This window comes from Corylus avellana, chromosome 1 (genome assembly GCF_965113065.1).
Source record: "Corylus avellana chromosome 1, dhCorAvel1.hap1.2, whole genome shotgun sequence".
Taxonomy (NCBI): Eukaryota; Viridiplantae; Streptophyta; class Magnoliopsida; order Fagales; family Betulaceae; genus Corylus; species Corylus avellana.
In genome coordinates, this window is record NC_142490.1 from 10,531,835 (window position 1) to 10,592,221 (window position 60,387).

General features: G+C 34.3%; 3 protein-coding genes and 1 pseudogene across 4 annotated transcripts in view; 2 read left to right on the forward strand and 2 right to left on the reverse strand.

Annotated features, from left to right (window-relative positions):
• The first annotated feature begins 396 nt into the window (after positions 1 to 396).
• On the forward strand, positions 397 to 6,810 carry LOC132171060 (sulfate transporter 3.1). The gene is made up of 12 exons (XM_059582270.2): positions 397 to 853; positions 1,198 to 1,405; positions 1,713 to 1,884; positions 2,173 to 2,238; positions 2,948 to 3,061; positions 3,657 to 3,773; positions 4,158 to 4,284; positions 4,380 to 4,666; positions 4,864 to 5,054; positions 5,435 to 5,520; positions 5,664 to 5,740; positions 6,427 to 6,810. Exons 1-12 carry the CDS (start codon positions 517 to 519, stop codon positions 6,610 to 6,612), a joined length of 1,968 nt encoding a protein of 655 aa, XP_059438253.2. The 5' UTR covers positions 397 to 516; the 3' UTR covers positions 6,613 to 6,810.
• Positions 6,811 to 24,903: 18,093 nt separating this feature from the next.
• On the forward strand, positions 24,904 to 29,169 carry LOC132169062 (protein ANTAGONIST OF LIKE HETEROCHROMATIN PROTEIN 1 pseudogene; annotated as a pseudogene).
• Positions 29,170 to 29,389: 220 nt separating this feature from the next.
• On the reverse strand, positions 29,390 to 39,318 carry NET1D (kinase interacting (KIP1-like) family protein). Of its 2 annotated transcripts, none has more exons than XM_059583737.2 (5): positions 39,126 to 39,318; positions 38,618 to 38,687; positions 38,221 to 38,492; positions 32,877 to 37,132; positions 29,390 to 30,875 (listed from the first exon to the last, which is right to left on the reverse strand). In XM_059583737.2, exons 3-5 carry the CDS (start codon positions 38,318 to 38,320, stop codon positions 29,670 to 29,672), a joined length of 5,562 nt encoding a protein of 1,853 aa, XP_059439720.2. In that variant the 5' UTR covers positions 38,321 to 38,492; positions 38,618 to 38,687; positions 39,126 to 39,318; the 3' UTR covers positions 29,390 to 29,669. The 2 variants fall into 2 exon arrangements, with proteins under 2 accessions (XP_059439720.2, XP_059439721.2); XM_059583738.2 differs by lacking the exon at positions 39,126 to 39,318 and adding an exon at positions 39,054 to 39,072.
• Positions 39,319 to 57,159: 17,841 nt separating this feature from the next.
• Positions 57,160 to 60,387, reverse strand: part of LOC132171253 (GDSL esterase/lipase) — a 4,023-nt gene continuing 795 nt past the window's right edge. The window contains exons 2-3 of the mRNA XM_059582523.2: positions 58,713 to 59,180; positions 57,160 to 57,971 (exon numbers count right to left, since the gene is read on the reverse strand). Of these exons, the coding sequence (XP_059438506.2) occupies positions 57,264 to 57,971; positions 58,713 to 59,180 (1,176 nt within the window). The 3' untranslated portion in view covers positions 57,160 to 57,263. The remainder of the gene's footprint in view (positions 57,972 to 58,712; positions 59,181 to 60,387) is intronic.

Below are 60,387 nucleotides of genomic sequence, written 5' to 3' on the forward strand. Positions count from 1 at the left end.
GATTAGATATGATTTTATTTTAATCAAAATTAACCCTCACAAACCCTAAAACCCAATATATAGCCACGTATCAAGCTTGGTGTCGCTTCAAAACCATCCAATGGAACTGGACCACGTTTCAAGGTGTACAACAATTAATATATATATAATACGTGAACCTCCAAGATTTTTCCTCCTTTAATTTGTTAGATAGGGAGAGAAAAAAATGAAGCTCGAGAAAAGTCTCAAGGTGGGCTGATGCTAAAAAAAAGAAAAAGAAAAAGGAAATTGTAGTGAAAAGGCAATGAAGCTAACGTGTCCTGTTACACATGTATATTCTTGTACATGGGACCCTCACGCACTAAAATTAGAAAGAATAATAATCCCACACAATTCCCCACTTGTATTAAAGACCATACAAGTCTTACTAAGCTGCACACCCTCTCTCCTTTCCTCCTCTCCTCCACTCCATTACAACCACCACCACCATCACCTTTCTCTCCTTCCTTCAAATTCTTCAGCACAACTAGCATTTCCATGGGCAACGCCGACCCGGTCTACCCTTCCAGCAGCGTGGAGCGCTTGCACCGTGTGGCAATCCCTCCCCCGCAGCCCTTCGTGAAGTCTCTGAAGAACTCTCTCAAAGAGACTTTCTTTCCCGATGACCCTCTCAGGCAGTTCAAGAAGCAGCCGCCGTCGGTCAAATTCGTGCTTGGACTCAAGTACTTTTTCCCCATTCTGAAATGGGCGCCAAGATATACGTTGGAGTTCTTGAAATCTGACCTTATTGCTGGCATCACCATCGCCAGCTTGGCTATCCCTCAGGGGATCAGCTATGCAAAGCTCGCCAACTTGCCTCCAATTCTTGGCCTATGTGAGCTACTACTTTGTCAACATAAAATATATATGGATTGAGATTCCTATAATTTTTTTAAAATTTATAAATATCAGTCGTTTATCTCATTTAAGCGTCTAAAATAACATATTTCAGCATTTAATGAAGAAGATATTCTCAACAAATTTAATAAGTCATATTTCATCATTAAATACTAAAATATGACTTATTTTAGACATTTAGATGAGATAAACCACTGAAATTTATGAATTTGAAAATCTCAAATTTAAACGGGATCTCAATCCCACAAAATATATACAAAAGGGTTCATTAATTACGAGTAAATCTTTAATGGGTTTTTGTGATTGTTTAAAATAATGCAGATTCGAGCTTCATTCCGCCATTGGTTTATGCGATCTTGGGCAGCTCGAGAGATTTGGCTGTGGGGACTGTTGCTGTTGCATCACTTCTCACGGCTTCAATGCTGGGGAATGAAGTTAATGCTAATGAAAATCCTAAGCTCTATCTTCACCTTGCTTTCACAGCAACATTCTTCGCCGGAGTTTTTCAGGCTTCTTTAGGCTTATTAAGGTTAGCATTATTGCAAAACTCATCAGAAAATTAACAAAAAGAAGAAGAAGAACAAGAATACATGAACAGAAAAAACAATATTATAATATTGTTAAGTATAAAAAACTTCTCTTTTCTTATTTGATCAGATTCTCTTTTAACCACGACCCACATACTATGATTCATCGATCTATTGCTTTGAGCTTTGCATAAACACCTACCTATAATTATTTTATCCCTTTGTTAGTTTTATGGTTTAGTTAATTATATTTTGTGTTGGGAATTTATTAGTTAAATTTTCTAAAAATGATGTGAAACTTGACCACAGGCTAGGGTTTATCGTGGATTTGCTATCACATGCAACCATAGTAGGGTTCATGGCAGGAGCAGCCACTGTGGTGTGCCTGCAACAGCTGAAAGGGATCCTTGGCCTTGAACATTTCACCCATGGGACAGATCTTGTGTCAGTGATGCGTTCGGTCTTTGGCCAAACACATATGGTACGTAACTATCCTCTTTTTTCCCTTCTTTAACCATTTATTAAATTATCCCATTTGTTTGCATTTTTTTTTATTTAAGAAATACTGTAGTAATTAAAATGGATTTTCAATAATTAAATTCGCCATTTTCTTTTTCAAATACTTATAATTTTAAAATAAATGGCCATGGATATATTCTTTGCTTAATATTTATAATTTTATACAACATCATTCTCTGGGAACAATTTTCTTCTTCTTTTTTTCTTTTCTACTATTATCTAATGTGATGATGATTGGTGGAAATCACAGTGGAGGTGGGAAAGCGGTGTGCTGGGATGTTGTTTCCTTTTCTTTCTTATCAGCACCAAACACTTCGTAAGTGAATCTAATCCATATTGTCTTCTTTTTTTCTTTAATTAGTTGAATGAATATTTTATACCCTAATCTAACCCATATTTTCATGATCGAAAACAACCTCCTCCTCCTCCTTCTTCTTCTTCTTCTTCTTCTTCTTTTTTGTTTTTCTTTTGAGATGCTTATTCTTATAAAAGTCTTACCAATACCACCATAACTAAATAAATCATGACCCAATTAAGACAAAATGGTATATTCAGAAAGAGCCCATCACTTGCTTGTTTTTCTAATTAATAAAAATCTTTTCACTTTTTGGGCTGCATGCTTTCCTGAATTCTCTCTATTAGCATCTACCTTTCTTCTTTTTTCTTTTTTTTCATCATTCTGTCCGAATCACCGTCCATCTTTTTTATATTTGTTAATGTTATGTGTCAAAGAGTCTTATTAATTTCAAACTTAATTAACCTGCTCCCACTCCAAATTAAGTTATGCAAACTTAACTCCAAAGGTGATTGACTCGTGTGTATATATATATATATATCATACATGTACTTGGCTTCAATTTAACTATTTTTTTTTAAATTTTGTCCATTTTTTCCTCGTGACCAAAAAAAAACCAATCAAAGATAAGGTTGTATACATATAAATAGTAAGATATTGTTTTTAGGATTAGATTTGAGGGGTTATTTTCAACAAAAGAATTATTAATTTATGTTTGCATAACATGCAGAGCAAGAGGAAGCCAAAGTTCTTTTGGGTATCAGCGATGGCTCCTTTGACGTCAGTCATCTTGGGAAGCCTTCTTGTTTATCTCACCCATGCCGAGAAACACGGCGTTGAAGTGGTGAGAACCCCGATACATGCTATCTCTCTCTCTTTCTCTCTCTCACAGGCTAAAAAACACACCAGCAATTCTGACATGCTGGTGCAAGACAGTCCAATAGAGCATCAGGTTTGGACCACCGCAAGTATGATTAATCTTAAATACATCAATTAACACAAGAAAACAAGACACAGCAAGCAATAAATTAACAACATCCCATCAATATTAGAAAAAAAAAAAAAACCAAAAAAACAAAGGACCATTTGCTACGACAACCAAAACTTACCATAATCGCCATAATAAGGATTGCATTGATTAAAAAAACAAAAGTAAAAAAATTATGTCGATGTAATAAAAGCGCGGGTATAGTTGTGGATTCTGTCGTCCATCTTTCTATAATTGCTCCAGCGGTCTTGTCGTTTATAATAACCAAGCAGTGGGGCCCACCAATAATATTCGCTTTTGGACATTTTGAGTGGGTCCCATTATTTCTCGTGCTTTGCCCAATCCCCATGATGGCTAGATCTGATTGGACGGTCACCTTTTTTTTTTTTTGGTGTTTTGTGTGAATGCTGAAGAGGTCTGATATGGTGCGTGCTACTGTATACTTGTTCAGATAGGACACTTGAAGGAGGGGCTCAATCCACCGTCGTTCGGAGATCTAATATTTGTGTCTCCTTATCTGACGATAGCTATTAAAACTGGCATCATCACTGGCGTCATAGCTCTCGCTGTAAGCACCTTTCCTTTCTCATCAAACTTAAGTCATTTTATTTCGAATTCCTTTTATCAATTGGAACTAAATATTTCGCCATTAATTAGAACATTCTATTAGAAAATTAGCTTCTTTTTTTTAAATCAAATTCATCATTTCATTTTATTTTAGAAAAAGTAAAATAACAAAAAACAAAGCAAAAATTAATTAATTTTTTTTTTAAAAAAAAAGAACAGGAGTTTTTAATTTTTTAATTTATCAGGTGAAATTATAATTTTACATGAACTCCATTAGAAAAATAGATGTAATTTGATGGAATAAATTAATTGATATAAAAGGCTCATCACAATGAGTTTTAAGATAAACTCATATGAAGAAGGGAATGTTAATGGCTATGTGCAGGAAGGAATAGCAGTAGGTAGAAGCTTTGCCATGTTCAAGAATTACCATATTGATGGGAACAAAGAAATGATTGCTTTTGGGATGATGAACATTGCTGGTTCTTTCTCCTCTTGCTACCTTACTACAGGTATATATGAATAAATATGAACAATTATTCAGCAAAATCCCCCATATATCATTCTTTTAATTTGCTAATTTATATATAATTTTTTTTTCTTTCAGGGCCATTTTCGAGATCAGCAGTAAATTACAATGCAGGATGCAAGACAGCAGTATCAAACATTGTCATGGCAATTGCTATCATGTTTACGTTGTTATTCCTGATACCCTTGTTCCATTACACTCCAATTGTGGTGCTGGCGGCCATAATCATATCCGCCATGCTCGGCCTCATCGACTACGAAGCCGCCGTGCATCTTTGGAAGATTGATAAATTCGACTTTGTCGTGTGCATGAGTGCATACATTGGCGTCGTTTTCGGCAGTGTCGAAATCGGCCTTGTCGTAGCGGTATGAACCAAAAATATTCTTAAATCTTCAACAATTTGTTGTCTGAATGTAAAAGAGCGTTTATAGACCCCATTTTTCCAAACAGAAGGGCGGACTTCCTGAAGTCTTCTCGGGCAGATGAACCTCGAAAAGAGCTCTCTCACATATTTATAAGAACCGCTTAATAACTAAACTTTCTTTATGTTCAAATGTTGCAGGTTGCCATATCTTTGCTGAGGGTGCTTCTGTTCATTGCCAGGCCAAAGACCTTGGCTCTTGGAAACATTCCCAATTCCATGATTTACCGAAGCCTTGAACAATACCCAAATGCCAACAATGTACCCGGAATTCTCATTCTTGAAATTGATTCTCCCATTTACTTTGCCAATTCGAGCTACTTAAGAGAGAGGTAAAACTACTAAATCTTTATCACTATATATATACTAATTACTAATTAGGGAAAAATACAAATAAGGCCTACTCTTAACATAGAGCCAGTAGTGCCTAAAATACTTTTACAAGCCTAATAAAACCCATTTCTACACCTAATATTTTTTTATTTTTAAAATATTTTTGAAAGACCCTTTAAAATGATATGTTGAAATTCATGATTTTTTTTACTATAATATGCTAATAATTACATATAGCAAATACACATGTCTAACATTAATAATAAATAATAATAAAAAAAGGTTTGATGCACTCATGTGCCTTGACAAACTTTAGCCAATAGTTAATTTTTACTTATAATTTTCTCAAGTAATTGATTTTTAAATTTTGTATGTATAGGATTGCAAGGTGGATTGATGAAGAGGAAGACAGAATAAAATCTTCAGGGGAAACCAGCTTACAGTATGTTATACTGGATATGAGTTGTAAGTGATCGATGGATTTGGAAATTAATATATAATAGAAAGAAATGATGCAATAATTAATTAGTTTTTTTTTTTTTTTTTTTTTTTTAAATGGAAATATTTCCAAATTTGTAACTCTAAAATGCAATTATTCACGTTGGCAGCTGTTGGTAACATTGATACGAGCGGAATCAGCATGCTTGAAGAGCTCACGAAGACTATTGATAGAAGAGGTCTCAAGGTAGGTTCTTTCTCTCGATTTTTATTTTAAGAGAAATGGTTCTTTGCATTTTGGCTTTCATCTCGTGTACATTTTCACTGAGTTGGCACACTATATCAACTAAAATGTACACGCGATAGACATCAGAATACAAATAAGCATTTCTCTTACACATGTGATTCTCTTGCCGGCTATTTTCTTATTTAGGGAAAACTTCACAAACCCCTCTAAACATCTACACGTTTTGAAATTATCTCTCTAATGTACAAAAACTCTCAATTTAAGTTATCCAACTTTCAATATTTTGTAACGTCTATCATCTGTTACGATTTTCCGTTAAATCTTCTCAAAATTTCCGAAATACCCCTGTTTTTTTATAATAAAAAAAAAAATTGCAAAGATTCGGGCATGGGTATTTTTGCAAATTCTATTAAATCCTGACCAATGCTTAAATCTTTGCAAATTTTTATTTTACTTTTTACAAAAACCTGTGGTATTTTGAAATTTTTGACATGATTTAACGGAAAATCTTAATGGAAGAACATTGCAAAAAATTGAAAGTTTGATACTCTAAATTGAAAGTTTTTAAACATTGAGAGGTAATGTCAAAACGCTTCTTTAGAAGTTCATGAAAGTTTTCTGAAGTTAATTTCCCCTTCTTATTTCCAATGCTTATTAATGCTTCTTCCTCCCATCGATCTATTCAGCTTGTATTGGCCAACCCTGGGGGTGAGGTGATGAAGAAGTTGAACAAATCCCAGTTCATCGAAAACATAGGCCAAAATTGGATCTATTTGACGGTTGGGGAGGCCGTTGGAGCATGCACCTACATGCTTCATACATGCAAACCCAACCTCGAGAAAGCTGAACCAGAGGCATGGAACAGTGTCTGAGCTACTCATGAAGTAGAACCTCTAGGAGTGGCTAAATTTCATAATTAACTAAATTCGGTTGTGTTGCATGTGAATTTATAAATGAGAAAGCAACACATTAGACTCGTTGAATCACAAAACATGAGTCCCATAATTAGCTTCAATGCATAATTGAGTTGGATGTATTTTTCCCATTCCAACATTATCTATGTAAGTTGTATAATCTATAATCTATATATATATATATATATGGCATACATGAAATATTTTCATATGACAAGAATTTCGGCGTAAGATAAACACTTTATACTGTTTTTTATTATAATAAACTCGTGACATATGTGCAAGAAGGGCTACAGTCAAAGCTGAGTATCAAATGTTTAAGCTCGGTTCATTTTTTTTTTTTTTTCTTTTACTTAAAATGTTCTTATTACAAAATTAAAATAAGACTAAAAAAATAATAAAAATGAAGTTAGACAAGTTGATACGAGCTTATACAAGTATACCTGACTTTATACAAGTACAGCTTGTTTAATAATATAAACTAATTTTTTGTTCACGGTCAACTCATTTATTAAACAACTTAAGATTGAATCAAAACTAGTCGAACCGAGCCCAAGTTTGTTTGTGAGCTACTTTGTTTGCTTAACAGCTTACCAACATAGGAAATTCATGGAGTAAATTGTTGTATACGAGCCGAGTAAACTTTTTGATCTTCCTTGCATAAGTACTTTTCATTTCTCTCCTCATCTACAATCATCCACGGTAAGCCCAACATTTTTCTCTACAGTTCATGTTTTTTCTTGCTTAATATTTCAATTTTTTTGCCTTTATTTCTGAGTAATTTATTGTCTCATTGATTTTGGTCATTAGGTTTTTATTCCGTTTATTAGTTTTTTTAGATTTTATGGTGAAATATTTTCTATATATTTTAAGCTCCACTCCCCCTCGTACCTTTCTTTTCACACCAACAACCTCCAAGAAAAACACACAAATACAAACGCTTTCTTTCCCGCCAACAAATCAAAGGGTGTACGAAATAATTCAAAACAAATCCTACCTAAAAGCTTCATCAAGATCAACGGTGACATCCAACATAACTATATATTGTTGTAATACCAAAATTAGCTAAAATGATAACACATTTGTTCTGTCAATTAATCATACCAAAATACATAATATGTTAGACATTCATTCTTACAAACCCATATATAATCAATTTCCTATATTTACATTCTTGTAAAAGACAATTGCATCAAAATTATGAACAACAAACAATCAATGCAAAAACAATCAAACGTGCAACAACCTTTTTGGTACATGGCCTAAAGCAAATGTAACAGAAGTACTAATGTTGTTGCACAACCACAATATACACAATCTACTTATATATGACTTTTCTGTAACTTAGAAATATGAAATGAAAAAAAATTATTGCTTTTAACAACAATCTCCCTAAAATTTTTCTTCTATATTTCATTATTTGATTTTAGACGTCAAGTGGAAGTGAAATTACATGATGCAAGTGGTTCATTAGTCGCATATTTGTTTGGGGAAGATGTAGAAAAGTTCTTGAAATGCTCAGCAACCAAATTAATATTATACACCACTGCGGTATTAAAAAAATTATATTATTATAGCTCAAAATATTTTTGTTACTCAATTCTTTGAATATAGGTTATTAGTGTCTTATTATATTTCTAAGAAAATTAATATAATAGTATAACAAGACTCAATCTAAGCACTATCTTTTCTTGTTGTCATTCCTGAATTTTCATTTCAACTAAGTAAATACTTTGTATTTGTGTGAATATCCAGTTCACTTGAATCAAACCATACTTTTTTTTGGCGTTGTTTATGTTTTGTTTGCTTGAAAAGATTTGCTCTCGTCTCTAAATCTGGGATTGTGTGCTTATTATGGATTGCGTTTTGAGTTCTATTCGGTTCCTAACTTAATGGTGTAAAAGAAAGGAGAATTATATTTAATATTGTAATCTATGTTTGAATATATAATTTGGTGTACAGATTGTCTAGCTTCTGGGTTTTATTGAATCTTATGTTCTATATTTGAACATGTTCTTTGGTGTATGAGATAGGTAAAATTTTATATATAAATGTTGGGTTGTCCTTTTGAATTGACTCTTTGCTTTGTTTCTTTTTCTTTTCTTTTTTCCTTCTTGTTAATGGAAAAAAGTATCTGAAAAAATAATAATAATAAATTAAGCCTTGTAGGAAAAATATCTTATATATATATATATGTGACATTGAATTCAAATTTTGCAGTGTAAGTTTATCTTTTTATTTGTCTTCATGATATTTTCTTTACTGAAAACAAGCTAACCAACAAGTCAAACATGAATCAAAGTTGAACCCAACTCTAGCTATGAACTTCCACCAATAATAAGGAACAACTCCTACATTCATGTATACCATGCCACTCAATTTGCTGGCTACAACATCATGATTCCAACTATTTTATCAAATGCCTATGATCAAAAATCAGATTCTACGAGGAGAAGGAACTATTGGGTGTTTCTTGTAAGTTTCACTCAAGGTTAATAGTGTTAAACATGAATTGTGTATCTAACTCACATGCCTATATTAATTTGTGATCACCAAATGAATTAATGAGCTATAGGAAAAATATCTTGTATAAGTGGCATTGGATTCAAATTTTGTAGTGCAAGTGTATCTTTTTGTTTGTCTTCATGAAATCCTTTCTACTATCTTATTATTTTTCTATACCAAAATACACATATGGTTACATGATTTATTTACTATCTATTAAAGTGTTGATTAAGTGATTAAATTTACATCTTCTTATCAGCTTAAGCTTTTGGGATAACTGCTGATATAACATTGTATCAGAGCCAAAGGTCCTGGTATCAAATTTTGACTCTGTCAATCCACCCCTCCCCCCCAATTTCAATTAAATATTTCATGTGTTGAACCTCACTCATTAAAATGGAGTTTGAGCCCACACGTAAATGGTAGTGTTAAAGTGTTGATTAAGTGATTAAATTTACCTCTTCTTATCAACTTAAATTTTAGGAAAAGTGATGATTTAATTACCACTATCATGTTGAACACATATTTTTCATTCATATCTTCTCTTATTAAGTTTATTTGCCTTGCTGTTGTGTGTGATTCAACTAAACAATAAACAAAGTGTAAAAGTTTAGTTTTATTGTCCTTTGATTGCTTGTACAATGAAAGAAGATAAAAAGAAAAATAAATGTTGGTTTTTATTTCCACAAAATTTATGTTTTTATACTTATGTTTTCCTTCTTCTTATTTTATAATTAAAGCTATTATTTAAATTAATTAATATACAACATTGTTCAATTATGCAATTTTAAATATATCAATGAGAATTTTATGTTAGTTTTTTTATGTTTTTATTTTTTATTTTTTCCATTACATTCTATTAGCTAAAAATAAAAAAGGGAAAAATTCACTTTACACCTCTGAAGTTTGAGGTGTTTTTCAATTTGAACCCTAATGTTTAAAAATTTGTAATGTATTCCCTTAATGTTTCAAAAATTTGTAATTAACATCCTCCGTTACTAATTGCCGTCTAAGTAGACGGAAATGGCATCACATGCGTCTCACACATGAGATTTTTATGCTGCGTCTTCCAATTTTGCACCCAACATACCTAGTGAAATGACGTAATTGCCCCTCATTAAAACCCAACGCATGTTTTGATTTTTTTCTCGTCAACCCCTTTTGAACCCCTTTTGAGTGTCGTGTAGGTGTTGGAGTGAAAAACAAAAGGAGCAGATGCCGCTCACCTAATCTTATGCCGGCAATTTCTGTGTACTTAGACAGCAATTAGTAATGGAGGGTGTTAATTGCAAATTTTTGAAACATTAGGGGGTACATTGCAAATTTTTAAATATTGGGGTTCAAATTGAAAAACACCACAAATTTTAGGAGGTTAAAGTGAATTTTTCCCAATAAAAAATAAATCATCTTCTCTTTTCTTTGTTTCCTTTTTTCCTCCTTACCTTTATTTTTACTTTCATGATTACATCTTACTTTTATTATGCTGCAAATAAGAGGGCATTACTAATATACAAAGCATCGTAAAACTTTCTTCGGTGCAAGAATACATTATTGATTGATGCATGTAGAGGACCACGCCAAAAATTCAAAACTACTACTGTTAGAACAGTTTTTGACACGGTGTGGACTGCTTGTTCTTAGATCTACAATATGTTCTTCGCGTTCCCAAAATTGCTACAAAATAACAAGAGCGTCAAAAGAATCGCCGGCGTCTACACCGGGAAAACTCCGATGCTTAAATCAGTTCCGTGGAGAAGATGATGCACAAAACTCAACAATTCAATCTACTTGAGTTTGAGAGTGTATTTCAGTATTCTTGAGTATGAGATTTATACCTAGTATAGGGGCCTATTTATAGGCTGAGGAGTTAAGATAGACTTGAACTGGATCATCTTCTTTGAATTGATTTGGGAGTCCTAAGAGCTGGAATTGGACTTAGGCTCCTACTCCAATTTAGACTTTGAGTAGGACTCTTGACCCAGATTCTTTCAATAGAACCCCACTTGAATTGTATTTCCTAAGTTTAATTAATAACTTTGTTGGCCTGTTATTGGCCTTGAGGCCAAAAATCTGATGGGCTTGTAGTACAAAATTATTCCCCACAACTATTGTTCAAGAGCCACCAAACGAAGATCAATCAATTTTCACAACCCAAGAATTTGCAATTTTACTGCTACTTTCACCAACAACTAATTGTTAAGTGAGGTATTTTGAAACAAATTTTAATATCAATCAATCATGCAAAATGAAGACAAACTGTTGTGAAATTTTATTGTAACTCGTGAATGTACAAATCGTTTTGAAATATAGGTTTGCAAGTGCAAAGTTGAACCCATAAGGAATTGGATTAATTCAGAAAACCAAATAGATCTAAACCTATTAAATCTTAATCTAGTTAGAAAAATGGGTGATTTTTAATTAAACTAAATTTGATTGTTAAAATATGCAATAAATAAACCAAAATAATCAAAAGATAATATTTACCAAGTGACAAATTACTAAGGTTTAGGAATCTACGCTCATCAATTCATAACAAAATATATTTATGGTCATCAATTTTTTTTTCTGAAACTTTCTTCATAACAATCTTGATTTTCATCACGTTGCCATGGATAATATTCACATTAAGGCTCTATAAAAATCCTATGCATGTTCTTCTTCGCTTAAAAAAATAAAATAAAATCATTCAATGTATCCATTTATAAAACAAATCATAATGGATATCCAATTTTAATATTTTGAAATGAAAATCCAAGCAATTAATTAATGGAAATTGTCCCGAATCATGAGAAAAATATGATTGAACTCATATCTAAGACTTATCTTGTTAATTAAATTGAAGAAAGAACATTTAAACATCAAAGCTCATATATTCAAAAAAAAATATCAAATCACATAAACATATATTTGCTACTTATTAATGAGGCTTCATCCTCAACCCTTGTTGGGCTACTCATGACTATGAAAATAAATTTCACATATAAAGTGCTAAACATTAAACTTTAACAAATAAAATAAAAGGACCTAAAATCCAATGTGCAGCACTATCACTCCAGACTGTACATGCAGAACGTCTAAACGACGCTTTACTCTTATTTTTCTATGCTTTGCAACTCACTTTGAAATTCAACACATCCCAGCACATGTCATTTTTATAGATTAGGTTGGAAGAATTTCCTCCAACCCAGTTTGGAGGAAAACTTTGTCCCATATTTATAGGCAACTAAGAATTAGGTTTCCTTGCTGAAAAGGAGAACCCCTAATATGGAAAAACCAAGGGGGCTTTCGAACGTCTGAAGATCCCGTTCAAACGCATCTAGGGTTATATAGAAATCCAAGATGAAGTTGGAAAACCCCTAAAACGGCAACTAAGAGCTTTTGTTCGGACATACTTGATACTCGTTCAGACGCGGCTAGGTTAAACTTCTTTTTATACATCTCTCGTCCAAACCCTCAACGAACATATAACGCCCTAAAATTTGACCTCTACTAGTCTGGTAGGGTTACTGGAAATTACTCCAATATAGATAACTGGTAGCTAACTGGGGAACTGCCCCTCTAATCATCATCAAGATATAATAACCACATAAGTCTAAAGACTTGGTAAGTAAACCTTACAATTGGGTACGACATGAGCCAGTTTTTATTGAGCAGAAATAAACGTGCAATTTTGACAAAGATTTGAAAGAGGTGTTGTCTCTGTTAATACACCATAAAAATATCGTTTTGTTGAAGGAAATGTGTGTACTTCCAGCGGCAATCACCTAAAAGTTTTAATGCAGAAAATTAATGTTTTATTATGTCATAACTATTATATATGGTTTACCCAAGATATTACCCCTTATCAGCAGGGTTAGTGTTGTCCTAAGGGACTAGTAATACAATGCCGGTGTCCCGGCCATTGTCCGCTACCGTCCATAACACTAGCAGCCCGACCGAGTCCGACTTTGGGTGGCCTACGCTACTAATGATGTACGTTCTGTAGTGACCCAGCAATTAAGGTTGCACCAGTCACGAAATAACCAATGGACCCAAGGCCCATATATCACATCCACACACACGTTTGACTATATAATCAAATTTATATAGTAAGCCCATGGCCATTACACCATACGTACCGATGTGCCATGTCATACGATGCATCTTATCAACTAGTTATTAAGGCAGTTACCAAGTTATTCAAAAATATAGGCATACACATATCATAGGCGTGATTAGTCAGTTGACATATCACACATTTTTAAAGAAAGCAGTCGTAAGTGTTTACTTACCTCATGCGCTCGCTTGAGTCCTTCGACATCACAAATTCCTGCTATAACGAAATACGACACATTGTTATATGCAGCACTAGAGAAATCCTCGCGAGACATAATAAGTTCTATCTAACGAAAGAGGGTCGTCGAAACCCTAATCTCGCACATTCAGGTTTCTGGGCATGTGTCCTACTCTCTAGGGGAACACTCGGCCTCGAGGGAGAACATTCGGCCAGAGAGTAAAAACTCTCGGCAAGAAGCCCAAATATGGTCCTATGCTTTTAGGGTGTGGTACATCTCATCCTACGTTCCTAATGGACACATGCAAAGTAACATATCATGCTAACATGCAAACTTAAAGCAATAAAAGGCAGGTTGAAAACTCTTTAAAACATTCGTAGTTTTTTGTAAAAAAATGGTACAAGAACTTGTCAAGGCATCTTTAAAACTTGTAATATTAAGAAAGCAGTAAGAACATGATGAGGGCTACGGGAATGGACAAGAAAATACCTTGATGATGGCAAAACTCAACAAAGACTTCCTCATTCTCCTTCAAAATCACTCATCACTCTAAGGTTAGAGTTTCTGGTGTGAGGAGGGGCTGAGGGTCAAAGGAAGGGGTTTATATAGGGGCTTGGGGCGTGCTCTCCTCTGAAAAGGCAGATAATGGGTTAAAATTACTTTCAGAATATCAGCGAACTGTCGTTTACTTTGGGGGCTAGCGTTCATGTACTATTACACAAGGGATCAAAGGGTTCAGTTGTACGTTTGGGTATTACCCAATGGCTCATAGACTGGTCAACAGACGCTCGTGGTGGTCCCCCAAGCAAATGCTCGTACTTAGGTTAAGGGCGAACGTTCGGGTGGTTCCCATAGCGAACGTTCGGTTAGAGAGTATGGTCTTGGGTTTTGTTTTGGAAAATCTAAAGGGATTTGGGGTCACTCATAAGGGGTTTAGGTTTTGGATCATAATACCTTGTTTTATGAAAGAATGTTTATCATGTTTGCGTAAATCATTTATCTTTTAAGACTGGTGATTTATCGGGGTATTACAGAACGGCCGTTATGGCCCTGCGAACCGAGCTGTCTGGAATAACGCCCAACGAACGAAGCTCTCGAGCTTTACTATGGACTGCATCCATTCGGATGGCTAGCGAATGCGCAAGGAACGAAGCATTTTGCTTGTTTTTGTATTATTAGCCATTTGGACGCCAACGAACACTCTAGTGAATGAGGCCTTATGGAAAACGTGCAGAGGCTTGCCATAAGAACTTCATTGAATGCTCTTGTAACGTCCAAGATAATTATTAAGTTTATTATTAATAACTTCATAGTAATCTAAATTAATTAATGAGATAAATTGCACAAGGGATGATTTAGAATAATAAATATTGTAACATCTCCTGCCCGTTAAGGCTGAGTTTGTCACTTTTCTTCTTTTACAACAAACATTTTTGCAAAGATGTATAAGGTCTATCAGAGTACTTGATTTTAACGGATACGATAAATATATAAAACATTCTTCAAAAGATTTTATTACAAGCGGAATTAGAAAACATTAAACTTTAGTTGCGGAATATCATATTATTACAATAACTGATATGAAAAGACTTTGAAAGTTAATAATTATTTCCGCCTCCATTCCGGCCTCCTATTCCAGCGTCCTTTCTACCTGAAAACAATAAATAAAACTGAATGAGCCCAGAGGGGGCCCAGCAAGTAAAATCCACAACCATAAATAGTTTTACTCCTTGTTCTCAGTTTTGAAAATCGTTTTTACAAATAAATATACATCTAGCCATAATAATACATGTATGTACGGTTGCATCTACCGTAACATATACGTACTATTACATCTAGTAATAGATCATCGTCATAAATCATCTTTATAAATCATCATCATAATGCATCATTATAAATCATCATTGTAAATCATCATAGTATATCATCGTTGTAAATCATCATAGTATATCATCGTTGAAATTCTATTATCATTTTCTCATATTAGGGCCCATGTACACTGTTACCCTTGTGTACGAGGGTTGTGGGTCCTTGTGACCATGGCACTAAATTGTGGCCTCAGCCATGCCCGACCGTCAATTAACTCTTTTCTTGGTGCACTCAACGGTCATGTTGATGGAATACCACCTTCTGGCATAACCTCCTTCAGTGGTTTCGCCTCCATCTGAGTATCGGTACCGAACTCCTCTCATGCTTACTTATCTTGGGGCCAAAAATACTCTCCTCCATACATGTACCCTCATTTCATAGACATTTATCTCATTTCTTGTACTTCTCTTTGTACTTCTTTTGATGCATCTTAGAGCAACATGTAGGAGGGTTTATCATCATTCTTCTTTCTTATAATCATCATCATTTCTCAACTTTCTTGTCTAAAAAAATGGAAACTTTTTCAAATATAAACTTATTGTCCTTAGAAAACGTTTAAAGAAATAGAAACTTTCTAAATAATTCTTTTCGAAATCCTTCATGCATGCAATATATCTCCATGACAGGTAAATAAAATAATCATTTACAGTTTGATACAAGAATGTATAAATAGCATGGCATGAAGTAGCTTTAGAAGGGGTAGTAAATTTACTTATTTCTAGACTGAAGCTAAAAAAGTGGTTTGAAGGATCTAGTTACTCCAATCTGACTAACACCACTAGTATATCTTTTGAAACTAATTTCTCAAGTCCGTTCTCTCTCGTGTTCTTTCTTTCTTGCAACGCTTTGTCTCGCCATTTTTCTCTCTGTTTCGTGTAAACACTTTCAGAAAAAAGAAAGACTGAGTAGAAAACAGAAGAAGGAAGAATATGTGGAAGAGAATGGAGATGAGTGATGAAATTTGTGAAGAGGAAGAGCTCTATTTATAGGAAAAAAATCAAATACTATTCCACCTTCCATTTTACAATTCCATCTACCAACATTATTATACCTACAATGAATTAATGAGATAAATTGCACATGTGATGATTTAGAATAATAGATATAATAATAATAATATTTGTGAGTAATAATATAATAGCAATATTATTCAACAATGAAATATTTATGTAATACAAGTTTTAAGTGATAAAGAGATTAACTAATAATAATGTTAGTGTAACAATTGATCAATAAATAAAATAGGTTAATGGTACTAGAATAATAAAGTGTGATAATAAGTCTTAGTATGGTAAATAATTATATGTATGGGTAAATCTTGCAATTCTAAATAGTTGAGACTTTAAAATAGAAAGAGAATATTATCCCATGCCACATGTCAAGCTGCCATTGGCAATTGGAGATACCTTATCTCCTTAGTTTTAAAAGAAAAATGCAAAAAGGCAAGCCTTATTGGTGGGCCCCACGTGCAGCAGCCTCCTTCCTCATTTCTTTTCTTTTCTTCTTTCTTCCTCCTCTCATCTCACGCACATCACTCTTATTTCTCCCCTATCCTCTTTTTTTTCTTCTTCTTCTTCTCATGGCAGCAGCTCCTCTCTCTCAATCTCATCGTCGTTCACTCTCGCTCTCGGCCATGTGTGCGTGTGTGTGTAGAGAAGAAAGGGAGAAGATGAAAGAAAGGAGGAAGGGGGAGAAATAAGAGTGATGTGCATGAGATGAGAGGAGGAAGAAAGAAAGAAAAAAAAAAAAAAAGGAAATGGGGAAAGGGGCTGCTGCACGTGGGGCCCACCAACAAGGCTTGCCTTTTGCACTTTTCTTTTAAAACTAAGAAGATAAGGTATCTCCAATTGCCAATGGCAGCTTGACATGTGGCATGGGATAAGATTTTCTTTCTATTTTAAAGCCCCAACTATTTAGAATTGCAAGATTTACCCATACATATAATTATTTACCACACTAGGACTTATTATCACACTTTATTATTCTAGTACCATTATTAATAACTTCATAGTAATCTAAATTAATTAATGACATAAATTGCACATAGGATGATTAAGAATAATAGATAAAATAATAATAATATTTGTGAGGTAATAATATAATAGCAATATTATTTAACGTTGATATATTTATGTAATACAACTTTTAAGTGATAAAGAGATTAACTAATAATAATGTTAGTGTGACAATTGATCAATAAATAAAATAGGTTAATGGTACTAGAATAATAAAGTGTGATAATAAGTCCTAGTGTGGTAAATAATTATATGTATGGGTAAATCTTGCAATTCTAAATAGTTGGGGCTTTAAAATAGAAAGATAATCTTATCTCATGCCACATGTCAAGCTGCCATTGGCAATAGGAAATACCTTATCTCCTTAGTTTTAAAAGAAAAATACAAAAAGGCAAGCATTTTTAGTGGGCCCCACGTGCAGCAGGCCCCTTCCCCATTTTCTTTCTTTCTTCTTCTTCTTCTCATGGCAGCAACTCCTCTCTCTCAATCTCACCGTTGTTCACTCTCTTTCTTGGCCATGTCTGCTTGTGTGTGTGTGTGTAGAGAAGAAAGGGAGAAGATGAAAGAAAGGAGGAAGGGGGAGAAATAAGAATGATGTGCGTGAGATGAGAGGAGGAAGAAAGAAGAAAAGAAAGGAAATGGGGAAGGGGGCTGCTGCACGTGGGGCCCACCAAAAAGGCTTGCTTTTTTGCATTTTTCTTTTAAAACTAAGGAGATAAGGTATTTCCAATTGCCAATGGCAGCTTGACATGTGGCATGGGACAAGATTCTCCTTCTATTTTAAAGCTCTAACTATTTAGAATTGCAAGATTTACTCATACATATTATTATTTACCACACTAGGACTTATTATAACACTTTATTATTCTAGTACCATTATTAATAACTTCATAGTAATCTAAATTAATTAATGACATAAATTGCACATTGGATGATTTAGAATAATAGATATAATAATAATAATAATATTTGGGAGGTAGTAATATAATAGCAATATTATTTAACGATGATATATTTATGTAATATAAGTTTTAAGTGATAAAGAGATTAATTAATAATAATGTTAGTGTGACAATTGATCAATAAATAAAATAGGTTAATGGTACTAGAATAATAAAGTGTGATAATAAGTCCTAGTGTGATAAATAATTATATGTATGGGTAAATCTTGCAATTCTAAATAGTTGGGGCTTTAAAATAGAAAGAGAATCTTATCTCATGCCACATGTCAAGCTGCCATTGGCAATTGGAGATACCTTATCTCCTTAGTTTTAAAAGAAAAATGCAAAAAGGCAAGCCTTTTTTGTGGGCCCCACGTGTAGTAGGCCCCTTCCCCATTTTCTTTCTTCTTCTTCTTCTTCTTCTCACGGCAGCAGCTCCTCTCTCTCAATCTCACCGTCATTCACTCTCTCTCTCGACCATGTGTGCGCATGTGTATGTAGATAAGAAAGGGAGAAGATGAAAGAAAGGAGGAAGGAGGAGAAATAAGAGTGAAGTGCGTGAGATGAGAGGAGGAAGAAAGAAGAAAAGAAAGGAAATGGGGAAGGGGGCTGCTGCACGTGGGGCCCACCAAAAAGGCTTGCCTTTTTGCATTTTTCTTTTAAAATTAAGAAGATAAGGTATCTCCAATTGCCAATGGCAGCTTGACATGTGGCATGGGATAAGATTCTCTTTCTATTTTAAAGCTCCAACTATTTAGAATTGCAAGATTTACCCATACATATAATTATTTACCACACTAGGACTTATTATCACACTTTATTATTCTAGTACCATTATTAATAACTTCATAGTAATCTAAATTAATTAATGACATAAATTGCACATTGGATAATTTAGAATAATAGATATAATAATAATAATAATATTTGGGAGGTAATAATATAATAGCAATATTATTTAACGATGATATATTTATGTAATACAAGTTTTAAGTGATAAAGAGATTAATTAATAATAATGTTAGTGTGACAATTGATCAATAAATAAAATAGGTTAATGGTACTAGAATAATAAAGTGTGATAATAAGTCCTAGTGTGGTAAATAATTATATGTATGGGTAAATCTTGCAATTCTAAATAGTTGGGGCTTTAAAATAGAAAGAGAATCTTATCTCATGCCACATGTCAAGCTGCCATTGGCAATTGGAGATACCTTATCTCCTTAGTTTTAAAAGAAAAATGCAAAAAGGCAAGCCTTTTTTGTGGGCCCCACGTGCAGTAGGCCCCTTCCCCATTTTCTTTCTTCTTCTTCTTCTTCTTCTTCTTCTTCTCACGGCAGCAGCTCCTCTCTCTCAATCTCACCGTCATTCACTCTCTCTCTCGACCATGTGTGCGCATGTGTGTGTAGATAAGAAAGGGAGAAGATGAAAGAAAGGAGGAAGGAGGAGAAATAAGAGTGAAGTGCGTGAGATGAGAGGAGGAAGAAAGAAGAAAAGAAAGGAAATGGGGAAGGGGGCTGCTGCACGTGGGGCCCACCAAAAAGGCTTGCCTTTTTGCATTTTTCTTTTAAAATTAAGAAGATAAGGTATCTCCAATTGCCAATGGCAGCTTGACATGTGGCATGGGATAAGATTCTCTTTCTATTTTAAAGCCCCAACTATTTAGAATTGCAAGATTTACCCATACATATAATTATTTACCACACTAGGACTTATTATCACACTTTATTATTCTAGTACCATTATTAATAACTTCACAGTAATCTAAATTAATTAATGAGATAAATTGCACATGGAATGATTTAGAATAATAGATATAATAATAATAATATTGATGAGGTAATAATATAATAGCAATATTACTTAACGATGATATATTTATGTAATACAAGTTTTAAGTGATAAAGAGATTAACTAATAATAATGTTAGTGTGACAATTGATCAATAAATAAAATTGGTTAATGGTACTAGAATAATAAAGTGTGATGATAAGTCCTAGTGTGGTAAATAATTATATGTATGGGTAAATCTTGCAATTCTAAATAGTTGGGGCTTTAAAATAGAAAGATAATCTTATCCCATGCCACTTGTCAAGCTGCCATTGGCAATTGGAGATACCTTGTCTCCATAGTTTTAAAAGAAAAATGCAAAAAGGCAAGCCTTTTTTGTGGGCCCCACGTGCAGCAAGCCCCTTCCCCATTTTCTTTCTTCTTCTTCTTCTTCTCACGGCAGCAGCTCCTCTCTCACAATCTCACCGTCGTTCACTTTCTCTCTCGGCCATGTGTGCGTGTGTGTGTAGAGAAGAAATGGAGAAGAGGAAAGAAAGGAGGAAGGGGGAGAAATAAGAATGATGTGCGTGAGATGAGAGGATGAAGAAAGAAGAAAAGAAAGGAAATGGGGAAGGGACCTGCTGTACTTGGGACCCACCAAAAAGGCTTGCCTTTTTTGCATTTTTCTTTTAAAACTAAGGAGATAAGGTATCTCCAATTGCCAATGGCAGCTTGACATGTGGCATGGGATAAGATTCACTTTCTATTTTAAAGCCCCAACTATTTAGAATTGCAAGATTTACCCATACATATAATTATTTACCACACTAGGACTTATTATCACATTTTATTATTCTAGTACCATTAACCTATTTTATTTATTGATCAATTGTCACACTAACATTATTATTAGTTAATCTCTTTATCACTTAAAACTTGTATTACATAAATATATCATTGTTAAATAATATTGCTATTATATTATTACCTCACAAATATTATTATTAGTATATCTATTATTCTAAATCATCCCATGTGCAATTTATCTAATTAATTAATTTAGATTACTATGAAGTTATTAATAATAAACTTAATAATTATCTTGGATGTTATATCCCTCCCTCCTAATAAAATTTCTTCCTCGAAATTTAGATCATACTTCACCAACATGCTTACAACCAAGGCATACTTCCAACTTCATAAATGTGCATTTATATTGTATTTTAAAACATGTAAGTACCTAGGTTCACTCGAACAAATGAGAATATCGCTCGTGCATATCCAGCTCGAATCCCCGTGAAGCTTCTTCGACATTATGGTTTTGCCATAACACCTTCACTAGAGGTATATAGTCTTGTTCCTCATTGTTGCCCCTTGTGGTCAAGAATTCGAACCAGAACCTCTTCATAAGTTAAATCCAGTTGAATGTTAAGTGGCTCATAGTTGATTATGTGCAACGGGTCATGTACACATTTTTGTAACAGAGATACATGAAACACGTCATGTATTCCAGTAATGCTATATGGCATCTCAACTCTGTACGCCACAGGGCCAACAACACCTGTCACTTGGAACGGACTTCATACCCCAAAAATGCTACTTCTTTAACCATAATTCACACTTACTAATATGTCGTCGATGAACATAACAACAAAGCACTCAAGGTACTTATGGAATACCCAATTCAATTCCTAATAGTCTATGCACAACCGCATAGACCCATCCTTTTTTCCGACAATCAATCTTGGCTCCGTACTTTGAAAGCCAATTCATACAAATAATAAAATTAAATCCGAGCATACCAAACACCGCTAACCTTGCCGGTAAAGTTCTCCCTCCTAAGAGAATAGGACAATTTTCCACACATTTACTACATGTGACTACACTGCCAACGGGCGTAGATAGACTTATGTTTTACTCTAGTGGTTTTGCGCTCAAATCACATAGCTTCACATATGCGGATAAAATGAATGAATGTGAATAGCACATGAGTCAAACAATACACAAACAAGGCTACCATACAAGGAAATGGTACTTGTGGCAACGTTGACATTGTTCGCCTCCGTTGTAGCATTTCCTGGAGTGAGGGAGTAGACACGTGCCTGAGCAGGCTGCCTAGGCTGGTAATCAATTGGTAATGGTCCCTGACTCCTTGAAGTGGCTTTCAAACATTCCTTGGCATAGTCGTCTGTCTTGCCACATCGGTAGCAGCTATTTGTTCCAACCCTACATACCCCAGGATGTGATTTCCCGCACTTGCTACATGGCAGATATCTCGAGTTTTCGTAGCTTAGAGGAATGTTTCTCCTCACAAGTGCCTCTGAACTACTACCACCCACACTTTGCCTTTTGGGTGAATGCACAGCTTCTGGCATTGACCTCTTCTTCTGTACATACTCTGCAGCTGCCTTCTTAATAGCTTGCTCAGCTATCATGGCAGTGTGCACAGCCTTAGAGTACTCCTTGATTTCAAGGATAGAGATCTTCTCTTTGATGCGCGCCGATAAACCGTCTAAGAACTTTTTAGCTTTGGCCCGATCATTAGGGATAAGAGTGGGGGCATACCTTGACAACTCCATGAACTTTGTGGAGTATTGGGAGAGAGTCATGTTGCCCTGGGTGAGGGTTAGGAATTCCTTGGCCTACAGCTGCTGTTGGACACGAGGAACATATTGTTCGTAGAACTTCTCTTTAAAGTGTGCCCATGTTACTGGGACACCCTCCCTTAACTGACCTTTCAGGTTGGCCTTTGTGGCCGAGAGAGAGAGTGAACGACGGTGAGATTGAGAGAGAGGAGCTGCTGCCGTGAGAAAAAGAAGAAGAAGAAGAAAGAAGAAAGAAGAAGGAGAAGAAGAAAAAAAAAAAAAAAAAAAAAAAAAAAAAAGGAAAGTGACAAATTTTATGGGGGTTTCGGCCAAGGGTGCTTGTGAGGTAAAAACTTTAGTCTTTTCTTGTAATTTTCGTTATGCTTGTGAGATTAGAAGCTAGAAATTGTTTGGATTTGTGGGGCTTTGATTTAGGTCCGAAAATTAGAGTTCTTGAATGGGATTTTGTTATATTGTTAAAATCTTTAGTTTCTCTTTAAAGTTTTGTTCTACCCATTGGATATCAAGCTTGAAATCATAATGATTTAGGGGATTTTTAATTAGGTCCGAAATTGGAAAATTTGATAAGAAACCTAATTCCTAAAATTAATGTGGGGCTTTTATGTGTAGTAGATTGCTATACATGATTTAAGCTCCGGGTTGTTAAATTAATGGGTTGAAACTCCAATTTTACTTATTAGTAAAATATGATCATAAACCCTAATTTTATATGGTTTGTATTAATTTGGGGCTTTAGGTATGTGAACAGTGAACACTAGGAATGTTGTTTGAATGGGTTAATTACATTTAAAGTGTTAATTAATCCTAGGTTTTCATGGGTTCCATGGAAATTGGTAACTATAGGGTTTAGGTTCTAATATGTCTATAATTATAATGATTGTTGTAAGTGTTATGAGAATTATAAAGTTTGGGGTAAATTGCTAGATTAAATGGCTTAGAAGAAAATAACAATTATAGGGTTAAGTGTAATGCTTAACCTAGAGTGTATGTATATGCCTCAAGATTTAGTGATTTAATATATTATGATGTAGAATCATAGTTCAATGTAACTAAGTTATTAGATAATTAATGCATTAGCTTATATATATGTATTAAATGTAAATAAAGGATTTTAAGGGCTTTAGTTGAATAGATTTGGGATGACCTATAGAACATGATACTTATGGTGCTCAAGTATTTTTAAATAGTGAGAGTTGTTAAGCTAAGAGTAGAGCTTAATTATGTGTTTATGTTGTAAATGCTTAGGTGAATTGCGGTTGAGTCAAGAGTTCACCGAAGGGTACTCAAGCGAACAAGGTAAGTATTTTACTTATTGGGCAAAAAGATAATATGTTTTAAAGTATAAAAGATGTTTTGAATGAATGATTGATACAAGGTGTTTTGTGATTATATGACTATTTAATGATATTCCATGAGATGTGTTGGATGAATGTTTGATGTAATGTTTCTATGAGCTTTTATGGATTTACAAGACAATGTGATGATTATGTTGTCATGAGTATTTCGATGGTTCGTATGGTTTATGACATGATTCTATGATTTTATGATATGAGTTATGATAGCATATGAGTTTAAGGATTTATTGACATAAGCATGAACATGGCATGAGTAATGAAACGAAAACGGGGTTCAACTCCGGTAGTGATTGAGTATGGTCTCACTACCGTAGAGCTGGCCCATGCATAACGGACAACGGGGTTCAACTCCGGTGGTGATTGAGTATCGTCTCACTACCGTAGAGCTGGCCTCATGTATAATGAAAAACAACAAGACGGCCCCTGATAGCGATGACAAGTCTCCTACCACAGGGTTGGTCTCATGATGGAAATGGCACAAGATGATGAGCATAAGCATAAGCATGCATAGCATATGATTGCATGAAAATGATGATAAAGCACGGTAACCCAGCCTTACTTTGTAGATGGCACAAGTAGCGGCAAGCAAAGTAAGGTTAGAGATAAATGATGATAAAGGAAAGGTATTTGGTTTTACTTTGTAGATGGCCTAAGTAGCGGCAAGCAAAGTAAGAACGGTCCTTGTTTTGTAGATAGCACAAGTAGGGGCAAGCAAAACAAGGATTGGCCTTACTCTGTAGATGGCACAAGTAGGGGCAAGCGGAGTAAGGACAGAGACAAATGATGTTAAAGGAAAGGTAACTAGTCTTACTTTGTAGATGGCACAAGTAGCGGCAAGCAAAGTAAGAACGGTCCTTGTTTTGTAGATGGCACAAGTAGGGGCAAGCAAAACAAAGATTGGCCTTACTATGTAGATGGCACAAGTAGAGGCAAGCAGAGTAAGGACAGGGACAAATGGTACACAGAGAAACAAGAATGACAATGATGAACATGAGTTTGCATGGCATATGAATGTTATGATGATGATGATGATATATGATGCTTGCATTGTTGCATATGATGATTTTTATGCTAGACGTATCGGTATGCATACGAGAAGGGAGATGGAACCGTGCGTATGTATATCGTTATGGATAGATGATACATGGTGACTTTCCATATGTTTTATTGTTAAGCTATATAATATGTAAGTATGTATAAAGTTAGATGGGTTAGTATGCACATGTTCCGAGAGCGGAAGATCGGGCTTACGTATACTTTCACAACTGATCTAGTATGTTTTCAAATGATGATTCTTTTGAAAGCCTAGTGAGTTCTATATTGCTGAGCGTCTCTATTTTATGGAGACGGCGAGCTCATGAAATCCGCCTGCATTATGGCTGGTGGTGATTCCCATGGTGCAGACAATGTTGTTAATGCAGGTACAGGGACCCTAGATGATGATTCAGTGGCTATGTATCTGGGTTACCACAGTGCCTGAGGCCTGGACACATTGGGTGTTTATTTTGTTGGACTAGTTGATAGCCCTCTTTTGTAGAGCATTCATGTATATGCTTAGACATTGTCATTTTGTATATAGATCGTGTCGCATGTGACACTTTTGTATAGCCATTCTTTTGCATGTAAGCTTTAATCACTTAGACGTATTAATCAGCCCTGATGTGTTATGTATGTTTAACATTATTTATACTCCGCTGCAAAGATATGAACTCTGATAAATCATTGGTGATGCATGTAGCTCTGTGTGGCATATGATATTGTTGTTGTGCAAATTAATTTAACTCGCAAGTGCACGAATCAATTGTAGTTTAATGGATTGCAAGTGCGAGGTCGATCCCACAGAGAATTGTATTTTTGAAAGAACAATTTATATCTAAACTAATTAAATCCTAATCTAGTTCCAAAAGGGTTTTGATTTTTGATTTTTTGAAAATTAAAGGATAAACATAAACTAAATAAAATAAGTAAATCTAAGGATAAAGGTACTAAGTTTGGGAATTCACACTCACCAAATCATAACAACATACTTTATGTTCATCAATATTAATCCGAAGTTCTCACAAATTAAATCATAGATATGTTTTACTATGCTTCAAAGAATTAATCAGAACCATCACATGTATCCGTTCATTGACCAAATCACAATAGGAATCCAAATTCAATTGAAACACCAAATGTATCCGTAGAACAAATCACAAGGGATATCCAATTTTTATGAGTTAAAAGCCAAGCAATCAATCATATGAAATTATCTCAAATCATCACATGTATCCTTGAATCACAAGAGATATCCAAGAATCACTACATACAATTGATTAGAAGTAAAACAATAGAAATATAAAACCCAATAAAATCAGAATAATAAAAACTTACATAAAAGTATTGATGTTCTTCATCGGTGAGGCTTTATCCCCAACCTTAGTTGGAAATTTAGCTCCACATAAACATAGAATCTAAACCTAAACCTAAACCTAAAGAAAAACTAAACAAAAGAATTTTGCTCTCTGGGATTGTGTATCTTTTCTTGAATGCAAAGAAGTCTATTTATAGGTTTAGGAAAGTCCTAAAAACCTTATTAAACCTAGATAATTCGAAGGTCTGTCTCCCAGTCAAAATAGAAGTCTGAAATCGGAATAGGATTCGTCCAGATTTGTGTCCTTTAATTGCGGGATGATTTTGGCATAAAAACCGTCCGAATTACAAAAATCCTATTTCACAACAAATTCTAGTATTTTGAGCTAGCTTTCCATTGCCGTTTGAATCACTTCAATCCGATATTTGAGTGGAGAGTTATGGTTAAAATACTAAGACATGTACAGAATCTGAATTTGAATCTGATCCGAAATCTTATCCAATCTGAACTTTAATCTGATTTAACATTTTCTTGGATTTGGTTAGACTCAACCACATCATCTAGGTCTTCTCATAGTATTCTTTCTTCCAAACTTTGCATTTTTCCCTTTAAAGCTGTAGTTTTTCTTCAATGACCTACAAAATACTAAAAACACAAAACTAACACAAAATATTAAAGGGAAATCATATTTAAAATCCTTAGGTAAACGCGCTTTTATTAAAAACTCCCTGGGTATTTTTTTTAAAAAATTTAGTCCCTGGGTCACTCGAAACTACTAGAAAACTCCCTACCATCAATTTTTGTTAACTTCCGTTAGTCTACTCAAAACTCACCGTTTTATCTGATTAAAATATTATTTTTTTATTAATTTAATTTAAAAAATTCAATCTTTAGTCACGTTATAATCAAGCGGGTCATCACAGCTCTTGCACACCGAAGCTTCAAATAAAAAATAAATAAAAAAATAAAAAAGAAGGTTGCAAAGTTCGAGTACCGAATTCGTCAATATAAAATAACTATCAAACTCTCCGTTTGGCTATTCGGTGATAAAACTCAAACAAAAAGATGTGTAGTCATTTTGTGATTCGGACTGGGCTTGTTGTCCAGACACCCGTAGGTCATTGACGGGATTTTGTGTCTTTCTAGGTGACTCTGTGATATCCTGGAAATCAAAGAAACAACATACATTGTCCAGATCTTCAGCAAAAGCTAAATATAGGTCTGTGGCAGCTCTTACATGTGAATTGATTTGGCTTCACGCTTTACTAAAAGAGCTACAACTTGATCATCCTTAGCCTACACTGGCTTTCTGTGATAACCAAGCAGCTTTACACATTGATGCTAACCTAGTTTTTCATGAGCGTACGAAACAAATTGATCTTGATTGTCATGTAGTTTGAGAGAAGATAGCTCAAGGGTTAATCCGCACACTCCATGTTTAGTCTAAACACCAAATTACAGACATCTAACTAAGCCTCTACCTCATACATCTTATCATTTGTTGTTTGTCCAAGATGAATTTCATAAACTTATTTCATTCATCTTGAGGAGGCATATCAGTTAATGTAAAAGATTAAGTTAGATTAATTTGGTTAGTTAGATTGACAACTGGATTGGTTAGTTAGATTGATTAACACGTGCTTGTAAAGTTAATTATGATGTATAAATACTTGTATGCATACGAATTTATTCATTCAAGCCAAACACCTTGTCTTCTTCCTAATTCTCTCTCTCATTTCGTACTTTATGTTACTTTCAAGTATTACTTAGGATTTCAAAGAAGACTTTCGATTTCATCTGTTATCTTGCAAGAGAATATCTTATATTTAAGCCACCATCAGGGCTTTTCAACATTGAGGGAAGACTTCTTAAGCATTCATATCCAGCTCAGCAAAAGTTTAGTTAAATTTAGATATTTTAGCTATCAACTTTTTTTAATGTTCTTACATCCGGCTCAACATTTTAACTATCAACTTTTAATATTTTATTGAAAATTTATTATTTTTTATTCTTTATGTAGTTCTAGGAGGGAGGATCGAGAAGTTTAAATGATTTTTAATTAGAGGAAAGTGGATGAAATGATTTTTTTTATTAATAAAATTATACGTTGCTGAGCTATAGTGCTCAACAAAGTTGTTGAGCACTGTAGCTCCTCAGCAAACTCTTGGCTAGTTTGCTGAGCCGGATAGAGAGTGATTTTAACACTATGGCTCAACAAAATAGTCAAAATTTTGTTGAGTCAGATGTGAGTGTTGAGAAATAGGTTGCAATCCACCTTTAGAAGGTCGACATCCGGTGAGTTCTAGGTCTCAGTTTGAGTTGCATTTGGGGTTGGCCAGTCTATAGTTTCTTGAGTAACTTGGAGATTTATCAAAGCACCGGAGGAAGAACGTGCTAAGCATCATCTCAAGTGGCCTAATTTCAATAGAATGGAGGAAATAAAATCCAAATTTGAAGCATGACAGTTTCCAAGCTATTGAAGTGCACTATGCCTTTCAAACTCTGTGAGATTGGAGAGCATTTGAATGGAAATGTTAGAAGTTTAGCTGGAGGAGAGGAGATTAGAGAATTTATAATTGGTGGGCCAGCCACCCTCCTCTTCTTCCATGGAAGTAATGGCCTCTCAGCTTCCATGTCCACTTTCAATGCAAGGCACGAGGGTGGAAGATTGTTTGCAGTGAGGGCATTCTCATAAGTAAAGGGTAGTTGGAGAATCCTTAACAAGGTTATGTGGAATCCTTATAAGCAAAATTTGCCAAGCATTATCTTGGGGGGAATGTTAGGTGCTCTCCTAATGTTCTTTTTGTGTCCTTCTGATCTTAAGTGAATATTATTTTCTAAAAAGATAAAAAAAGAAAGTTATGCAAGTCATGAGGGTGGAAGATTGTTTGCAATGAGGGCATTCTCACAGGTAAAGGATTGTTTGCAACCTGGCCGTATGTTGCTGAGAGGTCTTATCTCTTCTTGCTAGGAAGCTTCTCTACTCATTGGTGGCAAACAAAGCAATGCACAGAACTCAACCCACAGGTCTGCAGCCTAGGTAACTATGACGAAAATACTTATTTCCATTATCACCCAAATTATGCATGCAAGATAGAAAAAATGGAAGGTGAGGCGAATCATGCTCCATGACCACAGTATCTGTAAAATTAGATAGCCTGAAATTTACAGCAGGATCTCTAAGCTAAAGAAGACCAGATCTTCTCTATAAAACAAAAGTAAAACATGTAGGTGTAGAACATCTCTATTGAAAGAAACCCTATAGACAATGAAACTAATGTCTCATAACTTTATCCTGATTATATGCCGAATGAATGTGTAACTGCTTCAATCTCCCTTAGTTGGAGGTCGGACACATGCACAAAAAGGCGCCTTCTTTCGCTTCTGGCTGGTTCTTACCCCACCACCATAGAGGTAATCTCGAAGGAGAACTCTAGGTTTTCGGTCGGTGATCCTTGTCTTCCCACGAATTTCTTTCTCATCATCAAGTTTCAGTAAAAGAAACTGTATTTTCTGCACCTCCAACTGCAACCGACCAATTTTTTCAGATCCCCTTCGTGCCTGTTCAGAAATTTTCCTTCTTCTGGCATTCACACTCTCATCTGGGTCTATTGCAGAAACTCCATCAAAGGAGAGGGAACCATTATCAACTGTCTTCATCAATTTGCGATTTACATCAGACAACTTCATGATGGATTCCTGAGCTTCATCCAGCTGCCCCTTGACGGTATCATATTCCATACCTTTTCCTTTTCTGCTCTTCTCAGTATTCCCCACCTTCTTCTTCAAATCTTCCACGGTGATTTGAAGGTTTGTCAACTTTTGTGCATCAGAATCGAGTCTTTCTAAAATCTTCCTCTTGTTCCCTTCTTGGCGGGGATCAGCAAGTCTCTCAGATATTTCTAATTTATCAACACTCAACTCCTTCTCAACCAATGATTCTGAAGAGGGGTATGAACGATTGTGTTTCTTGACTGCTTCAATCTGATTGTGGGCAGGTGCGGCAGCCACTTTTTGAGCATTGCCAACCATCAGGTCAATGCTGCCATCCCGGTCAGCGGTTTCCCATAACTCAAGCATCTGATCAGTCTCTACAGTTTCTCTCCTGCTTATCCCATATGATGAACACTCAGATATCTGATCGAGCATGATGTCCTTAGTCAGGACTTCATTCCTTGCTTCAGAAATTTCAAGTGTCGGCTTCCCCAGCTTGAGATCTTTACTTTGCGCATTCCCAAGTTCCTCTTCAACCTGATATGGAGGAAAATTCTTGTTTGTTTCAACATTTTCTTGACACAAGCTGCCTTGAGATTTCAACTCTTCGATCTCTCTCACTGCAGCGTCTAGTTTGGCATTAGTGTTTAGGTGTTCCAGTACCACGAGACTTTCCGTCTCCACCACTGCCTTTTCAATAGCTTTCACTCTTCCTTCCAAATCCTGCAATTCTGAAAGTCCATCTGGCCCCATCGCAATTTGATCTTCATCTGTTAGTTGATTGCTTTCAGCATGCAAGCAAGGAACCACATTAGCCTCCTGCAAACAAGTGGAAAATAAGCATTGGCAGAGTTCGGATTTTCCCCTTAGAGGATGCAAACCTCAAATAAATAAATACAATGGTTGATATTGTTTTTCAATAAAATATCTATCTCAAATCAATATAGCTCATTGCTATTATTCTCTATGAGTGTTCATATTTTGAAAATGTTGCATCATCGGCCCATTAATAATGTTATGAAAAACATCTATTTATATATTAGTGGTGAGAATCATTACTTATTCAAAAACCAAATATTAAGAAGGGTAAAGTCCACTTAACCCCCTCAAACTATCACCCCAATGACAATCTACCCCTCAAACTATCAATTGCGACAATTTACCCCTCAAAATACTAAAGCAATAACAATGTACCCCCAATTTTAACAAAATGACGAAATTACCCTTACTAAAATAAAAAAAAATACTAAAATTTAATTTTTTTTCAAAATTTTAAGGGTATTTTTGTCTTATTGAAAATTCTATAGTGGTAATTTCGTCATTTTGCTAGCATTGGGGGGTACATTCTCATTGTTTTGGTAGTTTGGAAGGTAAATTATCGTAATTGATAGTTTTGGGGATAGATTGCCATTGGAGTTGTAGTTTGAAGGGGTTAAGTGAACTTTATCCTATTAAGAAATTAGCTATTCGAGACCTAAATATCAAAAGCCCTAAAAGAATCAATTTCAATTACTTGGAATAAACAATTCATTTAAACTTAATAAATCATGAAAGGAAAACCCTAACTACTTCTATGATAAATCTATATAAATAATCAAATCAATGATGCCATATACATGCAACTTTTTTTCCCAAACAATCAAATAAATTAAACACAATTAAAAAATTTAGGAATTAATTTACTTGCCTCCATAATTTTAGAAATTAAAAAAATAATAATAAAAATAAAAAATTAAAGTTTTCCTTTATAATTTTTTCACTCTTCCTCATTCTTTTCCTTCATTATTTTTTCTTTATGCTTTTTCCTTTTTTTTTCCCTCCACTTGTTCTCTCTTCTCTCGCCCCCTTCCTTTCTCTTTGTTGCATGTGAGGGAGATTTGGGACAACAAGAGTAATGTTTTTGTTTTAAAACCAGACAAACAAAGGCCACCATTTTAAAAGTTTTTCTTTTTTTTTCTTTTTTGTTCTTTACTACTTAATCTGTCCATGAGAATCTAAAAGTGTAAAAATCCCTAAATTTATTTTAAAAAGAAAGAAAACCTCTTATAATTGATCCAATAAGAAAATTTCAGTGGATGCAATAGTAAAACAATTTCAAATCTCTCAAATATGATATATATGCTCCTAAAAACTTTACCAATTTCAGTGGGGGCAATTAGCCCCAGTCAGCATAATATGGCTTGACCATTGAAAATAAGCCATGAACATTAAATGAGACCCAAAACCACAAGGTAGAGTTGGGGGGAAAAATCACCATGTCATAAGGTGCCCCATACATATTAAACCCCAAAGGATCCTAGAAAAAGCCAGCTTACTTTTAAAAGGTTCTTGTATAATTAAATTAAATATATCTCATGAAATATTTAACGAGTAGTACTTGATTACAGTGAAATCAAAACCATAAAAGAGTGCATTTCAGTTGCATGGAAAGAGAGCTGTAAAGAAGCTAAGAAGTTAAAATGATCACAAAGTAGCAGCTGCCTAACACCAAAAAACTCAAGAATATTTGTGATACAAAACCAGCTCAAGCATTAACTCTACCAATATTTTTAAGGAACTCATTGAATAAAGATGTGAAGATAAAGACCATGCTGGTGAGAAAACCAAGATCCACAGATGGTATGAGCTACCACAAATGACATATGTAACACTTCTACGGAGAGACTCTAGTAGCATGTCCAATTGAAGCTTTAAGAATTAATGCATGCAGTAAGCACAAGGATAAGGTAATTAATGGAATGAAGCATTTAAGAAACAGTTCTTGTCATCTTGGCTTCAGAACAACTGAAATTTCAGTAGTGCAGAATAGATGGAAATTACCTTTGCCTTTTCATCTTCAATAGCATGAGGCCCACGATGAAAAAGAGTATGCTTCTCCAGAGAGGATATACAATTTTTAACAGAGATGACAGCTGGGGTATATGCAGCCAACTGAGCTTGTAGTCCTCCTTTCTCGCCTTCCAAGGTGCTAACTCTTTCTTTCAGAAATTCAATCTCCATGTCTTTGGAATTGCTTCTATCTTCAAGGCTCTCACATGCTTCAGTTAGCTCATGAATCCTTCCAGAAAACAGAACCTCAAATACAGAGGAGATTTGCAGTTCAGCAAAAGATTTGGAAGCCTGAGTCTCCCACAGTTCAACCTCACCTCTTCCCTTTTGCAGTTCAGAGCTCAAGCTTTCCTGCCTAGTTTTCACTTCCCCAAGTTCTTTGTGAAATCTGCACAGGTCAGACTCCAATTTCTGATTCACTTCAGATAGGCATCCAGTCTCCTTACTCAGATTATAATTATCATCAGATATTTTCAGAATCTGCTTCTCTTGATCTTTGAGCATCACCTTAGCCTCATCATACTTATTCTTCAGATCCTCCACAAATTTAAGCAACTCTATTTTCTCGTTCATAATTGCACTTAACATCTGTTGTGCTTCCAAAAGCTCATTTTCCTTCCAAGACAACAGATCCTTCCCATTTGCAATTTCACATCTTAGTTGATCACTAATAGACTTAACCGATACAAGCTCATTGTCTGACTTATTCAACGACTCCTTTAGATTTAAATTTTCAATTTTTTCATCTTCTACTCTCCCCTCCATTAATCTTACCTTCTCTTCTAGGTTGCTATTGACATAATGAAGATTATTCAGACCTTCAGTGAGCTCTTTCAACTCCAAAAATTTTTCGAAGGCGATATTATTAAAAATCAGAGAAAGGTTACTCTCAGATACTGTTTCACCAAACAAGACCCAGTTTGCTTCTTCTAGCTTATGTTTTTCTTGCACCAAGTCAAATGCTTCCTTAACTGAGGATCTTTTCTCTTCAAGCACCTTGAATTTCTCTTCCTGTAAATTCTGGTTTGCTCTTTGTAAGTCCAACAACTGCCCACGCAGATTCTCTGTTTCAGTTGTCAATACCTCCTCTCTCTGATTTCCCTCCATTACTTTCGACCTCAATTCTTCTTTCATCTCCAAAAGTTTTTGAATCTCAGTCTGCAACACTGAGAACTGCTTAGACTGAATCCTGAACTCCCCAGCAAGGGTGTTCCTTTCTGTCACAAGATTCACCATATCTGCTTTCAGTTGCCCTAGCAGTGTAACAAGAACCGACTTCTCAATTAGTAGGTGCTGATTTTCATCACAACTTCTAGAGAGACAATTGTGTGTCTCTTGAAGTTTACCCAGTATGTGTTTTAGAAGCGCTTCATCTGGGTTAATCTTATCGTCAAACCCATGGTGTGCATCAATGTCAAGAGTCTTCAACACCTGATACAGCCCCGTTCTGAGTTTTTTAATTTGCTCAAACATGGATTTCACTTCCACCTGCTGTTCAAGATTATCACGCTCTAGTTCAGAAATCAGTTTCTCAGACAATTTGGATGCCTCCCAGAGATTTTGAAACTCAATCAAGTGAGAAACAATCTTTTCTTCCAGATCATTGACACATTTCTGCAAGATGAAGATCTCAATCTGAGCACTGACAGCTTTTTCTAGCTCCTCTTCATATTCTTTCTTCCTGCACTGCTCTTCTTCTTCAAGAACACGGATCTGCAATTCCATGCCAGCCAACCGGGTATCACTCAACCTTGAAAAGCTGGCATGTTCTTGCTTCGCAGCATCCAAGGAAGACTGCAGTTCTTCTACTTTACAAAGTGCAGATTCTCTCTCGTTCTCAATACCTGAGTGCTTGTATTCTAATTCTGTGTATCTTATCTCCAGATCTCCCAGTCTTTGCTTAGTAATTTCCAACTGAGAAACTAAGCTTTCTTGATCAGTGATCAGGCAAGACTTCTCATTATCGAGTAACCGGCATGAATCTTCTAAGCTCTTCAAATTCACCCTCAATACTTCAAGTTCAGCATTTGCATCAAAAAGGGAATTCTCCAGAAAGTTGTTTCTCTGTGAGAATTTTTCCAAATTCTCATTGGTAATCTGTAACTGAGAAATCAGGGTAGCCTTCTCAGCAACAAGAGTGGATTTCTCTCCCAAAAGAGATTGACAGGATTCTTCTAATGCTTTTACTTTCCCTCTAACCCCTTCTAACTCGACATTCAAATCTGAGAGGGAATTCTCCAAAACAGCATTTTTCTCTAGAAGTTTCTCCATGATTTTCAACTTTTCCAGCAGAGCCACTTTTTCACTTCTCTCTGACTCACCAGTCTCTTTTAATTTTGAGTTCTCATCCTGCAATTCCTTGACAGATGACCCCAAGCACTCAGGATCATAGCCTACTGACTCCACCTGCTCCAGCATAGCCCAGTGTTTCTTGCTCAGCTCATTCAGTTCCTCTTTCAGGCAATATATTTCTTGCTGAAGAGCATTTCTTTGGTCTACTCGAAGTTCAACTTCATCTTCAAGCTTCCCAATGGTCTCCCTCAAGCTTAAGATCTCATCTTGCAAATTTTTTATTGACACAGCTGAAGACAAACTGAGCTCATTCAGGCTCTTGTTCTCTTCCTTGACCCTCTGGACTTCATCCTCTAAACCCTGATTATGAGTTTCCATCTCCTTTACAACTTGGGCCCTATTGTGAAAATCTGCAGCCAGAGATCTCAGTTCTTCCTGAGATTGAGAATGCAAATGCTGCAGAGTTTGGAAGGCAGTTTCAGCCTCCATGTATCGCAACTGCTCTTCCTGTATGCAAGTCCAAAGTCTACCCACTTCCTTCTGCTTCTCTGTTAGTTCTTCACTTTGAGACCCCATCTTCTTCATCAAGGACTCCAACTCAGACTGCAGAGTCTGATTTGATTTTTCCAACAGAAGACACCTTTCTTCAGCACCCTTTAACTTCGCAACCCCATCATCTATCTCATAATTTAACCTTTGGGCCTCCTCCTGGGCACAAGAGATTGTATGCTCCAGACTAGAGATCGTCTCCAAACATTGCTGGTACTGGAGGACAGCAGCTTTCTTCTCTTCATTTACTTTGGCAAGTGCTTGCTTCAGGGTCTCAACTTCACTTTCAGCTTGATGAGCTCTTTCATTAATCATTCTGGCATTCTCCTCTGCATGCAGTAGCTTGTCCCGCAAGTTCGATATCATCTCCAAACACTGTTGGTATTGAGCAAGTGCAGCTTTTTTTTCAGCTTCTTCTCTATCAAGGTCTTGCTTTATGGCTTCAGCCTCAACTTCAGCTTTACTAGCTCGCTCATTAAGTTCCCCAGCATCCTTTTTGGCACAAGAGATTTCGTCCTCTAAATTAGATATTCTGTTTAAACACTGCTGGTATTGAAGAAGACTAGCTTCTCTTTCCAACTCTAATTTGGCAAGGGATTCCTTCAGAGTTTGAACTTCTGCTTCAGCTTTACTCGCTCGTTCACCAAGTTCCTTGGAATCTTCTAGCGCTCGAGAGACTTCAGATTCAAGAATTGATAATCTCTCTAAACTCTGTTGATACTGAAGTAGACCAGCTTCCTTTTCGGCTTCTAAGTTAGCAAGGGTTTTCTTTAAGTTTATAATTTCTGTCTCAGCTTTACCCACTCGCTCAGACTCAGAAAGTACTCTAGCCTTGATGTCATGGCTCCCATTGTTTTGCATGCTTCTTTCTTTCTCCTCTGCATCTTGAAAATTGAGGCCTTTTCTTGCCTTTCCTTCTACAAATTTCATATGGCTCACTGCTTCTCCAGAGCCAAACAAGTCATTAAGCTGCTTTAAACCCTTTCTACTTGTTACAGTATCAAATTCTTCAGTAAATCCTCCATTCCTCTTGCCAGCATTGAAATGAGACGAAGACAGTCCCAAAGCGTCCTTTTGCAACTCGTCAGGGTCAAAAATTGCACGTATGGGGGAAGGCATCTCAGGTGTTTGGGGATCAGCCTCATTAGCAGAACCTGCAGGTGAATCGTCAACCAGAATGATTGGAACTTGGTTTGGAAACGCTTCTGCCATAGTCCTATGAGCCTGGCGTAGCGCTCCAGTTGCATGATCATATCTTTCAGCTAATGCACGGTATGCTCGGTAAAACTCCTCAACCAGTTTCATAAGCTCCGGTCGTTTCTTATAATACATCTCTGCCCTCCTTGCAAACGAGTCTGCATCTTCTTCAATAAGTTTGATCATTTGTTTGACTTTGGCATCCATGTCTGTTCAAGACGAAAAGAAATCTTTGGTCAAGTATATATATATATATATATATATATATATATAGAGAGAGAGAGAGAGGGAGAGAGAGAGAGAGAGAAAGAACTAAAAGATGGACAAGGTGAGATCATGACCATATCTTTTTAACAAAATCAGGATGTTTATTTGCATAATTCTTGTATGATCACCATGACAGTCAAACCTTTACTTCAGAGCAAGAAGAGCTTTATAGTAAATAAAGTAATTAACTTTGTTTTATATACCGTAAAGCAGATCATTTATGTAGGGAAGCAAATATTATAGCAGATCTAGCAGCGGTTATACAACAGGGGAAGTTTGAATTGGTTTCTCCATGAATTCTTAGAAGCCACCTTCTTTTTAGATAACTGATCAGAATTCTGTTTAGGGTGTTGTAGTAAGTAACATGCTTGAAATACATTATTTACAAACTCCTTAACAGCCTAAGCTTAAGGGACCAGTGGTTTACCAAAATGGTATGTAGAGTTTATGGCTAGAGACGACAAGAGAAAAATACGAAAAACAATTAAGAGCTCAACCCTAAAGCAGGAGGCACTCTATTTTGTATATGACGAGCACAAAACTTCCCTTCCATATAATACTCTCTAAAGAAACCATCATGCAATTAAGTCAGCCAACTCGAATATCTTTCGGCAGCAAGGCACTACTACATTCGTAACCCACTCAATTAAGGAAATGGAATTAGAATTGCAGTGGCAACAAAAAAAAGTTTAAAGTCACAATCACAAGTAAAATCCTCCATAAGTTCCTTCAAGACACCATAAGTAGGTAATTTTTTTTTTTTATTCAACTACAATAATCACAAGGCTTTTTTGGTCATAAAAAAATACCAGCAGCGATGGAGAAGGGGAAGGGGGAAGTAAGTTAAGAAAAGACCCCTTTTAAGGGTTTTCCTTTTCTTCCAATTTCTGGGAATCAAATGGAAAGATAAAAATATTAAATATTATAAATTAGAATATCTCTAGGAACTGCATTTTAGGAGTTCTTCTAGTACTTAATTTAATATCACCATCAAAAATGCAAACAAATCCTGTGACAAAGAAAGTAATACCTGAAAAATTCTCCTGAAGCCATTTTGAATTTTTAGGGCCTATGTGGCTGTCCCACCACCAATACTTGCGTTTTGAATCAGCATTCGACAGTGTTGCCATGACTCCAGCCAAGAAGACCACCACTTCCCTAATCTGCTCTCAGGCCGATTGTAAATCCGGTAACAGATACTTAATAATAGAACTGAACCCAGGACCAGAAATATTTGGATTTAAAGCACTCAAATCAATGCTTATTAGCAGGATATGGCTATGTATCTGTTGCTCCTTGTACCTATGCAACAAAATAAATAAACAAAACACAACAAATTCAGCTTCAGATGAATCAGAATAATTACTACAAGAGATCAGGTTCTCAAGAACTTTGATGAAAAAGATCAGAATCAGCATGAGAAGTACCTGATCAATTGGACCCAAGTCCAAAAACCAAGTACAAGTAACTGCTATCTTGTAGAATGGGTCAAACAACCTGATCAAAGAGACACACCATATATCAACCCAAGAAAACAAAAGGATCAGATCACGAATACACAATGGATAAAAAAAATAAAAAAAAAACAAAACAAAACACAAATATTTACATGCTTCAGAGAATTACAAGTTCAGACATTTGTTCAATTAATCAAGGACAGGACCATGCATAAGGCAGCACTTTGTTCAGAAAAACATGATAAATTACAAACCCATAAAAAAAAAAAATGAATCATACAACTGAATCATTTCCATGAACACAAAAGAAAACTAGAAACTTTCGAAAAACTCAGTGACCAAAACTCAAAAATATAGTAACAGAAAAGAGGTTCAACCATAGAAGAGACATGGCTACAATACTTACATGAAAATGATATACATGGGTGGGCATGGATTTTCCAAGTAAAGCTGATAACTTGGAGATCAGAAGGCTTACCAGTAATAATCTGATTCAGGGGTTTGCCTAGGATTAGCAGCTGTACCAATAGCACCTTCAGCTGCTTTTCTTCTTTCACTCTCAACCCATGTTAGTTGGATGTTTGTGTCTCCGTCTCTGTCTCTGCCTCGACTTCTCTCTCTCTCTCTCTCTCTCTCTCTGGTTTTGCTTTTGCTTTTATGTTGGTGTTTTTGTTTTGGTACTGCTGTGGGCCTTTGAAAACTGTAAAAGAGAAAAGAAAAGAAAACAGAAGATGGGCGCAGACAAAACTCTCAAAGGCAAGTAATTATGTAATTAATGCTTTTTTCTTTAATAGGAGTAATTATTTCCTTAATTTTGGTTTTGTTAATTATTTCACTCTTTTTGAAAAATTACAAACGGTTGATTTTGTAATTACTAGGATTTCAAAAATGTTTTGTCTTGTGTTCCTCCATGTTTGACTAAATTATGCTTCTTTTGCATCTTGAGTATAAAAAAAAATTAAAAAAAAAAAAAAAATCCAGGAAAACGGATACTTTACGTTTCAAATGAAATTGAGAGTATTTATTTAATGCATTTAAAAAAATAAATTTGTTCAAAAAATTTACTCTAAAAAAATAAGGACAATATTATTCTCCTAAATTCACTAAATAAATAAATAATCCTTTTTAAAAAACAGAGGCTTTTTTTATTTTTTTTTTTTAAAAAAAACTAATCCCAATTCTTTGACTTCTTTTGGGTCAATTTTAGTTTTGATAATTTGACATGGGCAGATTAAATAAAACTCAACGAAAGAATAAACTAAATAAACATGCTACACAATATTATATATAAAAATAAATAAATAATATACTTGTGAATAGGTAATCATATTTTTTTATTTATGCCACTAATACCCCCCTCTTGATCCTGAATCCTGATGCATGCGTCGGATTTAACTAATATTATTATATATATTTCTTGATTTGACTCTCTCTTTTTTTCTTTTTCTTAGAAGGTCATGATTAGAACAAAATTGTCAATTGCTTCACATTATTATATATTTCTTAATTGTGGGGTATTTGAGTAATTAAGGATTGGAATCCTAAATGCTTGAGTGATATGACACGTTGTCGTTGTTAATTGTAGATAAAGGTCGGTGCCGTCACGGGCGGTGGACAATGACGGCCCTCATTCCTCACGCGATTAAGAAATTCGTCTTTCCAAATTGGACCACGTGTATTTCTTTTTTATTTCCCGTTAGATACTTTAATAATTAACTAATTTTTGGAGTGGTCGGACTATTTTTTCACGACATTTTTAGGCGGTTGGTAATTTTTATAGAGTAATGCTGAATGATTTTTTTTTTTTAATCTCAAAATTGATCTTGCTTTTAAAATTACTATTGAATTAAAATTTAATAATAATTTATCAAAAATCTTATGGTAATTTTAAAAGATACATCATTTTTTAGAGACTTAAGAAATAAATTTAGCATTACTCAATTTTATATAACATTGAGAAATGACTAAGAGCCTGTTTGAGATTATAAATAGAGTTTTTAAGTCAAAAAGCGGGCAAACTTCATTTACGAGTAGTTAATTACTCTTTCAATGTTTTTGAGGATAGCCAATCTTTTCTTAAAGCTTATGGGAGTGACTCGACCAAACCCAAAACTTTTAAGGAGACAACCGACACCCCTCATATGCTTTAGGGCGAATGATGTTGTGAAATTTTAATTATTTGCAAGTGCACGAATTGGTTTGCAATATAGGGATGCAAGTGCGAGATTGAACCCACAGGAAATTGTGTTTTTGAAAACTAAATATATCTAAACTAATTAAATCATAACCTAGTTCTAAAAGATGAGTGATTGTTTTTGTGAATATCAAATCAAAAGCATAAACAAAATAAGTGAATGTTATCAATTAACGAAGCACTAAGGTTTCAGAATCCGCACTCACAAAGTCATAACAACATATTCTCATGATCAATAATATTTTCAAAGTCCTCACAAAAATCTTATGTATGTTCTACGTTGCTTTAAAGAAGTAATTAAAACCATCCAATGTATCCATTCATGCACAAATTACAAAAGATATCCAATTTAAATTAAATCATCAAGTGTATCCATAGAATAAATCACAACGGATATCCAATTTTTTGACAAAGAAAACCAGGCAATCAATTAAGTGAAACTATCTCAAATCATCAAATGTATCCTTAAATCACAAAAAATATCTAAGAATCATCTTACTAATTGAATTGAAGTAGAACAATTGGAAAATCAAACTCATTAAATTGAAAAATATTACATCACATGAAAATACTGTTGTTAATCATAAGTGATGCTTCATCATCAACCTTAGTAGAGGGTATAGCCTCTCATGGAATTGAAAAATAATACAATAGTGATTGAATCCATGGAGAATTTAAGATGCTTACAAATTGAAAACCCCAAAATTGAGAGCTTCAAAGGCTAAGAAAACCCTAAACTTTCTTCTTTCTACTCTAAAATTTCATACTCTGTAGCCTCTGTAATTTTCTCTGATGTCTATTCTATTTCTAGGGTTTTGTCTACGGTTTTTGTAGCGTTTTTAACCTAAATCCAGTGCCAGATCAGATAAGTACGCTCGATCGCACATAAGGCTCGCTCGAGCGCACTTGAGCATGCATTTCTTCTCCTGCGGCCCTGCGCTTGAGCTTTGCTTGCTTGGCATGGGCGTGGGTGCGCTCGAGCGTAGGTCAGCTTAGCTCAATCCCACATCCGCTGATAGCTATTTTTTCCAGCTTTTGTACTTTTCGGCGTTTTCGCCTTAAATCCACAATTTTTCCTTAACTACCTACAAAACACTAAAACCACAGAACTAGCACAGGACATCAAGTTATAATATAGTTAAAGGATTAATAAATGCAAGCTAAGGAGATTAAATATGCAATATTTGGCACTCATCAACTAACCAACCTCTAAAGTTTTTAAAGGTGATCGATTAGCTCCAAAAGCTTTCTGGGGTGGTCAAACCACCCCGAAAGCCTTTGAGAGTACCAACTACCGTCTTAAGCCTAGGGGGGGCATCCAGCTATCCCTTCAAGTCTTGTGGAGTTGGTCCGGCCACCCTTCAAGACTTAGGGGTGGCCCACCAGCCCAAAAAATAGTTAATTGAGTTTTTCTTTTTTTTTTTCTTTTAATTTTCCTCAAAATAAATGGTATGGCAAAATTTAAATTGTTCATTTAAAATATCAATATATAATTCGTAAGAATTGCAAGAGATCCCTATCTTTCTTGAATATATAACTACACAGTGAGATATTAACTATAATGAACTTTTCTTTATTGTTTTCTATTTTATTTCAGATATTAACTACACAGTGAGATGAGAAAAAGAAAAAGGGGAAGTTTTGAACATGACTCCTCCTCCCTACCCAAGGAAATAAAATAAAGGAAGATTTTGACATATATATATTGAATTTCAACTACTAATTTATTAGTTTTTTTTTTTTTTTTTTAACATGTCCGCACAAGAGGGGGAGGGAGATTCGAACTAGTGACCTCTGCTTCATTAGGCTTGGTCCCAGCCGATTGATCTACCTCTTGGGGACACTAATTTATTAGTTTGAAAATAATACTTTGACAATGAAGAGCTACTATAATAAATTATAATTGAGGAATTGACAGCATTCAATGTAAATGATGTTTATAGGCAAGAAATTGGCCATTCTCTAATTTGGATTTTGAAAGATTCTTGATTCAAACAAAGTCGGCTACTAAAATAATAATAATAATAATAATAAAATTAAACTTTGAAGAGATAGAAATAATCTTTTGCACTCAACAACTAAACATCTACTTTATTTTTTTATATAAACATGATATATGATAGGTATTTTATAGTCAATTATTAGTACCTTTTTTTGGGGGTTTTATAATGAGGGAAAGTCCGAGATTTCATCCATGAGGGATAGTGAAATTGTTATCCTTTATTGAGGGAATTTTATGCATGGAGGGAATGAGATTAGAGAGTGAAAAGATTATATCCTTATCGTTCAATCCTATTAATGGTAAATGTTGGATGGTAAAATTTAACTTATTTACGTTTATACTTTTCATATGTTAAAAGACACATGACAGTTTTATATATTGTGTTTGAAAAAAAAAATCAATCCAGTTTAGAAGAAATTTATTTCCTCATTTAAGTATAATAACTAAGATTTTAAAAACTTCATAATACAGTTATTTAAGAAATTTAAAAGATCTTTGTTGATACAATGGCTGCACGTCAGCACTAGAGGAATGCTGCAAATAGAGCAAACAATGAGAGAGGCCAATCGGGAGTCCGGCAGAACCAGCTCTAATTATTAAGTTATATGGATAGGACGAAAAGAAAATTGACAGAGTGAGAGTGTAAGAAATAATTGTGTATAATAAATGATTGTCTATCCTTATATTGCTTAGTCATTCCCATCTTCCCTTGCTAGGATTTTGGGGCCCTCCAACTAAAATGGACAGAAATTTTCTCCAAACCGGTGTGGAAGAAGTATTCTCCTAGCCATTTAAAATAGTGTCAAGTGTCTATAAACATTTAAAATAAACATTAAATTTAATCTAAATTAATAAACTGTTATTTATGACGTTAAGAATTTATTGTGTTATTTAAATGTTTATAGACATTTAGCACTATTTTAAATGGGTTGAAGGATATTTCCTTCATCCTGGTTTGGAGGAAATTTATGTCTAACTAAAATTATGTTCAGGGGATCAAAGGCAATTGAGATTATGCAATCATCGGATGAATATTCCCTTATGTGAATATTGAAGGAGATTTTTGTGGTTGCGCGTGATAATGTCCATTAGTCTTTGGATTAGTCTTTATTAAAAAGAAGAAGAAAAAAATCAAAGGTTGATGAGTACTGTCACATCTGCCGAGTAAAATGAGAGATGATTATTTATAATTATCCTTTTACATTGAGTAATGTTATATATCACTCCTATACCACTAGGTTGATGTGGCACTGCCCATCAACTTTGGAATTTTTTTTTTTTTTTTTAGTAAAGACTAATCAAATGGCTGATAATTAAATACTGTCACATCAGTTTAATAGTATGAAAGTAGGATAGAAAATAAGTATGTAGCATTACTCAATATGAAAGAATAATTCTAAATGGTCATCTGCTTTTCTTCTTTCTTTTCTTTTTTCATTTTAGACATTTTATTTTTATTTAATAATTTTGTTTTAAATAAAAGTTCACTCAAAAGAATGATTAGCGTTTCTAATTCAACAATCATAACGAAGCATATGACTGCATGCACATGAAGCATAAGGAAAGATATTCCACCTAACTCTTTTTGCTATAAGTAGTACCCTATCTTTAATTATGTCCATTATTGTGGAAGTAAGTTTAAAAATTATATTTTTATCTCATAATTATCCTATAATATTATTAATATTGTATTTTGAATCAATATTTGGATCAGTTATTGTTACAAAAATAAAAAAAAAAATATAAAGATTAATTGAAAGTGTCACATCAGCATTGTGAAATAATTGTGTGATGCAATGTAATATATAATGTTGAAAAGTAGAGACGGAACTGGGTTTGGGTGACTCGGGGCTTGCCTAAAAATATGTCTCTTCACTTTTGCTTTGGTCCCCGGATAAAACATCCTAACTTCATCCCTAATCAAAAGAGATTGAACACTAACAAAGATGCTTCAATCATGGCATTTGTTGGGCGTATGCAAGGTGCCCACCAAGCAAAATGTTATAATTCATGCATATGCCTCAATAATGGTTGCTAATGCAAGTACCATATGAGTTCATAGAATAAAAAAAAAGAAAAAAAAAATTATAACTCTTTTAAAAATTTTAGTCGGAAGAAGAATAAAGTTAGAATCTAAATTTCTGATTCATATGAACTCATCCTATATATATATATATAACTCGTAGTAATATTATTTAGTAGACTCTCATATTACTGCTATACAACTATGATGATGTGGCAATGAAAATCAATATTTTGATCAATAAAGGCTTGTAAAAATAAAAATATATTACTGATATTCAGTGCCACATCATTATAGTTGTATGGCAGTAGTATGAGAGCCTACTAAATATTATTTCCCTTATATGTATGCATTTTATATGGGTCTTTCATTTTTTTTTTTTTTTTGTTTAAAAAAAAGGAAAATTACACTTTACCCTCCAAAGTTTCACCTAATTTGCAATTTAACCTCTAATATTTAAAAATTTGCAATGTACCCCAACAAAGTATCAAAAATTTGCAATGTAGCTACTCTGTTAACCATTTCCATCAAGTTTGACGAAAAATTGCTCATGTACAAGGCATATGCATTTTTTGGTCTAAAATTTCAAAAATTGCCCCCATGTGTTTTAAGAAATTTAAAAATACACCAAATTCAATATAAAACATAAATAAAATAAAATAAATTGGGGTTGGCTACAGTCACCCACAAAGAGTTGGGCCATTTGGCCACTTGCGGGTGGCCAAGGGTAAAAGATCATGACCAAGAAAAGGGTTTACCTGTTCAACAACCGGGAGCATGCACAACATCAGTCTCGAACTCATTATATATATATATAATTGACAATATTCTCTTAAACTATCAAAAAATTGTCAATATTCTCTTTAAAGGCAACAAAAAAGTAAAAATACCCTTTTATATATATATATATATATATATATATATATATATATATAAAAGTTTGGGTATATCGATTGCATGAGTGTAGATGATTGTGTAAGGGGGTATTAAATATATTTGATATATATAGGAGAAGAATAGAAAGAAGAAAAAAAAAATTATATTCCAACTCTATTATTTAAAATAAAATCAAAGATGAATCATGAATTAATGGATTTTTCGAAAGTCTAATATGTGTGAAGTGTTATTGTTTGGACTCTTCTGGTGAGTTATCGAAATTGAATTATTGAAGAAGGTAGGCAGGGGATAAGGAATATTGAGAAGAAAAAAAAAAGGATTATTTGTGGGGAATACAATAAATAATAACATAAACATAAAATCAATCAATGGGAGTAGTTTAGTCTTGTCACTTGTCAGCAGCCTCCAGGTTAGGCAGCCAGCGTGGAAGCATTGATCGTTAATTGACTAAAGCGTTTGGTGCGTTTTGTGTTGCTGTAAATGACAAATGTGGCTGCCCAAGAGAAAAAGAGAGAGAAAGAGAGGGAGATTAGATCGGACCAAGTTGAAAACAAAAACTTTGGGTACGTGATGTGATGTAACGTTTTTGGAATTAATAGAGATATGATATGTACGTATGAATGGGGTTTTGAGGGATAGATTTCGTCCAAATTGGACATAATTTATAAAAGTATTGAACATTCACATGTTTTTTATAATTTAGGGAAATTACCTTTAGACCTCATGAATTATAATGTTTTGGTACTTTTTTGTTGTGAACCGCTAACTGTACTACTTTGTCCATATGAACTATCATTTTATAACAAAAAACTCATTCCGTCAGTCAAATGTGTTAATTCAGACGGTCGACCTGTCACTTTGCCTCCATAAACTATAACGTATTATCATTTTACTCCCATAAAATACTACGCATTGTCACTTTGCTCCCATAAACTACAATGCATTGTCATATTGACCGTCTGAGTTAACGCCTTTGATTGACGAAATTGAGATTTTGGACACAAAATGATAGTTCATGAAGGCAAAGTAGTACAATTGGCAGTTTATAGAGCGAAAGTGCCAAGACATTATAGTTCATGGGGGCAAAAGGTAGTTTCCCCTAATAATTTTTTCTTTTAATTCCATCCATATTATTAAAAAAAATATGATTTTTACGTATTCAATAAACACGAGTAATTTATATAAATTAAGTTAAGAGGAAGATTCTCTAACCTAATTTAAAAGAAAATTATGGTCAAAAGATGGTTGAGTTATGAGTGAATGATGTGTAGCATGCATCTTCTAAATAGGTTCCTACTAGTATAGTAACCGGAAATATTTCTAGTTTTCCACCATTTCCACTAGAAAAACGGAAATCATGTCAGTAAGTTAAGGCGGTGGTTTAAGTCTCAAGGCAATTCTTATGTGTTAGGTACCCACTAAGAAATAAGTTTGAAAACTCGAAATATGTATCATTCACTTCTGATTAGTGTCAATCATATTGGATTCCATTAATATTGTGGTTGGGTTAAGCTATATCTCAATTGATCTTGATGCTTGCGGTTCTTCATTGTCTATGCCCTTCCTGAGTAATTTCGTAGCTGCTAGCTAGCCAACTACAATCGGTCTTTACTTTCTATTGTAATACATACCACTAGAAAAACGGAAATCATGTCAGTAAGTTAAGGCGGTGGTTTAAGTCTCAAGGCAATTCTTATGTGTTAGGTACCCACTAAGAAATAAGTTTGAAAACTCGAAATATGTATCATTCACTTCTGATTAGTGTCAATCATATTGGATTCCATTAATATTGTGGTTGGGTTAAGCTATATCTCAATTGATCTTGATGCTTGCGGTTCTTCATTGTCTATGCCCTTCCTGAGTAATTTCGTAGCTGCTAGCTAGCCAACTACGATCGGTCTTTACTTTCTATTGTAATATATATATATATATATAGGTTGAGGTGAGTTGTAAGTTTTGATAGGGTCACCTGGTGATGCTTAGAGTCACTGTGACTTTCTTCCTTACAAGCTAAACAAACGCCAGTGAGTAGACTGAAGGCCAAAGTTTTCCCATCACAAAATAAAATTTTCCGTTAAAGCAGGCAATAGGCACCCAACTCGACACCTAACACTTTTTTCCGTTAAAAAAGAAAATAGTGTTTTCTTTTTTCTTTTTTAATCATTGCTATTGGATATTGAAACTTCACCAAAAAAAAAAAAAAAAAAAAAACTTCAGCAAAGTTAATTTGAACCTGCAATTTCTGTTTCTTATTTGCTTTACAATTGATTTCTATTTACAAGATGCTGAAGAATAATCTCACATTGTCTGTGGGCATATTTATAAAGAATGAACAACATTCTCTTATTGAACTGGTTTTATAAAATAAGTTAGACCCACGAATTTCTTCAGTTCAAATGATTTCTATTTGTAATGGGAACAATCTTGCACATTCCACAAATTATTATTATTATTTTTGGTAATGTGTTTTCATGAGAAATTAATAAGTGGGAATGAAAACTATAATAAAAATTTTAAAAACTTGATATTGTAAATATTTTTTTTTTTAAAAAAAAAGAAATCATGGCACATATAGAATTTATTGAAAAAATTTAGATATATTGTCAAACTTTCACATGAATTTATTTTCTCAATTTTGGATTGTTCTATTAAGTTAATGTGCTGGTGAACATATAGACATTCTTAATATATTTTAAATTTATAAAATATATACTTGTAGTTAATGTATTGATAAAATGTATAGACATTTCAAAAAATGAAAAAATATAGAAAAGAACTAAGGAAATTAACATGAAAAATAAATTATAAGAATAATACAATAATATTTAATTTGTTCATTTATTTTGTTACCTATATTATTTAATATTTTTAATAATCAATTTTATTTTATTTCTTTCTTCTAATCCTGCCCCTCTTAAATTTTGGCTCTTCCACCTAATAACTATTAGTACAAACCACGTGAGAGTAAATTTTACCATTAAACCAACAACTTTCCATAGTACTACTCTATACCATAGGAATGTCAGTCCAACAATTAACTGTATTAACTACAAAATAATAATAATAATAATAATTTTCAACTGTATTTGTTGGATCATAAAAGATGCTTGCATTGCATATATAACACATTTTTCTTTATCCAATTGATTTTGGTTTTCGAAATAAAAACATAAACAATTAAATAAATAATCTAAACTATAAAATATTTACAAAATATTTAAAATTACTTTCACTTTTATATTGTATCAAGGTATTTTTTCAAACAAAAAATAAAAAATATTATCAAATTAAACAAAATTTATTTATAGAGTAACTTCACTGAAGACTCCTGAACTTGCACTCGATTCGACAAACCTCCCCTAAACTTCAAAATTTCTCAATTTAGTCTCCTGAACTTTCAATTGCTCTCAATTTGAACCCTCTCGTCAAAGTTAACCGTTAGAAATATTAAAAAAGACCTAAATATCTATGATTTTTATTTTTTTAAAAAATAAAATAAAATAAATGTTTTGGAATTAAGAGTAAAGTTGAAATTTTATAAAAAGTCAAGGGTATAAACGTTATTTAACGTTTAAAATCTGATGGAGGGATTTAAATTGATTGCAATTAAAAGTTCAGATGACTAAATTGAAAGATTTTAAAATTTAAAAAGAATTTATCAAATCAGATAAAAGTTCAAAGATGATAAAATTACCTCTTTATTTATTTTTTCACAAGATGACATCATTAGAAGAGCAAGCAAGAAAGCCAGCAAAAGAGAGGTTCCTTCACGTGAGGGAGGATTTTCACTGACCACCTGGGGGCATATAATAATGGAGCACAAAAGCTTGAGAGAGTGACTTTACAAAAGCGGAGAACATTGAATTTTGGACAAATTTTATCTCTAAATTGTGAGAAAAAAAATATATATATATTTTAATTTAAGCTTGTTGGTTTTGACATAAAATGTTTTTGGAAAAGTTCACTTTAAACTCATTTTGAGAAGATTCTTCCAAAATTCAAAAACTCTTAATTTATACATTTTCAATTTTCAATTTCAATCAATTTATCACATACGTCAAATTTTAAACATTTAAAGTGATAAAATGACATTTATACCCTTACCTTTTTTATAAAATTCTAAATTTACTCTTAATTTCCTTCCTTAAAAAAAGAAAAGAAAAGAAAATCGAAAGGTAATTTGGTCTTTTTAGGCATTTGCGTTAGAAGTTAACAGCTAAAACTAATGGAGGGGCAAATTGGTTGAAATTGAAAGTTCAGTGATATAAATTGAGAGTTTTTTACTTTTAAGGGAGCCTTCTCAAAACGTGAAATAGTTCAGAGATTTAAAGTAAAATTTCTCCAATGGTTTTTGTTGGATAATATTTTCAACGAAATCATTTAATAAACAAAAAGATTTTTCAGCATTTATCTCATATGGAAAATGAGCGGTGGCGAAAACCGGTCGACAACTTCCAGCAACCTTTGATGGCGGCCCGACAGTGATTCATGGGTTTGAGAATGAGAAAATCAAACTAAAAAATGGTTTATTGAATTTAAAATTGGAAACCATTTTTTGAAACTAAAGAATCTTTTTTGGTCAAGCTGAAAAATATTTTCGATCGCACATAACATCGAAAAATACGAAAACATTGTTAAAAAAATATTTTACGACGAAATGAACCGATCTTTAATTTATTAAAATGATACATGTCTTTAAAGTATGTGATTCTCATATACATTTAATAGAGTATGTAATTTTTACATGTATTTTAAAGAGAGTATGTAATTCTCACACGCTCTAAATATAAATATGAGTTTAATAAACTAAATTAAATGAATTTTCTTCTATTTAATTTGGAGGAAACTTTTCTAAATTTTCGATTTTTTTTTTTTAACCATTCTCATAGACATTCTGGAACGATAAAAATAAAAATAAAATAAAATAAAAAATTGTTTTTATCTGTATAAATATAATTTGTAATAAAAGAAAGAGCACAATAATTGGTGTTGAAGGAGACTTTTTGAAGGCAAGGATTAGAAGCATGTATGCGTAGGAGGCCATCGTCATTATGTTATCTTCAATTGCAGTTCGCTTTTTTCAAAGGTGGAAATTTCTGACATAGCCCATATTCAACTATTTTATTTCACCTTCTGTGATAGGGATATATATATATATATCCCTATCACAGAAATTTCCACCTTTGAAAAAAGAGAACTGCATTTGAAGATATATATATATATATATATATATATATATATATTCTCCATTTTCTTTCTCGCCCACAAATAAAAATAAAGTTCTTTTTTTTAAAAAAAAAAATCAGAATAGATATACTGTTTGTTACATTTCTAAAATAGAAAGAAAACCGAGGTGAAAGATTAGCGTTGGCTATGTAGTGAGGTTTTTGTCCTGTATTGAATATATATAAAGAAAAATTACTGTTAATATATTTAGAGTAATGGAACGTACATTTATTTTTCTACACTTAGGCGGCTTTTAAAATTATCATGGATTTGTGGTTGATTTTTATTGAATTTTAATTTAATAATAAATTTACAAGCCACCTATATAGGGGTATAAAAAAGTGGGAGCGTGTACAATATTACTCATATATCTAAATAGACTTAAGCTCATAAGCTTAGACTTCTAGGTTAAAATAGTGTCTTAATTATATGCATTTTAACTTGCTATTCACACACAAGGGCCGGAAAATTTGTAGTGAGTACAAGTGTTATGTTCCATATTGAAACTTGTGAGTGTTGTGTTCCATGTTATGGACGTAAAGACATTAACTTATAGCCTTTCAAATTAGAGTGATATTCAAATATATAGGGGTAATTACATTTTTTCTTGTCAACTACAACGCCTTGACATTTTTCCTTCGTGAACTATCAATTGTGACATTCGACCCCCATGAACTATTATTTTGTGCCCAAAACCCTTATTCTATCAATCAAATGTGTTAACTTAGACGGTCTACCCGTCACTTTGTCCCCATGAACTACAACGCATTATCACTTTGACCGTCTAAGTTCATACTTTTGACTGATGGAATTGAGGTTTTGGGCATAAAATAGAAGTTCATGGGATCGAGTGTCACAGTTAGTAGTTCATAGGAGAAAAATGTAATTACCCCATATATATCTATATATATATATATATAGTGCTTTCTTGCGCAACGGCTATAACTAAAAGGTGGCGGCCCTTCCAAACCATCATGTTTTCCCATCTTTTCTCTGCAAAACTGCAAAAAGAAGAAACCAGAATTGGAAAATCAGTAATGAAATGAAGGAGAAAAGTAAAGCAAGAAGCATCATGTGCTTGGGAGCTTGTACAAGACTCAAAAGACAAAGTCGTCCTCTGAAGCTACCCACCCCCCATTACTTTAATTTGGATCTCTTTAAACATATATAAAAAGACACAGAAATATAATGCTAGTGGCTGGGCCCTCAAAGATGGGAGAGCTGATAGAAATCTAATTGTTGCTTTTGTTCATATATATGGATTAAAGGTTGTAAAAGCTCACATGCAACCATGCAATGATGATGTTAGGTTAAAGTTTGAGCAAGTGTGAAGGAGACCCAAGTGCCCCACTCTCAACCCCCAGGTAAGAGATCCAAACGCCATGTGCACTTCTTGAACCCCCACCCATCTTCATATGTGGCTTTCATGAGCTTAGTACCTTTGTTTTTTTGTGCAGAAAATCTTAATGTCCCTCCAGCGAAAGAAGAAAACATAAATGCCAATTAAGGTACCTGCCCACATTAAGTTTTCCCCCAAAGCATACAATGATCATTTATATGTACAATGTGCATGCAGATATTGATATGCTTTTTTTTTAAAAAAAAAATGTTTTTTTTTTTCATCTCTCTCAACAAAAAATAAAAATAAGGCTATGTGTATTGACTCTAAAACCTTACATAGTTCTGTTTTGATGTTTAAACCGCTTTTTACAGCTTTTATTGAGAGGATCGGGTCATTTTATGACACATTTCTTACTTCTGTTTTTATATTTCTCACACTGTAGCTTTCTTTTTGGGTTTGTTGTTGGGGAGTTCACCTATTTTTCAGTATTTTAATTCTTGTAACCCTTTCCTTATTTGCTAAAAAAAAAACTTACCCATTTCTAGGAAAAACTCTGGTTTTGTTATACATATAATTACACTAGGGCTCCGTTTATTTTGACATAGAATGTTTTTCATTAAAAAATATTTTTATCAAAATCATGTTCAAGAAAAAAATAAATTTCTTGAAGATATTTTTTGGCAATTGGCTCGTACGGAAAATGAGCGACAACGAAAACAAATAGCAACTTCTGACAACCTTTGACAGTGGTTCGGCAGCTTCTGACGATGGTCTGGTAGTTTCCGATGGTGGATTGTAGAATTTTGGTAGTGGTCCGGCGAACTTCGATGCTTTGAGAAAGATAAGTTCAAACTTGAAAAATGATTTATGAATTTACAAAAGGGAAATTATTTTATGAAAATTAATTAAAGAAGGTTTTCCTAATCAACTGAAAATGTTTTCAGCTTGACCACAATTCTTGGTCGTATTAAACACCAAAAAATAAAAGAAAACATTTTCAATTAAACATTTTAGGTCAAAACAAACTAAAGCTAAGAAGTTGAAGACTCATTGGCCTGTGAGTCTTATCGAAAATAAAAAGTTAGTACAAGTATTATTTTATGGAGGACCTAACTACCGACAGCACCTTTATGAGGGGTCATCCACCAAAACAAACCAAAAGGCCAACGGCCTTTGGGGTACTGGTCCTAATTCCAGGCGGCCCATAATTAAAGTCCAAATGACCCACGCCTAGCAAGCCTCTAGCCTCTAGAGGAGGCCCGCCAAGCCGTAGCTTGTAACCGTACTATAAGAAGGGCTTACAGGGCCATGACCCACACACCTAATCGAGACCCTGGTGCACCAAAGTGTAGATCAGCTCACGTAACAATCTGCTCAGATCATGCATACTCACCCCACCCTGCCATGCATCCTCCTATCAAACCTAGGGAATCTCCACGTCAAGCTCTAAAACCCTATGAGAAATAATGAGATGGGTAATGTTAGGTACCATCTTTATATTCTCCTAAAATCCTCCTAAAGTGAGTTTATCAATGCAAGCTTTATGGTCCGCTGCTCGATTTTCATCTCGCAACACAATCTAACTACTTATTCGATATTTCTTGTCTCTCATCAGTTTACATGCGTTTTCTATCAGCTCTCTAGATGTGAATCTGTTTGGACTGGAAGTCATAAATCCCACTTTTGGTTACCTTTCGCAATCCCAAATTGATCCCCAAAACCTCACCAATTTAGCTTGTTTCGCATTTAATTCTAGCATAGACGCAAAGTATCGGGAGACAACCTCTTCGAATAATCACGTCAATGCTAGCAAAGTTTGTGCTTTCATCAAACACAGCATTAGAACTTACCGTGTACCCATCAACATTTAATCTAAATGATTTATATCCTTAACACTTCGTAAAGGCTATTTTCCGATCTTCTGTGCCTGCACTAGCATTGAAATATACTCAATTAAGACATCTCAATTAAGGCTTATTCTATAGAGTTTATGATCTGAGCACACAGCTTTATTTATAGAGTTTTACATGTTATTTGAAATATTTCAAATACAAACATATCCCTTAAATTAAGGTTAACAAATATTATCTAAATCCTTGATTTAGGGAATACAAAATCACATTTAATCCAAATGATTTATATCCTTAATACGAAGAACTACATCAATATTTGTCCGCGGTGGTTTGAATGAGTATCACAATTCACTATGCTCTCCTTTCTAGAGGGAGACTACTTGATTCTGTCTTTGTAAGTGCATTACCTATGCCCTTCTTTCCAAAGGGAGACCACCGCCTTGATTCTTCAATTGTAAGTGCTTTACCTATTTTTATTTTTACAACATATTAAAAACATTTCAACTTAAGGTTAAATGTAAAATTAAAAACAATGATATGAATTTAAAATAATTTACCTATATATTTGAATGTGGTGACTTTGAATAGGTGTTCATAAATACCTTTACTCTAAATGTATTTGGAGAATGCTTTGTTCAGAAACTCTTTGATCTACAAAATATCAAACTAACTAAATATTTTTTATAAAACAAGAATAAAACGTAAGTTTTGGATACTAAGATTAGGGAATCATACTGTCATTTCTTAGATCAACGCCATGGCCCTACAATTACACCATAACAATGAATAGCATGCCTCAAAGATTGCATCATGACAAACATGAGGTACATTCTCATATGAATTGCATCGGATAAATAAGTTTAAAAATGAAACTAAATTGAAGCATCGGATAAATAAGTTTAAAAAAAAAAAAAAAAAAAACTAAAATTTTCATGTTAATGCTTGCCTGCTTGGTATTTTTAGTAGCATATTTTTAAACTTAGCTAGTTCTAGGAAAAACTTTGGTTTTGTTATACTTATAATTACACTAAGCCTCCATTTATTTTATCGTAGAATGTTTTCATCAAAAATTATTTTCAACAAAATCATATTTAAGAAAAAATAAATTTCTTGAAAATATTTTTTGGCATTTGGCTCGTACAAAAAAATGAGCAACAACGAAAACGAACAATGACTTCCGACAACCTTCGATGGTGGTTCAGCAGCTTCCGACGATGGTCTGGTAGCTAGTTCTAGTAAATTATTTTACGAAAAAACTGAACTAGTTCTAGGAAATTAATTTACGAAAATTAAAGAAGGATATTCTGGTCAACTGAAAATATTTTCAATTTGTCCACGACTCTTGGTCGTATTAGACACTGGAAAATAAAAGAAAACTTTTTGGATTAAACATTTTACGTCAAAGCAAACAAAACCTAAGATTTTTATTTTATTTTGAGTAGAAACGAAACCTAAGAAGTTGAAGACTCATTGTCTTGTAATTTTTTTTTTTTTTTTTTGCAGTAATTTTTTTTATTTGAATAATAGTAAAAAGTAAATAATGTGACATAGAAAATTAGAATATTTTGATGTTTATTTTTTGGGACAAATGAAGTGAATAGTGTTTAGGGAGGCCTTAATGTTTAAAACCTAACCCACGTCTCCCAACATTCCAATAATTGCTCTGCCAACCGTATTCTATTTACAGTGGTAAACATGGACAAAATTTTCTTTCAAACTCGCTTGGAGAAATTTTTTTCAACTCAACTTATAAAAATGGTGTCCCTTGAACATGTGAAAATCACATATTTTTTTAATAGTAAGGATAGTTGAAATAAATTTTATGGAAAAATCATGGGAAGCTCACATGCTATTAAAAAAAATGACACATGTTATTTTTGTAGATTGGACTGGAGAAAATTTCTCCAACACAGTTTGAAGAAAAACTTCGTCCGATAAACTGATGCATTTGTGCAAGAGCCTAACATCCAAACTATTCATTGAAACTGGCTTGGATCTTGCCACATAAATAATAAACAATTATCTGTGTCGAACAAAAAAAAAAAAAAAAAAAGTAATGGGTGGTCGGAACAATCGAGACTCCGAGAGGTTAAGGTCATCTCGATAGATTTTGAGGCTTAAAAGCAACAAATTTAAATGGGCTTGTTTTAAAATAATAATAATAATAATAATATTTAAATATTAATTAAACAATTTGAATTTAAATTTTCAGTTTATATATTTTTATTTACAAATCGTTCTTCTCTCTTTTTCCAACCAACATGTAGAATTCATCTATACTGCGGAACATTTTGTTTCAATGGATAACATATTTTGTGTCTCAAAACAAAATTTACTTTCTAAAGGACAAACTTTAGTCAACTAGTTGGATTTAAGTTCAGGCAAAATGAGTTTAGTTAATGTTTTAGGAGTGTTAATAATGTGACTTTCTATTTTTCTTTCTTTTCTTCTATAGTTCAATATCTTGAGATCTAATTCTTTGTAATTATTTTTTTCTCAAAATTGAGGCCTTAACTAAAGATTATTGACTAACACTTTCACCATAATTGAGGCTTTAAAGTTTTAATCAGAGAAAACTTAATTATACCATTGCTAGTTGGGGCCTTATTTCATTGGGGGCGTTAAGCAACCACCTAATTCATTTAGGCAATGAGCCAGCCTTACAAGAGGACATGAAGTGGTGTGACCACCCCCGAGAGGTGAGAGAGTGGTGCAGCCTCCCCTAACCGTTTGAGGGTGGTCGACGGTTTGGGGAGTAAACGACAACGTAATAATGAACATTACAGTAGTCCTAGGACTATTGGTAGCAGATTAAAATTTGTTCGTAATGATCTAGTGTCCACTAGGACCTCAAATATTAGAAATCTATGTGCCAGTTCGGTTGTTTATGATGATAGAAAACCAAGATTATCAGTATCTTGATGGACCCTAGGGGAACTTGCGTTATGATGCTCACATAAGCCAATCATTTCACATGGAGAGAACACCATAATAGATACCTGTGAGAAAAGTGATGACATTGCATATAGAGTGAACCTTCCAAAATTCAAAAAATGATAAACTATGCTGAAGATGGTCGTCAGAGGGACCAATTAGACCGGAGCATGAAGGCAGTTAACCTGGCATTCCCATCCGCCACATATGTCAGACCTGGCTTCAAGCTGAATCTCTTACCCAAGTTAAGTTTTAAATAGGATTCAGCCTGAAAACGGTCCCTGTTTGTGGGATCACCAACCATTCCACTTAAACTAATTGCCCATCCAAAAGAATCTTCAGAATCATCAGACACAGTCACAGCCCATTGTAAATGTTTAGGGTTTGATTTATCCATTTCAATCCAACCTTCAATTCTTGTAATCTCATCAAGTTCTGATTCCAGCATTAAAGCAATAGATCCAGCTGAGACATTTTCCAGAGTGCTTGCTCTCACGGATGAAGTAGATGCTTCAACCTCAACAACTGTCTCAGGAGTCCTGTGACGTTTAAAAAGGCGTACAGGAATGGTAAGGGGTGATCCAAGACTAACATGTTGGCTTAATGATTTGGGCATTTGATGAAGACCCAAAAGTGAGAGTTTTATTCCTCGTGGAAGTTGACAGACAACTTGGCCAAAAGTGCTGAGGCAGTGCCCCATACTATCAGAACCTGGTTGCATTCCCAATCCAGAAACAAATTGAGCCAATGAAGCAACAACATTGGATTTTCTCACCATTACGCCAATGCCACTGCCACTATGCTGATTCAGAAGGGGAGGTCCATGTGACGACAATTCGGTCAGTCCCTTTCCCTGCCAGATAAAATAAATAGTATATAACTGTAGAGCGGGAGCCTGATAACCAGTTGCGGTAAATTGAAAAAGAAAACATAGTTGTCAGCATTATACTCATCTGTCTACAACATAGTTGCTAAAACTGAAAGAGGAACATGTTCAATACCAATAGTGGTACATTCAACAAGAAAACATATAGTGCTGAATTGGATTGTTGTAAGCATTATACTAATATCTGTCTACAACATAGTTGCCAAAGCAGAAATAGCAATATGCTAGATATTATGGCCAGTCTTAACTCAAAGAAAGCACATGGGCTAAAATGGGTTGTTGTTCGCATTGTATTTGGAAGTTGATGCAGCACCGCTGCCACACATCACACATCACAAACACAAAAGCAACACGCCGAAAAATATAGTCAATTTAACTGATTTGTCCTATAACAGGGACATTATAGCCACAAAACAGAGAACAAAAAGCCACTGAAAAACCTACAGCTCAGCATCAACTGGATATCTATAAAGAAGGGTGTAATGGAGTAACATGCACTTCCAAAAACAGCTCTAACAACACCCAATCAGGTTCAGATGCAGCTGAAGTTTCTTCAAAGTAGATTAAACTCATTAATCATGTAGATTGACGTGTATGTGATGACCTCAGCATAATGAACATACAGAACACCAATACTAATATAACATTAAGGAAATACTTGGTGTAAGACAACCTAGGTTAGCAACAGCACTAAAGCGAATACTGTACCTGATGGGAAGAAATTGTAGTAAATGCAACATCCCTGCATCGAGCTCCTAGTGGGATTGCAACCACAGATAACCAGTCACTGGCATTTACCTTATATGACACTTTTTCTAGAAAAAGTGATTGTCCTGAAACATCACCAAGATATCCCTTGTCTTTTTGACTGGCCACAAATTCTGCAGCAAGAGTATCTTTCTGATTGATAGTTGTTTCAAAAGTGAACCTTGAATCAATTCCAGTCCTGATTCCTGCTCTAGAAAGTGCATCGCAGTTCTTCTCATCAACATCATCCATCACCAACAAAGCCCCCAACAGATCAACCTCTCCTCTTACATGGGTACTGGCTTCTTGGAATGGACTTCCCTTGGATGTTTTATAGAAAGAAAGTACTCTCTCAACCTTGTCTTGCCTGTCCCTGAGTTTCATCAAATCTGTAAATGCCTCCTGTTGCAACCGCTTTAGAATTTGAATCTGAAAATAATACCCAGGAAGAGTTGTAAATTCCCATCACCTGGCTAATTGCTACTTATGGAACCACCAAATTTGTCAAGGACATAAATCTGTTACATTCTTACAACAGCTGCATTAAGTAAATGCGGCGAATTTTAATCAACTTTTAATTATTCTGAATACCCAGGAAGAGAAAAAGAATAATCTCAGCATTTTCCTACAATGACTTAACTGATGCAATTCATTTATTTATAAGTAACTTTTTGTCCCCAAGGGGAGGGGGGAAAGGGAGATCTGAACTAGTGACTTAAATGATGCAATTCATAGATGCACTTTAAAGGATTGGGACTATTTCAGAAGTAAGCTTGTTGCAATAAGCAAGATAGACCTAAATGAGCAAAAGCTGGGTCAATAGGCCACTGCTTTATCAGGAAAGACTTTCACTATTTCCCAGTCTGAAGGTTATTCATGTTTCTAGTACCCCCAACCCCACCCTCCCCCAGCCAAAGAAAAAAAGTACAAGTCACTTTTGGCACACATCATCATCATAAAAATAATTCTTGAAGATGCAGAGTTCTCGTGAATTTGACTAGTTTGCAGTGCATTTTTAAGGAAAATAGGAACCAGGAGATCATGGCAGGTGATGCTTTAGCTCTTTCAAAGGAGCTCAAAAGGCTCAAGATTACCTAAGGTTATTGATAATTCTATGGAATATCTAAGTGCTACTAGAAACCCTGATTTGATGATCCACCGAGGGGTATATATCAGAAGAAAACAGCAAGAAAAAAACAGCTTTAAAAAGGTGGGAAGTAGAATGTATTACACACTAATTCAACCTTATTAATCTTTTCCAAGAAACTTCCCCAACCCCCCCCCCCCCCCCCCCCCCTAAATTTGTAAGTTACACACATGCATCTACTGAATCTTGAACCCTTGACAACAGCCTCCACCCTGCTCTTAATGCTATGACATGTACATCTGTTTTAAACACGAAAGCTAATCTACATTTTATAAAGAGAGCTGCTTCTGTGGGGTTGTGACACAAACCCCCAATTTAATGCCATCCACTGGATAACAAACAAGTAAGCTTATCTCACCAAACCAAAAAAAAAAAAAACGAAAACACTGAATTATTTTTCATTCTTCTCAAAACAAGTCGACAAAGAGCTTTCCCATTCAAGAGAAAACCCACCCCATTGCTGCTCTGACGGTACAGCCGCTGCTCCTC

What these genes read in the sequence shown, in the direction of transcription:
- NET1D (XM_059583737.2), bottom strand. Translation starts at nt 38,320, where the DNA reads ATGGCAACACTGTCGAATGCTGATTCAAAACGCAAGTATTGGTGGTGG. An exon ending in GCTTCAGGAGAATTTTTCAG is followed by an intron (nt 37,133 to 38,220) that starts GTATTACTTTCT and finishes CGTCTTGAACAG; the next exon opens with ACATGGATGCCAAAGTCAAA. An exon ending in TTGAAGATGAAAAGGCAAAG is followed by an intron (nt 30,876 to 32,876) that starts GTAATTTCCATC and finishes ACTTGTTTGCAG; the next exon opens with GAGGCTAATGTGGTTCCTTG.
- LOC132171060 (XM_059582270.2), top strand. Translation starts at nt 517, where the DNA reads ATGGGCAACGCCGACCCGGTCTACCCTTCCAGCAGCGTGGAGCGCTTG. An exon ending in GCTTCTTTAGGCTTATTAAG is followed by an intron (nt 1,406 to 1,712) that starts GTTAGCATTATT and finishes ACTTGACCACAG; the next exon opens with GCTAGGGTTTATCGTGGATT. An exon ending in AAATCGGCCTTGTCGTAGCG is followed by an intron (nt 4,667 to 4,863) that starts GTATGAACCAAA and finishes CAAATGTTGCAG; the next exon opens with GTTGCCATATCTTTGCTGAG.